The 72,089-nt window shown below is 41.3% G+C and overlaps 3 protein-coding genes and 1 long non-coding RNA gene across 16 annotated transcripts; 2 read left to right on the forward strand and 2 right to left on the reverse strand.

Annotated features, from left to right (window-relative positions):
* Positions 1–4,921: 4,921 nt before the first annotated feature.
* On the reverse strand, positions 4,922–17,429 carry LOC121569167 (transcription factor AP-2-alpha). 6 transcript variants are annotated; one of them, XM_041879857.2, is made up of 7 exons: positions 17,335–17,429; positions 12,595–13,008; positions 11,359–11,410; positions 9,822–10,047; positions 9,101–9,219; positions 7,195–7,336; positions 4,922–6,342 (listed from the first exon to the last, which is right to left on the reverse strand). In XM_041879857.2, the coding sequence occupies exons 1-7, from the start codon at positions 17,368–17,370 to the stop codon at positions 6,060–6,062; spliced, it is 1,272 nt and encodes a 423-aa protein (XP_041735791.1). In that variant the 5' UTR covers positions 17,371–17,429; the 3' UTR covers positions 4,922–6,059. The 6 variants fall into 6 exon arrangements, with proteins under 6 accessions (XP_041735791.1, XP_041735788.1, XP_041735787.1 ...); XM_041879854.2 differs by having other exon boundaries at positions 12,577–13,008; XM_041879853.2 differs by lacking the exon at positions 17,335–17,429 and adding an exon at positions 15,419–15,698 and having other exon boundaries at positions 12,577–13,008.
* Positions 17,430–21,578: 4,149 nt separating this feature from the next.
* tmem14ca (transmembrane protein 14Ca) lies at positions 21,579–23,533 on the forward strand. 2 transcript variants are annotated; one of them, XM_041881905.2, is made up of 5 exons: positions 21,579–21,681; positions 22,314–22,386; positions 22,555–22,656; positions 23,094–23,181; positions 23,299–23,533. In XM_041881905.2, exons 2-5 carry the CDS (start codon positions 22,314–22,316, stop codon positions 23,357–23,359), a joined length of 324 nt encoding a protein of 107 aa, XP_041737839.1. In that variant the 5' UTR covers positions 21,579–21,681; the 3' UTR covers positions 23,360–23,533. The 2 variants fall into 2 exon arrangements, with proteins under 2 accessions (XP_041737839.1, XP_041737838.1); XM_041881904.2 differs by having other exon boundaries at positions 21,588–21,686.
* A 626-nt stretch (positions 23,534–24,159) lies between these two features.
* LOC121569168 (serine/threonine-protein kinase MAK-like) lies at positions 24,160–36,272 on the reverse strand. Of its 7 annotated transcripts, none has more exons than XM_041879860.2 (16): positions 35,994–36,269; positions 33,794–34,129; positions 31,861–31,915; positions 31,474–31,595; positions 31,112–31,191; positions 29,885–30,017; positions 29,613–29,784; positions 29,064–29,231; positions 28,222–28,497; positions 27,853–28,064; positions 27,385–27,524; positions 27,081–27,218; positions 26,406–26,480; positions 25,778–25,897; positions 25,475–25,567; positions 24,160–24,666 (listed from the first exon to the last, which is right to left on the reverse strand). In XM_041879860.2, exons 2-16 carry the CDS (start codon positions 33,892–33,894, stop codon positions 24,506–24,508), a joined length of 2,046 nt encoding a protein of 681 aa, XP_041735794.1. In that variant the 5' UTR covers positions 33,895–34,129; positions 35,994–36,269; the 3' UTR covers positions 24,160–24,505. The 7 variants fall into 7 exon arrangements, with proteins under 7 accessions (XP_041735794.1, XP_041735793.1, XP_041735796.1 ...); XM_041879859.2 differs by lacking the exon at positions 31,112–31,191 and adding an exon at positions 30,495–30,577 and having other exon boundaries at positions 35,994–36,268; XM_041879862.2 differs by lacking the exons at positions 25,475–25,567; positions 31,112–31,191 and adding an exon at positions 30,495–30,577 and having other exon boundaries at positions 35,994–36,271.
* Positions 36,273–37,481: 1,209 nt separating this feature from the next.
* LOC121570445 lies at positions 37,482–42,847 on the forward strand. Its single transcript, XR_006001457.1, has 3 exons — positions 37,482–37,607; positions 40,135–40,207; positions 42,470–42,847. It is a non-coding gene; the product is annotated as an uncharacterized LOC121570445 (long non-coding RNA).
* The last annotated feature ends 29,242 nt before the right edge of the window (positions 42,848–72,089 follow it).

The raw sequence follows: 72,089 nt of genomic DNA on the forward strand, positions 1-72,089 counted from the left end.
CAATTCTCAATATGATCAACAAACCAGATGTAATGGTTATAAAGCATGAATAGTTATTTCGTCATTGATATACTTTCTTAGTAATGTCACTATGGTAATATTATAGTCTAAAATAAGGTTGCTTCTTAATGAAATGCGATTTTTTTTCACTCCATAAAAGATTACATCAATAGTCTATTCCTTTGATGTAGACATAGGCCTATACGTTTTTTGGTATGAAATAAAGCTAACACATGTAAACATTATTCTATTATAATTAGGTAATTTTGCCTGATATTATTATTATTATTATTATTATTATTATTATTAATAATAATATTATTACACCAATAATACCAACTTCGATCATAGGGTATAATTTTAGCAAGCAGTTTTGAGCATGAGAAAGATTTCCACTTGTTTTGGACATAGGACTTGTTACCATGGTTTAAGCCAGCGAGAACCCCAAAGCATGTTATGGGGTCAGCATCGCTTGAGGGTTTGGTTCTTTTGAAAAATATTATATCTTCAGATTGCACACTCCAAGTCTTGGTGCAACTGTTCGTTTGGGGAAAAACTGTTTCTCACTGCAAACCATTCGTAGCTTTTTCTAATGTTATGTCAATATTCGCTTATAACCCAATAGCTGATGCTCCTGAAGCCAGAACATTATGAGGCAAATTGATGGAATTTCGTGTATGTGTTATCTAATTTCATTGAGTGTGATCAAATTCAAATTTTCCATTGACCAAATAAATATACATTGTGGGCTAAGTTTCTATATTTATAATGCATAATTAAGATACAATAGATAGACCTACCACTCCCCACTTTTACCAAGTTCACTATCTAGGCGAGCTATACAAACAAGTCGTTCTACTGGTCCCCAGAAATCTGTAACGAACGTCATGTGATCGAATGACCAACATAATGACACAATAACTAAAGTGAACAGACTGCATGAGACCAATAAATAAATAAAGGGATAGATCAATTAATGAATGAATTAATAAACAAATAAATAGTATTTTTGGGGTGTTGTTTATGGAGCGTGAAGCCGTTTGGTTAAATGTTCGCATCATTTTCGAGGGCTAAGGTTTGATAAAAAAGAGACAGCCCTCAAAAGGCGGTTGATTGAAATGGCGTGTGCCGGGCTGACGGGAGCCAGCGAGGGACAAAGCCCCGCGAAGCCATGGCCACTCGAGCAATTATTCCTCCACGCTGAATTTGGATTAGTGCAATGGAAAGAAGCATATGTTTGGCCCGGGGCGACACTCCCCCCGGCTGCCTTCAGAGAATGCGGGGAGAGAGAGAGGCAGAGAGACTGAAAACTAGAATATAAACTATATAAACCGACAGGGGAAACATTAACAACATTTTTAATCCCCTCTTTTTGTATATTTGGGAGACACAAGCCCATGAAATTAGTCGACCTCTGCTTTTGACAGGTGATGGAAATGATCGGAAAACAACCTTGCAGCCCATGAATTGTGATGAGCATGAGCAGTCATCACACCACTAAACATTTTAAGATACAAAGTAAATACATGCCCGATGACACCATATAAACATGATATTATTTTAGCCTTAACAAAACGTAATCAAATATCATGAAGGCCTATTAGGCTATTAATGGTCTGAAAACAACAAGGTTAATGTTTATAAGCCAAGATAAGGCCATCTAAATGAAATATTGTCTTTTGATGTTAAATTGATGTTATCCCTGACAATTTGGTGCACATAAATGAATTGGATAATCTAATTCTGGGTGAGATTTTTTCCCTTCACATTAAAGAAGAAATCAGTAGTGGCCTGTGCACATATAGCCTATGCCTATATCTCTATATGCTTCAGATTGTGTGTGTGTGGATGTGTGTGGTCCCAAAGTTGTCACCTCAAGAATCATCAAACACCTATCATCATTTCGGAAGGAATGACCCATATTGCGTTGGAATTATCGACTTCTCAGCTTACTCGTGAGTCCTTTTGTTTATTCAAAGTCAGTTAATGTTTTCTAATCGATTACCTGATGTCTCAAGTAATCAAGAACGATTTGGTAGAGTCGTTGACCTTTCGTGGCTTTTGAGCCCCGGCTCGCACAGTGGGGTGAGGTCAGTGGAGGGGGGTCGAGACCGAAATGAGGGTTGATGTCAGACTTGACGACAATTAGCCATTTTGCGCTTCATTGCAAACTTATAGAGTCACATAATTCGATTGCACCGGTCCGCGTTTCAATTGTCATTTGAGTGAACCCTATGCATAGAACACATATGTCTCTACTTGTAGAATGTCCTGCAGTTTGCAATTCGTCATTAACAAGATATAAAGAAATTAGCAATTTGGTAAACAGATGTGTCCATGCAGGAACTAAAAGTAGTAGCCTAAAGAAAAAATTATTTAAAAAACATGGTAATTCCCCAAATAGCCTATACATCGTTTGCATGTCACAGATGGAATGTTCTACTGTATGCACGCTCGACACAACAGGTTTTCAGTCCGGAGGTCAATATTATAACGACCCATGAGGTTACTTGTGTACACAACACATGACAAAAACGTATCTAGCGTTTATGGAAACTGCATGGTTCAAAGCTATAGTTGCACTTTGACTAAATGGTGTTTTTTGAGTTAGCTAGCCTATCTGATGCAATGACATTAAATGCAATTATCATTATTTTAGGCCTGTGTTAGTCTATTTAATCATTTTTCATGTTTGTTAACCCTTGACTTTGTATTTGGGGCCACTCACATTTGAAGGGTAAATTAATTAATTAATTAATTAATTTATGTTATTTCACGCATTGACTGGTATCGAAATGGAATTGACCCAGCACTGCACATCAAACCAACGCTATATATAGCCACTAGTAACAGTCTTTAGTATATTGCCAAATCTGGCAGCTCGAAGTATTGTATTGCCATTAAAGATGTTGGATGTTGTGAGTTTGGTCTTGTCTATTTTGAAGAACAGGTCGTGGTGCAGTGAAGTCAGCTCACCAACCAATGGCTCCCAACAACATCTCAACAAAATAGTTTCCGACTATTGTCAGATAATCATGCGTGCATGCCTGTGGAGTGTAGGCTATGCGTGCCTGAGCGCATGCATCTCTGCATATTCGTGTGTATGCAATCAAGGGTATGCTGATGCATGGGAAGATCTGATATAAAAAGTAAAAAAAGGAAATTGTAGCCTAACATTTAAGAATAGGCTATTTAATAACAACTCGGGGAACAGTACACAACAGAGGCACGTATTAATTATTATAGTGGAATCAAGTGTAATTGATGTAGCTGAAACCAGGGGTTACGGATTGAATTAGCCAAATTCAGTTGGGTATTGCTGACTGGCTCTTCAAATTTCAGGCCTCTTCCTTGTTGCAAATTACTTTAGCTGTAAGGCATTATGTAAAACTAGATCTACCTGTTTAAGATCAAATTATGGCAAAATAAAAAAAATCTTATTAAAACAGTAGCCTATGTAAATTACAGGTTTGTATCAAATATATATATATATTTTTTTTCGGAACACTTTTTTTTTAATTCAGAAATTGGGGCAATGGCATTGCATGTTAATTCCTTTATAGGCCTTCACGTACTTTCGATAGCTGCCATTGTGATAGATATGTATAATGCTTTCGTTTCGCTCTCAAAAAATGTTTTCATTTACCCTGATACATTTATTAAATAACATTAGCATTAATGACACACGTGAGGGGCTTCCTAATACCAGTGAATGCTATTTAATACGATTGTTTTCCTTTAAAGTGACTATTTATGCTTTTTAATGGAAGGAGCAGCCGGGTATTCCTCTTTATGAGTGAGCTATTGTGCCTGGGGTTAGGATCCCACACACAATCTGAGATGCAGCCAACAAAAACAGCCCTGACAGACAATGGCTCGCTTCACCTGCTACAGCACTGCACCGCAATTATGCCAAGGACATGTACAGTTAGGCTTCATTCACCTTATTTGAAAACAACTGCTTCGGAATAAAACAGACTTGGGGGGGGATTTTAAAAAAGTTGCTCAGTAGGCCTAAATCTATCTCGATGTCACAACATCCCCATGCCACAACGCTCTCGACTACCAGACAGTGGAAAATAGAACAGAGCACAGACACAGGATATGCATATACACCCACCGACTCCACTCCACCATGCTTCAGTAGAGATTGATTTCGAGGTGCATGCCATCAATACACAATCAAAACTCCATTTAAATTCGCTTACGTAATGCATTGTCCCCGTGGCTTTTTGCACGCAAAACAAGGCTACAGCAGGTGTGTTAGAAGCATACATGATAATTTACATCGATATGACTACAATGAAGCCTATGGGTAGAGATGTGACCAAATATAAAGATATATCCACTTGCCAACTTATTTGTTATATCATTTAACTGAATGCAGTTGAAATAGGTTTCCCACATTTTATTCCAACTGAATGCTGTCAAACAACACCAATAATTACAGACAGGCTAGTAATAACAAATATTTGATGCATGTCTTAAAAGCTTTAACAAAAACTAAATAAAAAAACAATAGAGTGGTATGGAAAGGCAAATGTAATAACCTTCAACACAAGCCATATACATCTCACTAATTTTAAAGAATGGTTTTGCTTGAGGGCTGGCGCTTCACACACACACACTTCAAACACCAATGTATTCATTGTTTTCTGTGTCATTTGGCATGGTCAAAAGCTCGGCTCCGGTTTTGAATGATCCTGTGCTCTGAACTATGAGTTGAAAGTATAAGTTGTTTTATTATACTTGAGGGAAACAATGGGTTCAGCTGCTTATTGCAAGGAACACTCGTCAGGGGAGAGTTAAACTCAATTACTGTAACCGTGCTGAATAGAAAAAAACTGCCAAGAACGAAAATACAACCGGGCGTATCAACCACTGAATAAAAAATGAAAATATATGAATAAAAATCGACATGAAGCGTATCAAATGTTTATTTTTTTCTGGCCAACAAAGGACTATAATACATTGACAGGCATGGGAACTATTGCCAGCACAAGTCTATACAATACAGCTAAAACCGCCTCCAATTTGGACATTGGACATACAAGATATCAGGTGGTCCCAAATGTTTAGAATTTCTTCGAACATACAAAAAAAAATCAAAAGACAATATCCATTTATTGCTTTTATGGTGCTTCAAGGGAAGAACAAGTGAAACGTATTCTGATTGGCACAACACATAAAAGCTTGTATAAAAACAAGAAAGTAGAAACACAAAACAGTTCTCTTCAGGGTCTCCATTATGCTCTATTCAATTTAAAAAACTGAATGGAATAAGGATGATAGAGCTAGAGAGAAATGGAGGTTTATTTCTATTAAATTTGTTTACTTGCTTCAATGTCGCCTCAACATGCTACAAGAGGGCTGAATTGAAATATCCCAGAGAAAAAATACCCCAAACTTCTGTTTTCTAAGAACCATAAAACCACATGAAGAACTAACCGAATATTTAAACCCACTAAAACAGGAGGCACCAGATAAATAAAAAAGAAGTTTCAACAGACGCACCATATTTACAATTCCCATTAAATTACACATAAATAAATATATACATACATGAACACAGATTCCCTTATATAACCGTGAATCGTGTTGAAATTCAAAGTTCAAGTTGGTCGCTTGGAGTGAGAGTCTACAACTGAAGTCATGACATGGAACTCTGTGGATTTTTTTCAAGTTTATTATTCACAATACTGATAATAATTCATCCTCTTTTAGCTTCTTTTTGTCACATGGCTACAATCGTAAATTGAGAGATAGAAGGGTCGCTCGATTTCAGTCCGTTGCAGCTCATAAAAAGAGGGAGTACATAAAAAGTCATAATGTGGCAGAGATCTTTCCCTCTCTGGAGGTGTTCCTTTGCGCCTTTCAGCATTTTTTTTTTCTGTTTTAATTATTGTGGGGATCTTGCGCATCACTTCCCGTGAATCCAAAGTTGAATGGTAGTAAAAACAAACATGTAAAATCATCGCGAGATCAGGAAGTGGCACGTTTACTTGATCAATAGTATTTATATGTATTTATAATATTTATATTGGGCTTTCAGGTGGGAATCACTTTCTGTGCTTCTCGTCTTTGTCTCCGCCTTTAGTGCCGCTGTCTGAGTGACTGTTGTTGTTCAGGTACATTTTGTCCATGGCTTTAATCGCCTCGGTCAGATAGTTCTGGAGAGCAGTGAGGGCCGCGCACATTGCTGGGGTCCCGAATCCGTGAGAAATTAGACTGAAATGGGTCAAGCAACTCTGAATCCCTGGCTCAAGAATAGGTTGTGGTCGAGAATTCCCCAAGGGCGTACGGTCCTGGGAAAGCAGGTCTGTGAACTCTTTGCAGATTTGCCTAAAATGGGGAGACAATATAAATGTTAATTACAATCATAATGCCAGTCTGCCCCTAATATGACTTATAGGCCTATACGAGACGTGGTCAAAAATCCTATTAATTTGATATAGTTGGTGCCACAACATAATAATGTGGCCTATGGCATATTTGCTCAAAGGGACGTAAAAGTATAGTGTCATACTATGTCTAAATGTTTTAATGCAGTGGGGAAAGGTTGATGTTGGAGTAGAACCAGCTATGTGTCAATGCAATCCCAATCACAGCAAACAAAATGGTTGCATATGGATGAATCTGAGGCCTGCTCAATTGACCAATAACAGTCAACTCCATATTGGATAGGTTCATTCATATAGGCTATTCGTGCACGTGTTTTATTGCTAAAATGTTTGGCATGAATCGAATACAGAGCATGGATCTCAAATTCAGTAGGCCTAATTTTGTTGAAAGTGTCTAATTCAAGAAGTGTTTTGTTTATTTTGGCATTTTGTCGCGTGCATAACATCACGTGATGACCTGTCTGGCGCATTAGAAGGACAAATAATTTGACATTAGTCGATTAATTTGTATCCAATTATTTTCTTGTCCGTTTTAATGTCACATCCATTCAGGATGCATTTAATTAGGGGCAAAATAGACTACTACAATGTAACACAAATAACGAGTCCATAAAATAAATACTTTAGAAATGCATGTGAAAAATATAGGCCTATCAAAATGCCTACAAAAAATGATAAAAAACGATATTATAGAATTGACCACGACCATCCATTTGTGTTTGCAAACACTGTCGATGTAAACACGAGAATTATCAATGTTTTGACATATGAAATGTGATAATATAGCACTTACTTCGTTGCCAATAACATGTTTTTCCTCTGGACTTGTTCGTTTGGGTCGGAATGCTGACGGTTTGTATATTCAGCTACTGCCTTGGCTGGAAACTCAGTCTCGCATACGTAACCAAAATCTCTGGCAAGATGCACGGCTTCGCCTGAGAAGGAAAGAATGGATGGAGTGTATAATATATTGCTCTAAATTGGACATAAAATATAGACCAATTAACACTTCCACTTAACACATGATTCATCCAATGAACGTCCTCGGCCAAAGAGAAGGCCTTGACTTTGTATCAACTTCTAAATCAGTAGGCTATAGGCTAGCGCCTGTACCTTCCATCACATGATGGATTATTTTATTGTAGTATTTTTTGCTGTTGTCATTTATCAGACGCTCTTATCCAGAAAGACTTGCAGGAGACATTAGGGTTAAGTGCCTTGCATCGGCTCGGGAATTCGAACCAGCAACCTTTCGGTTACTGGCTCAACGCCCTTAACCGCTAGGCTACCTGTTATCAATAAGAGTCAGGCCCCCATTCCGTGAGAAGAGTTAAATATCAGGGAAGCAATATAAAGTGTCATAAAGAGCGTCATGCATATCACCATGTCATTGCTTAGCCATCCCTAAACATTATTGAAAGCACAGCAGATCATACAACGAAAGCAATTTTAAAAGGCTATATGCAAATCTCGCTCCTACATACTTTAGCCATGAGAATTATAGGTTCATTCCATTGAGGTCTGCCTTTTTTGTAGATTTTTTCAAGTCTTTGGTTTTAATTTCCTGAAACAGTTGGGTTTTTACTGCGGGGCTTCCTGCCATAAGCCTCAACTCCGGAAGAACGCATGCGCCAATTAGCATCAAAGCTCAAGTCCAGTAAACTCGTTTCCATAAAATGGAGCGGATCATAAACAATAACAGCACTTCAGAAAAACGCAGTGTCTCTTCACTAAATAACCGCGTGTCTTCATATCCCCCCACACCTCCCCCCTTATCGCAAAGAATCAGACATTTCTTCAACCTCATTACCATACAGCACCCAATTTCAATGAAGTACAGTGAATATTGCATTCGCTCTTCGGCTGTAATGATTAACAGGAACCAATGAACCGTCCCAGGCTTTCACCTTTAAAACCCACAGCTCACCAAATACCACCGCACTGAATAATAAGGTTCAACTTTGCAAGGAAAATTGATTTATTCAATAGCAATGGCATCTTCATAGTATACCACAATTGACAATGTATTATTTAATAGTCTCATAACATATAGATCTTCCATAGGTCACATCCACTACCATCACAGAGAAACAGAAAGAGTCCCTGCATGTGTAAATAATAGTAGTCTAATAGCAGTAGCAGTAGCTGTTGGCTAGTAGGCCTACTATTACTACTATTACTATAACTATGATTACTACTACTACTACTACTGCTACTAGCCTAATATAGGCCTTATAATAATGATAATGATAACAAGCCACTATAGGGTTAATAAATCAATCGATTCACCTCTGCCAGAGGTGAAACAGTTCCACACTCCCGCAAGACAATAAATAAGCAAATGCCCATAACCCTGCTTCAACAACGAGCCTAATTCATCTGGCACAAACTAGGCCAGCCAGGCTAACCGAACCCCACCTCACACTGTACTAGCCTATTCTAGGACCACTTTCACGAGAGGATTGCACACATGTAGGCTAAATACACAGGCCAATGTTGCGAAAAGCCTTTTAGAATTATTACCATCATCCTCTCTCTCAACACACATATATCCTTCATGCATGACTGGTTTGCAAGGCAAAGTCAGTCCAAATTACATGGATGAGCGCATATGCTGATTTCGAATGTCTCCCCTGAAACCGTTCAAAGCACCTGCTATCACGGGAACCGGAACTCAGATCATTTACAATGCAACTTACCTTCGACTAGTGACGTCAGCAGGGTAACGTTTGCGGCTTTGCGTCTACCTGCAGGTAGATTTAATCCGATTTTATCCAATTTCTCTCTGAGGGACCTTCCGCCATTCTTAGACTTGGCCCTGTGACAAGAACAGAAAAATAGGTTGTATGAATAGGCTAATTTGTAAAATGGCATGTTTTATTTTTTTCCCAACCATCATTGGACACACTATCTGATCCAAAATGGTCTGAATGAATAAGCATGTTATTAATCATATTATTGAATCAAAGAGGTAGCTATCTTGATTTTAAAAAAGAACAATGCCATAATAGCATCGTCTTCCTTCCATACACTTCTATAACACTATCGGTGTCTACAGGCCTATGTGTGTGTCAATATAGGCTATGTATTTTCAAATCACAGAAACTACTTGATTTGAGTGCAGAGTGTATACCCAAAATACTGGCTTTGTGTCTAGGTTGGAATCTATAGACTAAACACTGCAGTAGTTTACTGTTGTTGGTATAGGTCTATATATGATTTGCTTAAACTAGTCTTACAGGGTTGAGGGTAAGGCCAATAGGCCTACATTAATTTGTGGGCTACATTGCGAGTGTAAAGTTAATATGGAATTTATCAGTCTGCCTTTTGGGCTGTTTTAAATGCAGGAGGTGTCACGCTTAGTCGATTTTAATTATACCTGGGATAAAGAATGAGGAGAGACATTAAAGTCCGGCTCACCTTCTCAGCACCCCGCCCAGCAGTGACGCGTTGAGGCACTCAGGCGGCGAAAGGCGTCTCTGCACTTCCGCCACCGTGACCTTGTACTTTGATGTGGAGCTGAGCAAGGACAGGCGACCCGGAACAGAGCAGAACACCTCGTTGGGGTTTACCACACCGCCAAAAAGACCGTCCTTATTTATCGGAATGGCGGAGACGTTGTTGTTCTTGGATAAAGAAACTGGACCTAGGGAAAAAAGAGATCTTATTCAAGTTCAGTGAATCTTATTCAATGTAGACCGTTAATCATGAGATTCATATCAAACGCAGTGTGGGTGTAGAGGCCTACACACAATTAAAACAATTGGTATAGGGGATGACAGGCCAAATAATACTAATATTAACACGAATAATAAAACATTAATAATGATAATATAGGCCTATTTATTGTTTTTCTTATTTTTGTTATTAGGCCTACGCACAAAGGCCTAACCATTGCAAAATGTTTTACCATATTGTACGCCTCGTATAGGCCCAATATTTGTTTAGGGCAGGCTATCTATGCAATTTGAACTCTGAAACATCGCAGGCTTTTGCAGACGCACGCGCACACATGTTGCAATACTTAAACACACACACAGCACGCGAAGAGAAGCCTTTTTTCAAATATCCATGGTCTCCCCAAAAATACAGTCGCGCGTGTGATTTCACTTTGCATGGGTTACCGTTTTGTGTGCAGTAACCGGAGACAAAGGGACTAGCGCTTTTGGTTAGATCACTTGTGACATTAATAGCCCAGGGGAGGCTAATAGAGACGATAGGAGTTAAACGAACTCTTGAGATTACTAATATAAGAGCTAATTATCATGTTGATGCGAAAAGAGCATCTCTCAAGATTTATCCCCTGCGCATCTAATTTGAACTGACAAAAGTATCCACATGGCGAGAGGAGTAACGTTCAACCTGACCATGAAGTAGGCCTAGCACGCCCGAAATGGTCTTATAGGAGTAAACAATTGAATTCACACACAATTATGCTAGGCCCATATATGATAATGCAACACTGAACGCATTTTCCATAATCAACCGAAGCCAAACACTGATGGAATGAGACTCTATAAATGGTTTAAAGACCTTTCCTATTTTTGCAGCCTAGATTTTTTCCACCTTTGATGGAGGATCTGGTATCATCCTGATACTTAATACATAGAGCATTAACAACTGCCATTTTAGATTTGCTCCCAAATGGGCCTATATTTACGATATCTAGCGAAAAGATGCATCAACACATTAAAACCAATAGCCTGAACAGCATAGCCTATATAGGGCATATTCGCATCTGACTAGGCCTACTCTGAAATGCTGACATTGGCATTCATTGATGAAAAGGTGCATTCAGTTAGTTTGATGCACTCGAGCTCACGTAATAAAAAACACTGCGCATTAATCCACTTGGTTCAGTGCGCTGGCTACCGCACGAGCTGCGGAGCAGAGTGGTGGTGTGGTGTGATGTGCAGCTTGTGGAAACATGCATGGTATCTCGAAGGAAATTGCTTACCTTTTTTAATTACAGTCTGGTCTGGGATGTGAATTCCTTGATCCTCAACATGCTGCAACACACAGATGCAAAATACACTATTTAATATAGAATACAATGGAATTAATTTTACATGTCATGCTGTTTGCAAAAGACTGGCATGTAGCCCACAATCAAAAAATATTATGGGCCTATACCTGTTATTATTTTCAATGAGGGTGATATTGGCTATAGCTGTTAGGCAGTGCGCCTCATGCACATCAGACTTAAATAATGAAGCTCTGTCGCCCAATAATCGTGACCTCATTCCAACCGCAGCTTGGATTCTTACGAAGAACTATGAATCCAAATTGTATTCGGAATAAAGGTGTATTACACATCGTGCACGCTAATTGGGGATTAAGCATTTGTTTTAGAAAAAAACCAAAACGCGTCATTGCTATAGGCATTTACTTATTCGATTTATTCGTATTATCTGCTGAGCGATGGAAATTCATCTAAAAAAAATGGTGCTCATAGTGTGCCTGCATGTGCAAAACTCCCGAGTGGACATTTTATTATTGCTCTCAGCCTCCCGCTCATATCGGCGCTTGAGTCTTTTCAATGAGAACAATTAAATTAAAGATGAAGGGAGGATATCCAGAATCATGTCCAAAAATGACAGGGAATATTAATCAACAAGCGCGGCATACCATCCATTTTGTGAGAGGGGTTGCAGATCAAATTATAGTTCTCAGAGCTTCAGCTTTGATCTGTTTGTTTAGGGCAAGTGTTTATAACACTATGCATCTTTTCAGTGGAGGGAGGGGGTCAACAAAATAATACGGCTAATAAAGTTTCAACACAGCTCGAGAATCTAGACTGAATAATCCATGCAAATAGGCTTTTATACAATGTTTCACTCGAGAGCCGTTTGTAAAATAAAATGTATGTTGGAACATTTACATAAAAAGGCCTCTGTCAATTAAATGCAATGGTTATGGCCATAATCTTTGACCATTTCTGCATTTATAAAATTGCATGCCATGCACTGAGTCATTAAATGTAGGCCATGACATTTCATACAGAGCTGCTAATTTACTGCAGCAAACACTTAGGCTATAGAAGGCTACGTGTGTAGGCCTAATAATAATTTCAAAACAATAATAAGAAAATAATAACAACAACAATTATTATTATAATAACAACAACAACAATAATGTAATAGTAAAAATGTAATAGTAATAATAATATAATTACCAAATAATGCTGAATTACCTGAACATCTTCTAAAGAGTGAGGTATTCCATGGATTGGGATAGAATCTGAGAGTCCCGTATCGATTCCGTGGCCCGACGGCAGGAGCACTTCTCTCCGGTACTCCCTACAGAGCTGATGGGGCAAGCCGCGGTGCTGGTGCAGCAAACTGCTCTCCTGACTTTGCCTCTGGCCCGGCCAGCCAGGGTGCTGTGGCTGAGGCTGAGCGTGCAGAGAGTTGAGGGAGTAGGGGTCGTTGACGTGCGAGTATGGGTCCTGGGACTGGGGGTAGATTGGCTGGTAGGGCGGAGGAAAGTACGGTGGCTGGAAGTCGGAGTTTGGGGTATGGGAGAGTGGAGGGGCGCTATATGGAGACTGGCCCACGCCTCCCAGCTGAGGTAGCCTGGCTGTCCCATTGCTGGTATCGTGACGATCCTGCAGGAAAAAAGAATCGGAGAAATTAAACCTATACACCAACCCTCCATTTTACCCGTTTTCACAGGGGCTTTTATGGACTGTCACCTACCATAATTGCATGTCTATTCAAAGTCGTTGGTTGAAATAAAATCAACAGCAGTTCTCTGTTGAACGCAGCAATAATAGCCTAATAATAATAATACTACTACTAATAATAATAATAATAATAATAATGCTAACAATGATAACAGTGATAATTACTGTAGGCTAATAACACACCCGCCGTAGGCCTATTTGATCATTTTCGGGAGGAAAAATGAATACAGTTGAAATATTTCGATAGGCCTACTGAAATAAAATGTGAGAGCAATCTTGTATTCTTTTTATTTTTTGTATGATAGCTTAGCAAAACGATTTGATTAAAAAAGGCAATAATCGGAGTCTGAATGCTGCACGAAGTAGGTTATAACTCAGTCTTTGCCACAGAGTCCAACTTACCATCGCGGAAAAGCTGTGCACTAACATCTGCGAAGATTTTCAAGCGATTCAAAAGAGAATTTTCAGAAGAAAAACGTTGATAAAACAACGAAAATTTACGAGCAAACAAAATAATGCCAGCAACAACACTATTGAAAGATCACGGAGCCCAACGTTCAGATAAGCACCACCGAAGAACGATAATCCATCAGAATTTGGTTAAATTCCCACTGCCCTTCATTCGATTCTAAAATGCAATGTTTGGTCTTGCGGATTTATGTTTAAAGTTTCTTGTATCCCTGTTCCGTCTTCTGGCTCTATCACTGTGCTGTTCCCTCGACTGAGCTCATATTAGCAAAGAGCTGCTTCTTTCCTTGGACTCCTAATAGCAGATATTCATGACTATTAATATTACACGAATTCTTAATAAGGGAAGAATGGTCGGAAATCGAGCGTGAAGCGAGGAAGCAACTCAAGGCAGAGTCTGTACTAAATGACGTCCATTGAATGAGGAATCAGTATATCTATCTAATCAGAGATGGAGAGAGAAAGAGGGAGTGAGTGAGGAGGGGAGAGAGAGAGAGGGAGACAAAAAGAGGGACATTCTCTTGCGTCTGACGAATCAGAGAGAGGGGGGAACATTTTAAAAGGTTCGAAGGCAAGCACAAGTGAAAGAAAGACAGAATGAAGGGGGACCAGAGATAGAGGAAGAGCCATGGAAGGAAACAATGTGCACCTCTGATTCGTGTGAAAATCCAGCAAACGCTGAGGGCATCTCGGCTGGCGCATTTTTACTGTTCAGAGGGCGGTTGTCTGCTCGCCCTGTCCCTTTGTTTTTGACTTCAGATTCCGACGCCTCGCGTTCCATGGCCCTTCCCGTGTCTCTCGAATGAATTAATCCACGGTTATTCGAATTCAAACTACGTCAGCCGAGCTAACTTTCACTCGGAGCAAATTATTCCAAAATTATCATACGGATACGCACCCCGCACGCTTAACACATCCACTTCCCACTTCTAACCTATTTGCACGAGACCATTTTGACAAAACAGCGTAAGAGTAACCATTATGAAAACACTGTAGTTAACACTGATTTCGATAAAACAGAAACTGGTCTATTAGCCTACCAGTAAACTAAACTTGAATGAGAGAATCACAAATTCAAACACGGGCAGCGAAACCCAGCCCAGCGTTTCTTCCCTGCTCTTTGCATGCCTATTCTCCAGACGCGGTTAAAACACGTTCAACTGGCTGCACCACTCCTAAACAACTCCCTGATATGACTGCCAAACTTTCTATGCTATAATAACAATTACTCAGCGTGTGCAGTGCACACACACGCTAAGGGCTAGAAATGCACCGATTTATTTCATAAGAATGTAAGGGATAGGCATCACATTATTTGTATACATTTAAACACATTATTTTAAACATACTTATTTTTCTATGATACAGTCAGCAAATGCATTTTGGGTATGTCTCCCTGAGTACATGCTCTTACATTATGTGTACATTTAACATGTTTCTATGTATATTAACATGTTATGCAGTGCGTTTTGATAAATCCTATTTTATACAATTACGTTTTAAATTATATAAATATTTTATTCTCTTTTATTGCCTGTTTTTCTATGGGTTTGCCATTGATTACATTAATTTATTGATGTGAAAATGTATTATTATTATTACTATTACTTTATTTGCACTGTTAATATTGAAACAGTGTAAAATGTTTCTACACAATTAAAAATGGCATTACTCCATACTCCAACTCCATATCAAAATATCTAACATATTAAATAAACCAGTATGCATCTGTATATCCTTCAATGAATTAAATATGTTCCCAGACAACTGTCAAAACAATTAGAGATTTGGACAAAATAAAAATAAAGCAGTATACCCCATTAATGACATGAAAACAGCAATAAATCAAATATGAGCCTCTTACCTCGCAATCTTCATATTTTATATTATCAGTTAATTTCCAAAGCATTTTCATGGGTTGTGGTGGGTATTGAGAGCGCCTTTCCTTGTTTTACACAGTGAATTGTGCTCTAGCTGAAAGTATTTTAGTTGAGCTTGGCTGTCTGCGCTCGGAGATCTCCCTCTAATGGTGGAAGTAAAAGGCTCGCGCACCACTGTAATAACATTCGCATTCCCTCATTAGCATATCAACAGCCGCTTGATTCCCATCTGCCCAACACCAATGGACAACACAGGTAACACTGTAGCGAGACTTCAATTGTATTTACTTCTCCCACATTCAATGAGAATATACAGTACGATCTGAGCGTACATTTTATATGCATTCTCTATGACAAAAAGGCAACAACCCACCCTGCACCTAGGGGTGTGAACGTTCATTTGATGGCTATGATAAAACAAATAATTAGATAATACATGTTATGTATTAATTTGCTTCCTTTTTCGTGCATATTTGTTTAAGGAAATGTGGTTTCATAAAAACAACTGTTTATGTAACAGCTTCATAAAAACAAGTTCCATAATCTCACACCCTACATAGGCCTATGGTATAATCTGTCTGTGCTTAAATTTTAGAATATTTAACTTGCTCTGAAGAGCGTGCCACACGCAAATACTCTATCTCCTGTTCTCTTAATACTTTGTTGCCAACCTGATTTTCGTAAACTGTTGTTTTAGACATATTGAGAGTTGAGACCATGAAAAGCTATTCTGTCACTGTCATGCAAAAGCAGAAACACTCTAAAGTGGGTATACAGCTCCATTCACGACATATAAGAGCGCCGTTTTTGGAATGTAAATAATTAACACAACAACATAGCTTGTTTAATGTCAATGAGGTCTGAAGTATTTGGGCGGGTCAAGAACCAGGTCGCCAACTCCTAGGCGTTGGCCTCTCCTAGTTCAGATTTACATTTTTGGTGGGGTACCTTTACCACCGGTTGTTATTAATGAGAGGGCCAATGAAACTAGATCACAATAACAACTATCAGCGGGGTAAAGGTGCCTTAAAAAAATAAATCGTGGGGTGTGTGGGTCTGTATGTGTTTCTATATGCTGCTGTGTGGATTTTAGAGGTGGTGTGCTTTTGGAGAGTGAAACCAAAATGCTCAATCTCACCATGGCTTGGATTGTTTCACCGACCACAGTTTCACTGCGTTAGAAAGTTCTGTTTTAAAATCTACATTCAATTATTCTTTAAAAAACATTTACATTAGGCCAACATGCATATCCACAGTAATAGGCCTACATCGGAGAGATTTGTTTTGAATTTTTAGATGACAAGAACCACAACTTCTGGGCGAGCTATAACTTTAGTATGATATGCCATTTATCATCTCAGAGACGAATTAACATCTAAAATGATAAGTTGGAGCATGTCTGATTTGTGCTATTTTTATTGATTTTATTCACATTTCAATAAACACTAGCCTATAGCAAAACAATACGTGTTACATCCTAAAAGATGTTTACTGTTTACACATCCCATACTCTATAGGCTATTATTTGTTTCTATATAAGGAACGGTTTTCTATAGTCTTAAATTGCATGATATATAAAGTGATATAGCCTTCTATGCATCAAGTTAAACCTACTTTCCCCAAGTTATTACTAGAGCCAATGCGCTTTTGTTAATCAGGCGTAAATATGAACATTATCAACGTTTGCGAGGAAAAATAACACTGTCATAGTAAAAATAATTAAAACTATTGAATAACTTTATAATATTTAGGCTAAATATAGTGCTAGGCTACTAATTCTACAATGAAAAGTTGATGGTAATGCATTTCCCAATTGTGGCCATATATTCGACATATATTACACTCCTGTAGGCTAGTTAGTAGCCTACACGTTCTTTGTCTTGAAATAAACAGCACATACCTGCCAATCCCCCATTTTGCCCATTATTGACATCATTTTTTCTTCGCCTGGATATGGTAGATCACACGTCGTGTTATCTCAATGAGGCTTCGGGTCCATAAGCCAATTTTGCTTTTACCTGTGGTGAACGAGATCACCTCACCTGGCCATAAAAACCCTCTGGGCCACCTGGTGGCACATGCGCAATAGACCGGATGTGTAAACCTACCTGAAGTAGAGGTAATGCTCTTTTGTGAATATGCTTTTGGGGCACACTGCGTTCACTTGTAAATTAACATTTGGGAGAAAGGTGTATGGGGTGTGTGGATGAAACTTTCGCACAAAATCGCTAAAAACTTTTTTCCATGGGCTAACTGTTTTGAATACAACAATATAATTTGTATGGAGTTTTACCAATTATATATGTAAAATACAAAAGTAAATGAAACATCTATATCTTATTGAATATCAACATCATGCCAATAAGTCGGCTATATCTGTTAATTGTAAAATATTTATTCACATAAAAAATGAAACTGTCAAGATAAAATCTGAAGGTTAACTGTAACATCATTACTTATACACAATCTACCAGTATTGGGGTCATGGTTTATTTATCATCTGTTTATTTCTAATACATACTTATGAAGACGCTTCAGGCCAGAAATGAATGAGCTCAGATCTTCACCAGGCACACACAAAAACAAAGAGCAACACGTGCGCGCACCGAGGTGTTAATGGTAATGATGGTCCAAAAGGTATTTTCTTTCAAATTCTAACCGGACACATGTCGACTCTACCTATAGGGCGTTCAACAACATGGTTGTATTGCACTGTCAATTGCAGAATGGAAAGATATATCTGGCTTGAGTTATGGTATATTATTTAGTTGATATAAATATGACAAATAAACCATAACGACAATTATTCCATTTCAAATTCAACAGTGAATTATAAGCTATGTAGTCTAGATATATAGCCTATTTTAAACAACAGGCCTTTTCCGAAGAAAACACAGCTCAGTTGAAATACAGTCACACAATTTGTAATGCAAATATTGAAATATTTTAGATTACATTTTTTGTATTTGACTTGCATTTGACTGTGGTGTTATAGTCCATCATTGGCAACTGTGCGGTCTATAACCTTGTATACTTTAATATTCCCTCAATGTTTGACTTCAAAGACCATCGATTTGAGAAGAATAAAAGTGCAGGCAGGAATACAGATAAAATAGAACAATCTAAAACATATATTCAGAGCAACAAGGTGTAGCCTACTGCAATACTGTGCACAGGGAACGCTGCAAGTGTGTTAAGGAGTTTTGGACAGGATACGTTTCCATGTGAATATTCAACCTGTTTGTCTAAGGCTTGGTTTCAACCACTTCCACCACTGCCACGAGCCCCCGGCACAATTTCAGTTAAGCATCATAAAACCGTACAAGATGTTTAATAGGCAACGATACTGAAACGACTGGTTGCACCTTTTGGGCATTGATATATCTCACAGTTTAGCAAGGATAATGCGCAATACATTTTGCCAATAACATCTAAAATGTATTATTATTATTAGTAGTAGTAGTAGGAGTAGTAGGAGTAGTAGTATTTCAGATGTTTACTGAATTATTAGTCCTATGCTAAAGAAATTGTCTACTTCACAACATGACATGCCATAGAATATTACATAGGCGAGAGAAACTCATCCTCGTGTGTAATTCTTATTTTGTGCGTAATTCTTATTTATCCAAACTTTGGCGCATTACTTTATTCATTATTTAACAAGTTAGGAGTGATGAAACGCTAAGCCTTATAGCTAAGTAAAGAAAAATCAAATGGTTTGAAGCACTATAAAATCACTCCGCTGCAAGGTATTTACCATTATCCAGGAGTAAAACATCATTTACACAGGATTTGCCTATATTATATTCCTCCGCAAATCTATAGAGAGGCCTCTCACATAATGTTATGAATTATGGATTTATAGTCGTGTAGGCCTACCCTATGCGTTTCAAGTGATGAAACAATCGTTGTTTTCAAATGATGATCCCCAGAATAATAAGTTGTGGTCTGGCGCCATCAAGCACTAAGAGAAAGAAGAGCACTGCAGAAAGGCAAAAAAGCTTCACATTCAACTGTAATTGAAACCAAATGTATTGAAATGGAAATACAAGAAGAAAGTAAGCCAAAAGCCTACCAGGTCTGTGCAGTGCAGTTCGCAACATGAGTTTTCAGATCACTGCAAGGGTAATTTTGTTTTATAAAATAGTCTATATGCAAAGATTACCTTTAGGCTATATCAAGAACCTATACATAAACGTGAATTATTCGCTATAGTGGAATCGAACACATCTTCTGCTTTCAAATTAACCCTTTCGTCTCAACCTAAAATCCTTCATAATGATAGCCATCTCAGATTTGGCCCAATCTGGACACAGACGTCAACAGGCATAAATCTTAACTGATCCTCTTGCGCCATCTTGTGGCTGAAATTATACAATTTAAAGGGACTATATCCGATGCAAACTAAAACGTTTTCCACTGACATTGGCTGTGAGCCTACTACTGTAGTCGATTCACCAGGACAGTTATTACATATTTCACTTACTTAGGTACTTGATAGACCTATTCTTTTTTGGCAGTAGGCCTAGTTGGCTATAGTGCTCCATTCTGAAAATATGTCAGTCTAAAACTCCTTACAAACACTCAAATTCAACTCATATTAGGCATATCTCTGACTGAGGATATTCTTGTCTGCATTAGGCCTACATTTATGAAAAGTAGTTCATTCAGGCCTAATGTGTCACAATACATTCACTGAAAATAAGGTCCCACTATCAGTTGTTTTTCATCAATTAATGACAGTCCTTTCATTGTAGGGTTTCACAATTCATTGTAGACTTTTAACAGAGCTCATGTGACTTTTAAGTTATTGGGTGCATTCCAGCAGATCACTTTTGTCAAGTCGGTGACATGGTCCGACTACTGCATTTGGGCCCCACCCCATGGTGCAGAGAGAGAAATGTGCAGTTTTATAATACTATTCTACACATTTTGTCATAAGGCTAAGAGAAAATGTTGCCGTTTTAAAGCAAATTTCCTGCAATTCTACACTTTTTGCCATGGGGCAGATAATGTTTTTGTTGCTGTTTTAAAGTTCATCTCATGCTTTTGTTCACATTTTGCCATTAGGCTGAGAGAACATTTTGCAGTTTCAAAGCTAATTTCCTGTTATTCTACATATTTTGCCATGAGGCTGAGAGACAATTTTGCAGTTTTAAAGCAAATTTCCTGCAATTCTACTAATTTTGCTGTCATATGCTAACAGGGTGCCCTGCGTGCCACTTCGGTAATCCGGCCCTGGTCAGTCACCACCTTTCAAAGTCTGTTGCATTATGGGGATAAAAATTGTCAGATTTGCCTACTGCAAGTTTCTGCAGTTGCTCTTCAACGTTATTCTGCAGCCATTGCCTGCATTGTGGGAGGCTCTATTGTCAACAAATCATTATTTTTTCTTTATTTTTACTCACGTGAATGTGACCAAAGATGTGACTGAAACATGAACCAACTTTGCTGTGATTCATGTATACAGTGGATATATACAAATGAATGTGATGTTTGAGGCTCTCTCTCACTAATTGATTGTACAATGTGCACACATATTGTATGATTTCAGTTTGTGAGTGTATGATATGGGGGTTGGAGACATGTTTATTTCGAGCCTTGCTGTTGAAAAACCTCCCCCAACTTCACTCCTCGACATTCATCTACAATCGGTTGCTTTAGCCTTACCACTCAAACCCTCCCATTTTGAAAGGGTGTCAATCATATTTATGCCACGTTCAGATGCTAGTCGGGATTCAGAAATGTTCGACTTGCTATCTGGTTGAATGTGGCACGTGTATAACTACAACCAGTTTGCAAGTCGGAAATTTCAGCGTTTCCTAGTTCCGAATACCACGTCAACGCAGCATCATCTTTATATCTGTGCCATTATAGCGTCTGTGACAGCAGACAACAACCCATAGGAATCTTCAACCAATTGACTACTTTGACTACTTTAAAATGGCGGAAGCATGGTGGAAGCCCTCAATGGCGCTGCCCATGCCAAAGTGGCCTTTTGGCAACTAAAGGCCTCTATCATTCTCTATGGTGTCACTTTTTAAACGTTTTGGAATTTGGGTAAATGGGATACGAGTTCTAGTAGTGTTCCAGACAGCTGATGTGTCCTGGCTACCATGTTGAGAAAAACTTCACTTCCCATCAGTTCTTTGGCAACGCGTCATTGCTACGATTTACGTTGTCTGTGCACTATCATTGGTGGCTCGGTTGTCACTACGAAGCAGCGGTAAAGGACATATCGAAAGAAGTAAGGTTGTACACAAACTAGTGTTTTAGTATCCAAATATTTCCAAAGTTTGACAATGTATCTGCATATGAATTAATATCGGTAGCAAACATACATGCTAGTAGAGATTCTATTATGCGATTCGGTGTGCATATAGGCTGCTGTGGTGCACTGCTCTCGTAACATTGATGCTAGGCTATGTTGCTCTGACTTGCACTCTTGTGGGACTGGCTTAGCCTACTAGTTACCCAACCGACACACAAAATGTACAGAAGAAAGTCAAATATGTGATCTATTGAAATGGGAAACATTGTAGCAACGTTGGGACAATTAACCACGGTGTTCCCCTGAGGAATTCAGCTAAGCTAGGATAGGCTATTGTATGGAAGAACAGCTTAAATCAGATACCACTTGGCCATTTTTTTTACAACCTTCAAACTGTACGGTCATTGGTTACATGTGTTTTGCAACAATGCTCTTTTTTTTTTTTTTTACAGGTACAGCGCAGCAGAATGATCCTTTAATCTAATATGACTAACTTGCTACATTTGTATCATAGGCACGTGCCCACTGCCAATTGTTCTGCAGTGGGTGTGTGGTGAATGTCGATAGTACCGTTCTCCCTCATTACATCGTTATGTGTTCTAATCTAGATGACTGACTGGGTTGGATACGGGTATGCAGCCCTCATTGCATCCGGGGGAGCGATGGGCTATGTCAAAGCACGTAAGTTTATTATTGTGCCATCCGGTTTACTCAATTATATAGTTATATAGCCATTTACAGGTGAGTGTAATGCATTCTATCATATTTCTAGTCTTGTGCTTCCCCATACTTGATAATGAACTGGTAACCAAGTTACCACTCACCCTGTACTTCTTTTGGTGTCTCCAGGCAGTGTCCCCTCCTTGGCAGCAGGTCTTCTATTCGGGGGCCTAGCTGGGGTTGGTGCCTACCAGATATCACAAGATCCCAAAAATATTTGGGTGTCACTAGGTTGGTGAACTTAAGTGTTGGTCCTTACTGTTTTATGAATGTACTCTATCACTAAGTAGTTTCTGTCACATCTAGACTCACCAACCAATAAAGCATGCTTGCAACAGGCCTCCCATCGCCCAGACCTCTCTTGATCACCACTAACCGACTTCTAGCTACTCATGATAATTAGGTCTACAATAGACAAAAGGTGTAATGGGTCCGCACTCAAAAAGATGTTGCATAAAGCTTACTTCACTTTTCAATTTTAATTTACATTTTCACTGCATCAGGAATAGCGTACACAGAGGTGCAACATTACACCTTTTGTTTGTCTGAATTCGCGGGTTTTACGCACCAGCCAAGCTTCTGGGAGAGCATGATGGTCCCCTATTGAGTAGGTCTACAATAGGCCTAATATACTGTACTAAGAGTAATTTCCCCCCTGTATCAAACAGTCACATCAGGAGCCCTGGCAGGTGTGATGGGAAAGAGATTCTACGGCTCCAGGAAGATTATGCCTGCTGGACTGATGGCAGCAGCAAGGTAGCTGAGATGACCAACTCCTTACTTTGTTTCAGGAGTAGGTCATAGGTATGCATTCAGATGATACAGTAAATTATCTTAAGGTACTTAATGTGTTATTTTCTCTTCTTTGTCTAGTATCCTTATAGTAGGAAAGCTCGGTGTTGGAATGCTGCTGCAGAAGCCCCAGGAGTCATAGTGCATTGATATGAACACTTTCAGACACTGATGTAAAAATCACTATCCTCTCTTTATTTTCTACTGTCTTGTATTGTTCAGGTACAACCTGTCATCAGTCATATGTGGATGTTATTTTGTAAAAATTTATAATTGAACACTGATTATAATATCTTATAAAATGACAAGGACTGTTGTGCGTTTTTGTTCATATTGTTACACAGATTGTCATTACATGTTCCAAAAGTTACAAGAGATGAATGAACCGTGAAGTTGTGTAAAAGGTTTATAAAATGGCCAGTGTTTAATAGCTGCATCTTAAGTGTGGATTGTCATAATACATAATATAATAGAAGTCAATACCTCTTTAGCCACTGATACAGTAAATGGCTATTCAAGAGATTAAAATTAGTGATAAACCTTTACAATAACAGTTTTAGGAAACATTTCCTAGTAGAATTTCCTTTGAGTTGAGTAATGTAAACAAAGTTTAAAAATAGAAACAGAATAACTACATTATAAAAATCTAGAATACAAAATCCACCATTATTGGTTCTAATCTTATAAAACCGATTGTAAGAGGGATGTCATGTTTCTACATTAGACTCAATCCAGACAGCACCCAATGGCCTTCATTCAGGACATGGTTGTCTTTGAGGGATACTTTAGAGCAGCCCTATCAACCAGTCTATCAGAAATTACCATAGCTCAGTGTTTCCCAACTCCGGTCCTCGAGTACATCCAACAGTACATATTTTTGTTGTGGCCCCAGACAAGCACACCTGATTCTACTTGTCAACTAATCATCAAGCCCTTGACAAGTTGAATCAGGTATTTTTGTTCGGGGCTACAACAACAATATGTACTGTTGAGGGGACTGGAGTTGGGAAACACTGCCATAGATGGCGCCAAGTTACAGGAAACTGGCCTCCTGGCATATGTCTTGCCTTCATATATCACCCAATGATGCCAGTATAAAACCAACAACATGTATATATCTCCTTGAACATCCCAGTACATTTGTTACTTAGTTGTAATGTATTGGAGGCCTTTCAGAAGTACATGCACTGAGGGAAGTAAAGTTCAGAGCAGAGCTACAAAGGGTTTTCCTTCTCAGTGCAAAGACTGGCTAAACCTGTGAGTTGGGTTTACAGCATCTCTTGATGCACTACCGATTGCCTCCATACTTGGATGCCCAGTCTACCCTCCCATGGACTGGCTGTACAGGTGGACCTCTAGTCAGAAGGTTGCCAGAGGTTTTCCCCAGGGCAGAGTAGCCCTGGCCTTTGATTTGAGGCTTGTCCGCCCTCCTTTTCCAGCCGTCATAATCTGAAAAGAAAAAAGATCTGAGTGAGTGACACCTCCATGTGCTGAATTTACTATTCCATATTTACAGAACCCCCTCTTAACACAGACACCAAGGTCCCATCCAGAAACAACACACCCTCTACCAATTCTTTTTTTTTAACCACCCATATAGGCACTTGTGATCTGAGAGGATTGGGCAGGTGTTGGCAAGGTGGAGCAACAAATATATTTTTTATACCTGTCCAATCCTTTCAGATCTATGCAAGTGCCCTGGCATGAGGGGTTGTTTCTGGACAGGGCTATAGCGTGTCTACCTCAGCCTCAATGTAACCGTCTCCCTTGTCTACTTGAGACAGATATCCCTGGGAGACCATCCGGTCACTTTCACTGAGCCCAATAAGTGCTCATAACAATGCATCAAAATGTCTCTAGTTAATGTAATGTAGATTAATGTTAATGTTGATTAAGTGCTACAGCTCTTTAGCAATGCAGATCCCTGGTTCTTGGATGCCAGTGTGTCTTTGGGCTCCCTTTCCAACTGTGGCCTAACAAATAATCACAGGCTTCTTATCAGGTTTAAGGGCAGGCTATTGACTAACAAAGGATTGCTATAAATAAATAGACTTCAATGGCACCTACATCAGTAACTGTGTGGGTCGGTTCTAAGAGCATGGTGGTAACAACACCAAGGTAGTGGGTTCAATTCCCAGAGGGATCACATACACACATAAAATGAATGCACTCATTGTAGTGTAATTTGCTTCAGATAAAAGCATCTGCTAAGTGGCATATTTTATATTATTAGCCTGGGACTGAAACACTGCATTACCTTCAGTGTTTTCACTCATTGGCGTGCTGGAGGTGGACTTTGTCTTTGAAGGTTTTGGTTTGACATTTTTGTTATCAGGAGTAGAAAGATCAACTGAGACAGAGAGCAAGAGATGAGTTTATAGTGCAACAAATGGAAAGAAAAAAATAGTATAGAATGATGAAATGGCAGAAACAGTGAAAAAGAGAAAGGATGTAATGGTATGAATCCCTCCAAAGTGGCCTTATTTGTGTCTGCTGTGCCATCTAGTCCAAAGACCAGAGCATTTTTATGCCAATTAAAAAGGTAAATATAGGATCTTACTTGTGTGCTGGCCGGCAAGAGGAGCAAGCTGGATCCTTTGACCCACAGAGCCAACCTCTTTCTTCTGAAAGGAGGGAACATAACCTCCAGACAGATTGTACTTTGTACTGACAAAGTTTCCTGAAAGACAAAAACCAGATTGATTTAATACAGACAAACTCTATTCATAACAAATAACGCTTCACTTGTACATCTTTAGCAGCAATTCATTTGTTATTTAGCGTTCGGTCATAAAAATGACCATGGTTCCAGCAACCTTAATCTATTTAGTAATCTAGAGCGTGGTTCTCGTGTAGCAGTGTGTGTTTGGGCTCTCTCTCCTGCTGTGTCATAATTGGCGGGGCTCATGAACATGTTAACCCACACCCACAGTATTAGGAAAATGGTTGAATAAGCAGCAACACTTATTTCACTTTAGTATAGCCACCATAGAACAGATACGTAAAACATGTTACTAAATGTTTATGAAAATCGGGCAATATTGCTAATGATTATACCTAATAATAAACCACTTGAATTAATTTTACTATAGATCTTAGCTAATAGAGGTCAGCAGCAGGAGAAAGCATGAATCCATGAACATACAAAGACATGAACATTAAATTCTAAGTCTTTACAATTAAAGTACCTTTAGCTGAATCAGGTATTCTTTCTTTTAGAACAGATTTATCCGTAGATTTATCAGAAGGGTTATCAGTGTCTTCTGCTCCCACAGTTAAAGACAGGGGGGATAAGACAGTACACACATGCAAGCAGAGAGGGAAGAGAGAGTTAGAGGAAAGGAGAGAAATTGGTGAAATGAAGCAACAATATAGTAGTCGAGTCATTAGAGAAGCACAGTGAAATCTAAGTCAGAAAGGGTATGAATGTTACATAGAGAGAAAGATGAGGAACACTGCTGTAGATTTCGGCGAGAAATTGGGCCACCCAGTCCATAAACTCAAGATGGGGGGTGGGAGGGTGGGCTTGGAGACACTTGATCCTAAGTAACTGTCTTAATACTCCTCTAATCTCATGAATAAGGAAAGTGGGGGGCAGAGGGAGAGCACAGAGGCACATATTGTGTGTCTGTCTACATGACAAATGAATAATGGAGGCTCCCGTCTCCAAAGTGGCCCAGACGCTTAAGCACAGTAGCATACTCCAAACAGTTGCTTTCTTTGTGCCGAGCCTCCACTAAAAGATCAGGGCGAATCAGGAAATGAGCATTGTGGAACTAAAGCATATGGCGTTTAGGACCTTTGTGATATGGGGGCATAAGAGTAGGAGGGTACATGTGTAATATAAAGTGACAAAGGGTTACCTGCGTTGACTCTGGTGACGGACAAACCAGCTCCAATGGGACCAAGGGGTTTACTGTTGACATTGGTGGAGTTGTCCCACAGATCTCTGAGTGTCGGCCCACTGGGCTCCTTGTCTATAGAGTTCTTGCCGATCAACCCTGAAAGGAAAGAAGCGCTGGGTCTGAAAATATGGATGGCTGAAACTGACATAAGAGGAACCAGTTGATACATGAGAAAATATACCTCCCAAAAATGACTTGCTTATCTCACATGCTCCTTGTTTAAAGCAAACAAATAAATAAGCCAATTTTTAGTTGGTCTTACCAGGCAGATATCTTGATTGACTCAGGTAATGTTGTCTTGCTGAGGAGCCCGGGAGACTGGAGTCCATTTGGCCCATCTTAATATTGCTTGGTAACTTAGTAACAGTGCTGAAGGAGTATATTGGTTTTTGCTCTTTGGATCTGAAAGACAAAGGCACAAAATCAAACAGTAGGAACAACTCAGACAATTCCTCTCAGCCAATGAAATATTTCCATTAGATTGAATATGAACCTCCTACAGGTAAATCAACCTATAATAGGGTAGCTAACTGTAAAGGCCACTTTTCTTTCTCATCGTTTGCACTAATAGTAGTAGTAGAACTTTATTGTCACAGAAAGGGAATTGGTTTGTGGCATAATACATGAAATGGAAACATAACGTTACAGGTAAATCAATACCAGGAGACGTCTATGCAGGGAGGAAGAGGAGAGTGGTCCTCCACAGTAATACAATCATTGATCATCTTACTGCGGATTACTTTGGTCCTTGTGGCCCTTCTCCTCCTCTGATCCCAGGCTGGGTTTCTTGGAGTGGGACACAGAGGTCTCAGAAGGTTCTGACTCGTCCCAGCTCTCTGTGGCCTTTACCACTGTCTGGCCCCAGCGCCTCCGCCCGCTCTTCAGACCTACCGCTGCACTGTTCTCACTCCCAGTCCCGGTCCCCACCACGGCAGATGGCTTCTGCCAAACGCAATACATTTCATAGGTCATGAGTCATTCAGTTATATGTCCAAGTCCAAATAGATACACAGACGTCTCTGAGTTTGATTTCAAGGGGGGACTGTGTAATAATGTTAAAATTACTGTTTTTAACATGTTTTGCAGTTATTCCACTCACCGTGTTGGAGTTAGTGACTTGGCCATGTGAAAATGTCTGGTCAGTCTGATGGTCTGTCTGCTGGAGTGGCTGTTGGGGGGCCTGGTGGTGTCTGCTGGAGGCTTTGGGGTGGTGGCCCTGGGAAGTCCGGGCAGAGGAGTCTGCTGAAGAGGACTGCAGCTCACCTTTGGGCTCTGATGAGCCTCGGGATTGAGTCCTCACCGTGGCCTTGCGTATCTCACTCCCGGGCCGAGGCCCCAACACCTGGCCCACCTGGAAGTAAGGGTACCGCAGAGCCTAGAACACACAGAATGGGGATATGAATAGGATTAATTTGTTATCAAAATACACTGTTTCCCATCATGGAATTAACTCAATTATCTATTCAATAAGACCCACTCTAGTAGGTTGTCATTCAACAAAGTCATAACCACAGCAATATTTAGAATAACAGCAAGAAGAAAAAAAACTGGAGAATGGCCAACCTGGGGATTGAACCCCCATCGCCAGTGGGATGCTCCACCTCTAGACCTGACTCCGGCACATAAAGTAAATATGTTGACCAGCCATAAACAAGTATTGCGTAAGCAGCACATGGAAGAGCCTCATGAGGCCCTTGGGGTAATCAGACAGTCTTTGTGGGGCATGACTCACAGCACACCTAGCCAATGACTACGTAACAGGCGTTACGGTGCTGCTTAACCGTACCTCTTCCTCCCTCACCAGCTCACACAGAGACTGGAACTCAGGACCTCAGTCTCGCAATTTCAACTGAGGAGTGAGTTTTTACCATGCCCCATCAGTTACATATAGGAGCTGAAACAGATCTGGGACCAGGCTACAGCACTGTGATGCCTTTATACCTGCACGGCCGTGGGTCTCTTCTTAGGGTCCCACATGAGCAGGTCCTTCATCAGGGCGATGGCCTCTGTGCTGGCGTTGGGGATGAGGGTCTTCAGGTGGGTGGGCACACACTGAGGGAAGCGGAAGTTCATGGCCGAGGCCAGCTGGTAGCCCTCCGGCCAGTCAGACTGGTACAATAGGAGAGGAGAGGAAAGTTCATTTAGAGACATAACTACTGTATGAGGTTTCATGAACTATGTTCACTCAGTATGAGATGTCTCAATGCTTCACAATATCTGTGTATGTTGGAAGCAATACAGTATGTCAACTATTCATACCCATTAGAGCTAATTCGATAGTTTTTTATTAGAAACACATTCCATTACAAGAATTACACATGTCAATAGAAAACTGTATTATTCTAATCAGCTTAATTGAGCATGAATAGCTGGTTTACTGGATTACTTCCAACACACACACACATTTTCACCAGGACATCATTTAAACTATAACACACTAATACTGTATCTCTCTGTAGACAGAGGATTGGTTGCTCTTCTCTCGCTTACCTTCTTGACTGTGCCCAGAACCTGACAGATCTTGAAGATCTCGTCCACCTCGCTGTTCCCGGGGAACAGAGGCCTAAGGGCGTAGAGCTCAGCCATGATGCAGCCCACTGCCCACATGTCTATGGGAGAGCTGTAGATGGACGACCTGAGCAGCACCTCTGGGGCGCGATACCTAGACACAACAACAGCACAGTGATTTTTCAACTTCATTATGCATTGTTTAAAATAAGAGGGGACCAAATGTTCCCACTGAACTATGGAGGGTACCTCACCATCTTGTGGACACATAGTCCGTGTATGGGGGGCGGGAGCGGATCTCTCTGGCCAATCCAAAGTCTGCTATCTTGACCAGCTCTGGGCCCATGCAGAGCAGGTTTTCAGGTTTCATATCCCGGTGGAAGAATCCTACGCAAGAGGTCATGGAGAACACTCAGCTCAACCTCTTCACAAGTCATCCAGAAGGATGTTTTAAATATTTATTTTGATCATGGTGTGTCTAGGTGAAGACCACATTTCATACTTGATTGCTGTTATGGATTTTAGTTTTACATGAATAATTCAGTCAAAATATATTCTAATGGCTTTAAATTGATAGTTCAGTACATTAATTTGGGATTGAGATCTATAGATGGATTCTAATGTACTGGGATCTACACACAACAAGCATACAATAAGGACTTTGCTTGACTTTAGACCACTTTTGAGGAAGATATCGGACTAACTTTGAACCAACCATCCCTTTAATCCCAAGACAATGGAGTGAACCATCCCTTTAATATGCATCATATGCGGTTTTGCGACATGGAGTAGTATGCTAATTCACAAAAAGCCATGTCACGCAAACAGTAGACAAAAGAGCAGCAGGAGGATGAAGCATCTCACCATGCTTGTGCACAAACGCCATCCCAGACAGCACTTGGAACATGATGTTCCTAATTTCATTCTCAGTGAACATCTTATTTTCCCTGGCGGCGTAAAGGAAAGGCACACAAGAGGAGAAGAGAAAGGAGGGAGAAGAAAAGACACAAAATAGGAAAAGAGAGAGAGATGAGATAAGGAGACAGCCCCCAGGATGCATGCAGCCCATAGGACTAGTGGAAACCGTGGTCGTGTTGGACAAGCACAGACTGAGTTAGCGTGGTGTGTGAGAAAAGAACAACTCTTGCCAAGTCACTCACGCTATAACAGGCCAGATGGACTAGAAACCTGTTTACCTCAAGAGTTTAAAGTGCTTTTTAACACTGGGTTGCACAAGTGAGGTATCCACATGTCCGTTCACCGAAACAACAAGACAAGACAACGGAGGTCTAACCAAGGGTGACAGCCAGCCAGGTGCTAGCTAGCTAGCGTGTGAAAGGCTAAATATTTGTCAGTGTTTACAGACAATAGCCAACTCTATGAATGATGGGAGCGCCAATGACAGCTGAGACCACTGTAGCCCCAGTTGTCCTTGGTGTGTCAGAGGACAGAGTCAAGTGGTTCTTATGCGGGAGACCTACCATGTTTATGGATAAATGATAGGCCTTGTAATATCTGAAAGCTTATGTTTCTGATCGCTGATTCAGGGAACAACTTATTTCTGCAAATGAAGAATTGATAGAATTGTCAATTGATAAGACTCTATATAAAACTTCAAATTAATTCTGGGTTGTATTCATAAGGGCACGGAACGGAAAACATCTTTTAACGTTTCGTAACGGAAAACGAAAATACGGCTTTTTCCATTTTCTTCTGTTTGGTGCCAAATGAACACAACCCTGTTGTTTCCCACTCTTAAATAAATGACTTGCCCAACAAGCATTATCTATTAAACCATTTTCATGGTTTCAGGGTTTTGTAGTTTGAAATTAAACGCCCTTACCTGTCCTTCATGAGCTGATAGAGATTCTCTTTCATGTATTCAAAGACAAAGTACAGGTGGTCGTTTTCTCTGATGACTTCCTTTAACTTCACCACGTTGGCATGATTCAGCTTCTTCAGTGACTGTGGAAATACATCATGGGATGGACCAAGATGATGAAATATGATGATGTCTTTAAATTAAATATAGTGACAAACATTCTTTAGAATATAATCATCATAAAATAGCAACTGAAATGTAATAATTGAATTCCATAAGCAAGACACGATTGTCATTGTTGTTAGTGATAATTGTAAGCACTTCCAGTTGGTGCTGATACCATCCCTTACGAAACATGAAATGTACCTAAAACATTCTGTTAATCATGTGTTGTGTACCAATCTTCACCTTCACTTCTCTCAGATTCATGCACTCTTCCCACGAATAAAACTTCCTCTTCATTCTGTAAACGAGACAAATGGCATGATGTTTACAGTTTCAATGCCATTTTTTCACCCTACAGGAACATCCGTTATGCTTTACTAATCTAATGTTTTACTCTGCAGCCCACTAATTACATAGAAATCCCACACTAATATATAACATAAGAATAGGCTAATAGTTCCATTTCAGTTTCTTTGTAATCTATAAAAGCACCACTACTAAGTTTGTGATGCTAAGATATTAATTATTATTAGGCCTAAATCTTTCAAAAAAGTGCCCCAAATGTATCTATCTATATAGTGACCACATCTTTTCAATAAATGCTAGGTAAACACTAACTGAAACAGGACTGTAAAACAAGGCGTTAATGCATCATCAAGGCGTCATTTACAGATGTACTGTACATGAAATGAAACCTTATTCCCAATTAACATTGGAGGTGTTCATTACATGTCAGCTAATACATGTTGCTATGTTTAGTAGATAGTAGGTCCACCACCTGGTATAACTGGCACTTTAGTACAACCTGATCCGTCCAGAGACTTTATTCTGACACTCCCGTCTGATATTATGTAACGGGGACATGCCGATATCACACTCCTCCACCTCCTCCAGGGCATCCGCCAATGCCTCTCTCTGCCGCAACACAACACTGCGGACTACTTTCACTCCTTTCACCGTCACCATGGCTATCACTTTGCATGGTAACGAAGCGTTCACCCCCCCCGCATCCATTATTCAACCTACCCTCCATGATGAAAGGCAGACTTGTAAGCTGGCTTGCCTTAGTCATGGGGAAACCTAAAGTGAGACTTCAGCCGGATTTGATTGTAGCTATGTAGTATACAGCCAGAGAATTGTGTATGGTTCCTGGTTACCCTAAATCTAACCTTAAGCCTAACATTAATCCTGAACTTAACCAATATTGATCCCTATATTTAACCCTCCCCTTTCTGTCGGCTGAATATACACTTCCTTGATGCTACGTTGTGCCAGGCATGAAGGTGTTTCAATCATCATGACTCATGAAGGTGTATTTTAGGATGGTAGTGCAGTTATGTGCTTCAAAATGGCCGCTTGTGAGTACACTTAAGGCGTCCGCATGCTTCCCTCCGAAACAGTTCGGAAGAGTTTGTGCATATATTATGATTAAATTTTTTGCCGTTTTGGACTTCGGTAAGTTTTTTTTTTTCGGCTGTTCGGGCACACCGAAGTTGGTAGCCAAAGTCTATGCCCCTTCTTTGGTGATAGGTCAACAGTAGGGATTCTTCAATAAAGTCTTTGTTGTCATTCAACAAGAGACAACTCGTTTTCATGCACATTTTTTCATTGAGAAATACTGCACCAAACATCTTAGTTAATGTAAAATTATGCGGCTAAGATTTCTTGAGTTATATTAGATTAATTCTGACTATTTTGAGGAAGTGTATACTGGCCATGGCATCTCAAAATGGACAAACAGTACTATTGCCGCTTTTTTCTTGTTTTTCAAGCGAAGGTCTTTTATGGGAGTATGCGAGCACACTCGTTCGGTTTCGCCTAGCCTAGGCGCCAGCCGAACTGAAGCATGCTGATGCCTTTAGCCTCTCAGAACAAAACCATGTGAGTAAACAAACCACCCAGACCCTCGACTAGTGTATTAGTACTATACATATGTACCTCTTGATAGGCATCAGTGTAGGACTATACGTACCTCTTGATAGGCATCAGTGTAGGACTATACGTACCTCTTGATAGGCATCAGTGTAGGACTATACGTACCTCTTAATAGCCACCAGTGTAGGACTATACGTACCTCTTGATGGCCACCAGTGTAGGACTATATGTACCTCTTGATGGCCACCAGTGTAGGACTATACGTACCTCTTAATAGCCACCAGTGTAGGACTATACATACCTCTTGATGGCCACCAGTTCTCCCGACTCGTTGCTTTTCCCCATGAGCACGCTGCCATAAGTGCCATCTCCCAACTGCTTCAGTTGCGTGTAGCGATTCATTGTCTCAGAATCATCAGCTTGAGCGAGTTTCAGGGTGCTTCTCTCTCCTAAATGATAGTTCTACCAGTCCTCTCTTTCTCACACTCTCTGTCTCGCTCACTATATCAATATATGATGTTCTTCATTGGTGGGATTCACAGAAGGTCACACAGGAATGGTGCCATTGCTCTCTCCTGATGGGATCGCCACACTGGAGGTCAGCCAAATGTTACACTCCTTCCTGATCCTGGCATATCTTCAACAACACAGAAAAAATACAATACTGTCAACTTTAAGGTAACCAGTCGCCTACAGGAAATCATAAACAACAACAAAACAGGACTGTCAGTAGTGGAAGCTCCCAAAGTATATTCCTAACTATCTCAATGAAAGGGCTGTTGAATGAAAGTAAAGAAGTAGAGAACGTCCTCTCTTCCTCCTCGTTGAGAAAGAGGTGAGGAGGAGGATTAAGTGTGTGACAGCAGGGCCTGAGGCTGAGCTGACGCCGTCGTCACACTACCCAGGGACATGACACATTAGTGGCCAGGCGTGGCCTGCCGGTGATTAACCCCACTGGGATATAAATAGGACATTACATCACCATCATGCTCACTTACCAGTACTAACTCTGTCCCAAGCTCCCGACTCCCAACCCTGCATGACTGGCAATTGGATTTCAAGGGACACAGCAACAGTAGTCTGAGTGTTGGCTACTACAGTACAGAGGTTTGTTTGAGGTAAACATGTCATGTCATGCTTACGACAGGGACACAGCATTGCCCATATAGGCTATGACCCCAGTTGCTTTGTGTTGTATTCTGATACAATATAGTCTAAATATATCAAACAGTTATCAAACCACTAAAATGACAGAGGCTATACTATAGCTATACTATGTTCAATAAAGGAGACTAAAACTGACATTTCAAAGCAGGTTGCTTATCTGGATTAGACAATGCAGAATTGACTAGGCCATTTGGTCCCTTAGGCTAATTCTGACTTTTTAATTTGTTTGTTGTTCAGAGTGATTTCAGATGCAGTTATAGGTGATCATTGTTGAATGGAAGTTTGAATATTCATATCACCAACAGCTTTCTAAAAAGCCATACTTGCACAATAAAATAACATCTAGGGTTAATAATCATACCACATGTGTATACTATCTGTATTTAGGCTAGTCGATTCAAGGCCGCTGAATTAGATTATTCTCTAGGATTAAATAAGACTGGTCCATTCAATTGAATTTCAAGACACATGCAAGAGACTGCGCTCCATCAAATATGAAAATAATGTTTTGAAAATACTTTGCACTGCAATGTCTGCCCTAAATCACTTAATAAATTGAACTGAAAACAGAGAAAACTGCATAAAAGTATGATGTTCTATCTTCTCTATAATTTCATTGCTTGCTCCAGTCAAGTCTATAACAAAACTCCCTTTCTTAAGACCATATGCCTCAGTCTAAAACAGGCAGGGAATGGTGAGCAAGGAAGGGCCTCTGTAACAGATTGCTGGAGTCCACTAAGCTTTCACAGCAGTGTAATCTGTTAGAGAGGGGTTTAGGAGGAATTACAAAGATGTATTGAGGGCACATTACATTAAGAAGCTCCTGAAGGTCGATGATAAAGCTGAAACACGCACACGTTTTATGATACCAAAAGTGATAGGATAACTTAACAACCACAAAGGAATTAGAGTTTTGAATTAGGAGACTGTCTTTTCTGGCACTGATAGGTCTATGGGTAAAAAACTACTGTCACTGACACATGATCAAATTGGACACAGGCCCAATATGCCAGGATGCCTTGCATTTCAAATGAATAAACTCAATTTATATTATAACCTAACTTTAAATTGAAAGCTATGCTGATATCAAGTGTTTCACATTTCTATGATTAAATAATATTTAGGCCTAGAATAATATTAGATTTTACAAACTTCTGTCTCTTAATTATTATAGCCTATTTGTGACTTAGAATTAACCTACACAACAGTATATGTTCTATCATGTGTGGACATATGTCCATAATAATAGTCCTCTCAACTGTCCCTCTTTCTTGGCCAAAACGTTTCTTATTGCCTGTCGTTCTCTTTTTTTTTTATATTTTCTCGGAACTCACCATTTGAGGGTGTTGTTCCTCCAACTGTTTTCTGAGCTTGTAGATAGCGCTGAAGTTTCTTGAGATAAAACGCAAGTAGCGTCCTTAGTGTTTCGATAAGGTGTGTGGCTCTTCTCCTTGGTAACGTAAACAGACCAACGACGTCAGGTGGAAACGCAATGTTTTGTGGGACTTGGTTCGCGTGCCTGAGTGTGTCTTCAGATCCGAGCCCTACCACCAAGACTAACCAGGGGCCGACGAAACCATAGGCTTCTAAAAAGCTGAAAGGCTATATTTGCGTTAGCTTTTTGTTACCTCTTTTTTGTCAAGTATGGCACACAGTACAAAAGTAGTCAACCAAATACCAGTAAAATAGCCCTAACCTTAGCCCTGCTGCCACCAGATGGCGCTATTATTCTTTACGTATTTTGTCACCAGCAGAGCAGCATAACAAGGCAACCTTGAAGGCCTACCGTGTATTGCCAGACATTGCGCACAAAAGTGTAGTTCGTTCCCAACGTTTGAATTAACTTTAATAATGCCAAAATTCTGAAAGAATATAGAAGACCGTATTATTTTCTGTAGATTTAATCATGCACGGTGTTTTACAATTACAGGTATAGATGCTGTTTAATTTCTATTGCGCTTTCAAGACAACTGGGAACTCTGGAGAGAAAAAAACGACGTAAAATCATGACGTCTGTTATCTTCAGGTCAGAGCTCTAGAAAGATGCCCGAATTTCAGACTTGGAATTCCGAGTTGGATGACCGCTCAAAACAATTTTTCCCATTCGGAGATCGTTTTTACCCCGAATTCCCAGTGGGTCAATTGGTGCTTTCAAGACAACTGGGAACTCGGTAAAAAACGAGGTCAAATCATGACGTCAGTGATCTTCAGGTCAGAAAGTCGGAGCTTTAGAAAGATGCTACTGCATTCATAGAGGCTAACTGCTTTAGCGCCTATTGATGAAATTATCCTCTGAACTGGGGAGTTTTGTTAAGAGCCCTGAGGCTTGCTCTAAACATTAACAGGCATCACTTTCTGTAAGTTTTTGGAAACATAAGGAACATATATTTCAAATCAGCAATAAATAATTTTCAAAAACAAAAGGTTAAATTACTACACCTTTATAAGGTTAGGGATAGTCTTCCCACAGGGCCATATCTCCATGTTACATGGCTTGTTTACTGAAGACAGATTGAAGACAGAGTGCGGTTACATGCACACAATAATGCGATTGTGGATTGTCAGATTAATATAATAGTTCCATTTAAAATGTTTACATGCTTTGCAAGAAGAACAATTTCCCATTAAGGTGTTTACTTTCCTAATAATTCTAATGATTGCTCAGAAAACCAGGTGTTTTAATCGGCGTATGCTTACTTCGATTTTGACCCTACACCGATTAAGATAAGCAGAGTAAGGCGTTTACATGACTATTGCATAATCTGCCTACTGCATAGTCAGTTTAATATCGAATTATTAGTGGGCATGTAAACCTACTCAGTGGCGGCCACCTGTGCTAATTAGCGATCTAACGTTCTCCGAACACCTGTGTATGTGTAACTGGGGAGGAAGTGTTTTTCATCAACTAGAGGCACACACAGCTTCTGGATCTGTGTAAAACTGCTACAGTAAGTGTATCTTTTTTATTTGAAAGATTATTTATCGCTGATATGAAAAATAAGGGGCATGTCAGCATATGTTTTTCGAAAACCGTTTTGAAAGCAATGATTATTTACTTATCTAAACTTTAAAACACAGCTTTCTAATTGTTGTTCATTCGATGAATGTAAACGATGAAAACTATTTTTCCCAGTTGGTGCTCGTTTTTTTCAGTGTTCCATGCGTCTTGAACACACTGAAGTCGGAAGTCCGAGATTTCCGAGTTCCCAGCTGTTTTGGTGCGGTTGGTGCGGTACCTACCACGCCCTAACAGCGTGAAGCGAACCCATGCACCTGCGCAGATACTGTGTGAAAGCGAGGTATTGCATATCGCTTATCTGCGGTGGTGCTCGTGGCAACGTCATTTCGCTGAGTCCTTAGAATCCTTAGTTGCTACATTTTTTTTGACTTACCCATTGATTCTTGAAGAATATAACTTATAAATGCCTCATGAGCTTAGTTCAACTGTCGTACCCCATCAGAACTCAACATAGAGCTTAAGCTCGTTTTTAAACAATGTAAATGTAAACAAACACTTTATAGCCTCAACATGGTTAAAACTATAATTTTGATATCATAGATGGTCAGTCCTTGCATCCATAGTTTTGTCTATGAATTTGAAAGTGGTTAAATTTCTCTAGGCCCGTCCTCAGCTTTTACCGAAACAGAGCTTTAAACAACTCACTATTTTGTCAAAATCACATCATTAGTCATTTTGCTTGGACCCAAATAATTATACAGTCGTTGGCATGGAGTATACCTGTACTGAGATAATGTATACCGGTGTGTGATACACAAAGTGAAATTCACGGTAACGTTTTCCAATACAGGGAATGCAGGAGCCAGTTTCCTGACCCAATATAAATCATTTAAAATGTGTAATCCAACAAATAAAATATTGACCCTCCTATAATACTTTTCAAAAATTACCTCTAGAAAAGCATTCAACATTGTGTGTACTTTTTCAGTCACATTATATTGATACATTTGTCCACTATTCCATTGTTTCTTTCACCTATCATAGCAAAACAGAGTAACAAGGCTCTGACAGTGGTAGCAAGGGACCCAATTTTCTCAGGCTGAGGCACTCAGTGTCCAAAGTAACACTTCAGACAGACCAGTCAAAAGGGACAAGGAGGAAAGGCACAGGGTCATGGATTTTGTAACATCCCCATCCTCTAAGTGATTTTAGCATGGACTGAGCTCTCTAAGAAGCACCAGCTGACTACCAGCAGCACTCTACTGATTGAAGTTTCATCCTTTATTTGACTAGTGGTTGGAGATGGAGTATCTGCCTTTTTAATATAAGACTCAGGTGCAGTGGACATACACTGAGTGTACGACACATGAGGAACACCTGCTCTTTCCATGACGTAGACTGACCAGGTGAATCCAGGTGAAAGCTATGATCCCTTATTGATGTCACTTGTTAAATTCACTTCAGTCAGTGTAGATGAAGGGGAGAAGACAGGTTAAAGAAGGACTTTTAAGCCTTGACACAATTGATACATGGATTGTGTATGTGTGCCATTCAGAGGGTGAATGGGCAAGACAAAATATTTACTGTTAGTGCCTTTGAACGGGGTATGGTAGTAGGCGCACCGGTTTGAGTGTGTCAAGAACTGCAACGCTGCTGGGTTTTTCACGCGCAACAGTTTCTCATGTGTATCAAGAAGGGTCCACCACCCAATGGACATCCAGCCCAACTTGACACAACTGTGGGAAGCATTGGAGTCAACATGGGTCAGCATCCTTGTGAAACACTTTTGACAACTTGTAGTCCATGCCCCAACGAATTGAGGCTGTTCTGAGGGCAAAAGGGGGTGCAACTCAATATTAGGAAGGTGTTCCTAATGTTTTGTACCCTCAGTGTATAGTCCCCCTCTATATTGGCCCTCCGGTCAAGGCGACATTGGGAGAATTGGCGTAACTCCCCATTGGAAACACATCAGTGGCTCTGTGTTTGTAATAAGTGTCACATACTAACACTAAATGATGCATGGTGTTCATACTGTTGATTGAATGAGGTTGTTGTAATAATTGTGAATTGTATGACACTTGTTGGGAGAGATGGTCATGGGTCATCCTCACCTAAAAATATTTTTGGCTACTGTTGATAATCTATTCCTATTGGCACAATATACCTGTGCAGAGCTATTATTGAGCATTATGATACCTGTTGTTACACTTATTAGCAGCTATTATTGAGTATTATGATACCTGTCGTTACACTTATTAGCAGCTATTATTGAGTATTATGATACCTGTCGTTACACTTATTAGCAGCTATTATTGAGTATTATGATACCTGTCGTTACACTTATTATCAGCTATTATTGAGTATTATGATACCTGTCGTTACACTTATTATCAGCTATTATTGAGTATTATGATACCTGACGTTACACTTATTAGCAGCTATTATTGAGTATTATGATACCTGTCGTTACACTTATTAGCAGTCTATAACTCCCCTGATATTCTTTTTTTCCCTAGGAGAAGTCTTCCCCTAGGAGAACTCCCTCCCGATCCACCCCCATGAAACATCACTTCTGATAAGGGCATCTATGTAAGCATGTGTTGTTAGCTTTTCTATTCACTTGTATATTTTTAACATTTTTACATTTTTTTTGTCATTTAGCAGACGCTCTTATCCAGAGCGACTTACAGTTAGTGAGTGCATACATTTTCATACTGGCCCCCTGTGGGAAACGAACCCACAACCCTGGCGTTGCAAGCGCCGTGCTCTACCAACTGAGCTACAGGATTTTTCTATCCTGAATGCTTGAAACAAAGTGAAAAATGTAATCGAATTTAAACATCTATAATAACAAGATATATCCTGGATTTCAAGAAAAGTTTAAATACAATTTGGGTCGTTGTAAGCTTTCAAATAATATAAAACTCAACAGTTCTTTTTTTCCAGTGATGAAGACATGGATGTCTCATGGTATGGTGGGGTATGCAAAATGGGTTACATTTGAGCACCTTTATCTACTACACTACCAGTCAAAAGTTTTAGAACACCTACTCATTCATGGGTTTTTTATTTTTACTACTTTCTACATTGGAGAATAACAGTGAAGACATCAAAACTATGAAGTAACACATATGGAATCATGTAGTAAACAGAAAAGTGTTAAACAAATCAAAATGTATTTTATTATTTGAGATTCTTCAAATAGCCACCCTTTGCCTTGATGACAGCTTTGCACACTCTTGGCATTCTCTCAACCAGCTTCACCTGGAATGATTTTCCAACAGTCTTGAAGGAGTTCCCACATATGCTGAGCACTTGTTGGCTGCTTTTCCTTCACTCCGCCGTCCGACTCATCCCAAACCATCTCAATTTGGTTGAGGTTGGGGGATTGTGGAGGCCAGGTCATCTGATGCAGCACTCCATCACTCTCCTTCTTGGTAAAATAGCCCTTACACAGCCTGGAGGTGTGTTGGGTCATTGTCCTGTTGAAAAACAAATGATAGTCCCACTATGCCCAAACCAGATGGGATGGCGTATCGCTGCAGAATGCTGTGGTAGCCATGCTGGGTGAGTGTGCCTTGAATTCTAAATAAATCACAGACAGCGTTTAACAAATTTTTGGTTACTACATGATTCCATATGTGTTATTTCATAGTTTTGATGTCTTCACTATTATTCTACAATGTAGAAAATTGTAAAAAAAATAAATAAGAAAAACCCTTGAATGAGTAGGTGTTCTAAAACTTTTGACCGGTAATGTATGTTTGGGCATTCAGGTCCAAAAAGTCACTTTCTGACCACTTCTACCATGGGCAAATATGTTTAGAAAGTTTTGTTCAATCTAAAGGGGTGCAGTCAAAAGATATCTCTCAAAGATATTGTTATTACCTTGGTTTTTAAATTACAACTTGGCAAGTTTACACCTGTGAATTCTACTTAGTGCTACAGCTGTAAGATCTTAATTTGATCACCCTGTTGCAGGATAACTTTACTGCAACGTGTAGTGTATTTGAGGTCTAAAAAGGCTCAGAAGTTTGTAATTGACACTTTTAAATTTCAGACTTGATTTTCCCTTAAGAAAAATGTAGCAACCACTATACAAATTTCCATTAATTATAATCCACGTAATAATTCACATTTCCTGTTGCTGCAGGATTATTTTCCTGCTGTAACAAACTGGCTCAAATTAAGATCCTACATATGTACTTAACCAATAACATATATTAGATTACTTAAACAGTTGATTAACCTGTCTTCAGATAAGCCTGGTGCCTCTATAACACTCTATTAACCAGCATGCAATTTGGCAAACACCGGAGCTGCATGGGGTGAATAAAAGGATGAGCACGTTTCCATCTGCTTTGTCTCTATGCAGGAGTAATCCATCAATCGAGGAAATGTTCAACATGATTTGGTTTTGCATTGGTATTCATTAACCATTACAGTCAAGGGGGGGAATATCCTGCAGATGTGAGGATTGGGTTTCATAGGGGCATACTTTTCCTGGGCACCTCCATGAGACACTGGGGTTTTAAGGGCCACACACACAACGTAACCTTAGCATGACTTGTATGGAACCTACACTTCCCTTTTTGTTCCCATGCTCAAAGAATCAGAGGAACTCACATGTAAGTTCACTGTAGCTTATAAAAACCTGGATTGGACGACAAATAGGGAAAGGGATAGTCTGTGAAAATAGTTTTTGGTAGTGTTTGTATTCTAATGGTGAATAACACTTAATTACACCAAATTACCATAAATAATTAGACTAGAGGAAATCTGGTAGAGGATTTATTTACTGTCACAGTAAAAGTAATGATGTGTTGACAGAGGTGATTTTTGCACTTGCAGGGGAGAGGAGACGGAGTGGCAAGGAGGTGGTCACTGACCTGGATGACTTTCAAGCCAAGGTACATCACCTTAAGCAAAGCAAACAGTGTTTGGTGTTTGGTTCATAATAAGTCAACATCTTCAAGCATGGAATGGACCACGTTTGTTTCCCCAACAAAAGCCATGCAGTGAGAAGGTGTCTGCATTTTACGGCCTATAGGCCCATAACATCTTCCACAAGAAGTGTTTGACTTGCAGTACCCCAGAAACAGGTTATTCACTGAGATGGTGGATAGATAACCAGCAAAGGATCATAATAAAAATGAACAATTGTTCCCAAACAACGACTTTCCCAAGGTTAATCTTGAAATGTGCACATTGCCATTGAAAACCAGCCTTTCAAATGTAATGGTCTGAGGGACATAAAGTCAAAGACAATTGACGAATACATAAACAATGAGATTGTTTGGAATAGGTAGACATTTCTCCCACGTTAATCTCCATATGTGACAAGAACTTAAGTGTAGATTTACCACATTTTCACCCGCTGAAGAAAATTAAAATATATTAAAGAAAGTAACGTTTTTAACTTGGGAGGGAGATTGGGGGGCTGTTTTTTGGGGTAAAGGGGTAAAGATCACCCCCACAGAGGGTAACACCTGAGATATGTGTTATTACCCACAAGGGAAGCCCTCTCAGGGCTCAGTGACAAGCACTTCACACTCTACAGCGCTCAAAGGCTTCTGCTTGCAGTTGACAGCACACACCAGTGGTGAAGAATAGCCCCCGACCGATGCTTATCTATCCACCCAGTTCCTCCACCCGCCTGTAGTAGTGGGCCTTCTACAGCTGCGTGGGGCTTTTTGTGTGAGTGTGTGTGTTTGTGAGTGCGTGTCAGACTGGATCCAAAAGCGCTGATCCTAGTGGGTTTTCAAAACACACCCGTGGGAATAGAGCTCTCAAGGTCTGTATCCCGAGGCGTTGTTCATTTGACCTCTAAACCCCCATATTTAACATGGCTGTGACTGCAGTAGCTCTGTGTCACTGGTTCACACAGTCATTGTTTATCAAACATTGGATTTACTATACCTCTCGCCTCAATTTTAGATATATTTTGTGAGAACAAACTGAGAATGCTATTGTGTGCATAAAAAAGTGATGTTTTGGTATTGATTTTAATTTCTGCTTTCTGACCTCGGAAAAATGTATTCCTGAATATCTGTATGAGATACTTCAATGGTGTCTCCTAGTTCAGCTCTGAATCTGTAAATTACCCCTAAACTAAATGTAATCGTTTTCAATTAAAATTGTCAAAAATAAGCAAAAATAGCTTCTTAGCAAAGAACAAGTTCTCAAGCAAGAATTTAGCTAGGACTCTCTGGGAGTGGTCTGAGTGGGGAGAGGGAAACTGAGAACTAGCTGTTATTGTCAGAGAGGTTTGGAACTCTTTCTTATTGGTCTATTAACTAATTTACCACCTGGTGATGTAACCAGGCAGGCCAAAACTCCATCCCATCAAAACAGGCAGAAATTTCAGGCGGTCTTTTCAAACAGCTCAAACACTAAAAGGGCATAATCATAATTTACTCAATTTCACAGTATTATTCCAACTTCATAGTGTGGAAATATAAAACACATGAAAATAAAAAATGTTGACTGCACTGGGCCTTTAAACAAAACAATAACTGAAATCTAAGGTCTGGATGAAACGTAATCACAATGAATCACATTGCCCAGAGTTCATTGACATTTAGCTTTAGTAGTGTGTCAGCCAGGCAGGTACTAAGTGACAGGCTGAGGTAAATATCAGTAGCCAGGTGTGCATGATCCTGCTGAGTTTGGCAGTGTTTATGATGCGTCTCACATTACAAAGGGTAGAATTAGGGTCCGTTGGTCGAGCTCAGCACTAATCAGCACATAGTTTGCACTGAATACTTTCCCCTCCTGTGTTTGTATGGGTATCTCTGCTTGTTTTGTTTCTTTCTCCCTCATTACACCCGTGCTCTAAACACTTGCTGGAGGACCTAGGAGTGGTCACAGACTCTTAAAAGGCACCTTTGCTTGTTTACGTGCAAAACAGAGGATCCACTGGGCACAGACGTCAGTTCAACGTCTACTTTTGATTTACATTTGGTTGAGTTGTCAATGAACTCACCAAAAAATGTCAACATGTCATTGGATTTAGGTAAAAAAAAATAGGAAATTCCCTTTAGTTGATGGCTTTTTTCAAATCCAAACAGTTTTTCACGTTGATTCAACATCATCACATTCTTTTTGTTGAAATGACGTGGAAACAACGTTAATTCAACCAGTTTTTGCCCAGTGGGGACCGGCTTGTCTATCAGAGTATTGGCCGCACACTGTTTGAATGTTAAACGCGCTGACCTTTTGTGGACTAAAATTGGTCTCTTTACAGATGCATGTTTGTATTACTTGTTCTCAGGGGTAAAAGTAGATTTAATTTCTTCCCGGTACAGGACCATGGGAGCAGGAGCATGTGCTTGAATCTTTTTTAAAAGCCTATTAGAATTACATATAGAAAACCTATCAATTTAATAGGATCTCTGTGGGCCTAGTAGTAAAGATTTTATATTTAACTTACTGTAACTAAAATTTATTACCTTTTAATGTGACAAACTCAACCAGTCATGATGTTTCCATCGGATTGTCAAACAATCAAAGGCTCATCCACATTGGGCAGAAACTGGTTGAATCAATGTTGTTTCCATGTCATTTAAACCCCCCAAATCTATGTGATCATGTTGAATTAACGTGGAAAATTGATTGGATTTGCAAACAGTCGTCAACATAAAGGCATTTCATACCCCCCCCCAACCTAAATCCAATGACATGGTGAAATGTTTAGTTTATTTCACTTTTAATTCACGTTAGTTGACAACTCAACCAAATGTAAATCAAAACTAGACATTGAACTGACGTCTGTGCCCAGTGAGATGTAGGCTACCCGCGCACGTTTGTCCACTCACAAATTAATTCCAGCAGACAAAAAGTGTTCTGTGCACCTGCCATTTGATGAATGGAAAGAAGATTGTCATTATGCCTATACTTGTAGCCTGAATTGATTCTTCTACTGCTGTCCTTTCATTTGCATTTGTATTTATTATGGATCCCTTCCTGGGGTCCAGCAAAATTAAAGCAGTTATACATTTTAAAAACATTACAATGCATTCATAACAGATTTCACAACATATTAAGTGTGTGCCCTCAGGCCTCTACTCTACTACCACATATCTATAACACAAAATCCATGTGTACGTGTGTAGTGCGTATGTTATCGTGTGTTTCTATGCATGTGTCTACAGTGGGGGAAAAAAGTATTTAGTCAGCCACCAATTGTGGAAGTTCTCCCACTTAAAAAGATGAGAGAGGCCTGTAATTTTCATCATAGGTACACGTCAACTATGACAGACAAATTGAGATTTTTTTTCTCCAGAAAATCACATTGTAGGATTTTTAATGAATTTATTTGCAAATTATGGTGGAAAATAAGTATTTGGTCACCTACAAACAAGCAAGATTTCTGGCTCTCACAGACCTGTAACTTCTTCTTTAAGAGGCTCCTCTGTCCTCCACTCGTTACCTGTATTAATGGCACCTGTTTGAACTTGTTATCAGTATAAAAGACACCTGTCCACAACCTCAAACAGTCACACTCCAAACTCCACTATGGCCAAGACCAAAGAGCTGTCAAAGGACACCAGAAACAAAATTGTAGACCTGCACCAGGCTGGGAAGACTGAATCTGCAATAGGTAAGCAGCTTGGTTTGAAGAAATCAACTGTGGGAGCAATTATTAGGAAATGGAAGACATACAAGACCACTGATAATCTCCCTCGATCTGGGGCTCCACGCAAGATCTCACCCCATGGGGTCAAAATTATCACAAGAACGGTTAGCAAAAATCCCAGAACCACACGGGTGGACCTAGTGAATGACCTGCAGAGAGCTGGGACCAAAGTAACAAAGCCTACCATCAGTAACACACTACGCCGCCAGGGACTCAAATCCTGCAGTGCCAGACGTGTCCCCCTGCTTAAGCCAGTACATGTCCAGGCCCGTCTGAAGTTTGCTAGAGTGCATTTGGATGATCCAGAAGAGGATTGGGAGAATGTCATATGGTCAGATGAAACCAAAATATAACTTTTTGGTAAAAACTCAACTCGTCGTGTTTGGAGGACAAAGAATGCTGAGTTGCATCCAAAGAACACCATACCTACTGTGAAGCATGGGGGTGAAAACATCATGCTTTGGGGCTGTTTTTCTGCAAAGGGACCAGGACGACTGATCCGTGTAAAGGAAAGAATGAATGGGGCCATGTATCGTGAGATTTTGAGTGAAAACCTCCTTCCATCAGCAAGGGCATTGAAGATGAAACGTGGCTGGGTCTTTCAGCATGACAATGATCCCAAACACACCGCCCGGGCAACGAAGGAGTGGCTTCGTAAGAAACATTTCAAGGTCCTGGAGTGGCCTAGCCAGTCTCCAGATCTCAACCCCATAGAACATTTTTGGAGGGAGTTGAAAGTCCGTGTTGCCCAGCGACAGCCCCAAAACATCACTGCTCTAGAGGAGATCTGCATGGAGGAATGGGCCAAAATACCAGCAACAGTGTGTGAAAACCTTGTGAAGACTTACAGAAAACGTTTGACCTGTGTCATTGCCAACAAAGGGTATATAACAAAGTATTGAGAAACTTTTGTTATTGACCAAATACTTATTTTCCACCATAATTTGCAAATAAATTCATTAAAAATCCTACAATGTGATTTTCTGGATTTTTTTTCTCATTTTGTCTGTCATAGTTGACGTGTACCTATGATGAAAATTACAGGCCTCTCTCATCTTTTTAAGTGGGAGAACTTGCACAATTGGTGGCTGACTAAATACTTTTTTTCCCACTGTATATTTGTGTTGCTTCACAGTCCCTGCTGTTCCATAAGGTGTATTTTAATCTGTTTTTTAAATCTAATTTTACTGCTGGCATGAGTTACTTGATGTGGAATAGAGTTCCATGTAGTCATGGCTCTATGTAGTACTGTGCGCCTCCCATAGTCTGTTCTTGACTTGGGGACTGTGAAGAGACCTCTGGTGGCATGTCTTGTGGGGTATGCATGGGTGTCCGAGCTGTGTGCCAGTAGTTCAAACAGACAGCTCGGTGCATTCAACATGTCAATACCTCTCACAAATACAAGTAGTGATGAAGTCAATCTCTCCTCCACTTTGAGCCAGGAGAGATTGACATGCATATTATTAATGTTAGCTCTCTGTGTACATCCAAGGGCCAGCCGTGCTGCCCTGTTCTGAGCCAATTGCAATTTTCTTAAGTCCCTCTTTGTGGCACCTGACCACATGACTGAACAGTAGTCCAGGTGTGACAAAACTAGGGCCTGTAGGACCCGCCTTATTGATAGTGCTGTTAAGAATGCAGAGCAGTGCTTTATTATAGACAGACTTCTCCCCATCCAATATGTTTTGACCATGACAGTTTACAATCCAGGGTTACTCCAAACAATTTAGTCTCCTCAACTTGCTCAATTTCCACATTATTCATAACAATATTTAGTTGAGGTTTAGGGTTTAGTAAATCGTTTGTCCCAAATACATTTTGAAATATTTAGGACTAACTTATTCCTTGTCACCCATTCTGAAACTAACTGCAGCTCTTTGTTAAGTGTTGCTGTCATTTCAGTCACTGTGGTAGCTGACATGAATAGTGTTGAGTCATCCGCATACATAGACACACTGGCATGTCGTTAGTAAAGATTGAAAAAAGTAAGGGGCCTAGGCAGCTGCCCTGGGGAATTCCTGATTCTACCTGGATTTTGTTGGAGAGGCTTCCATTAAAAAACACCCTCTGTGTTCTGTTAGACATGTAACTCTTTATCCACAATATAGCAGGGGGTGTAAAGCCATAACACATACGTTCTTCCAGCAAAAGACTATGATCGATAATGTCAAAAGCTGCACTGAAGTCTAACAAAACAGCCCCCACCATATTTTTATCATCAATTTATCTCAGCCAATCATCAGTCATTTGTGTAAGTGCTGTGCTTGTTGAATGTCCTTCCCTATAAGCGTGCTGAAAGTCTGTTGTCAATTTGTTTACTGTAAAATAGCATTTTATCTGGTCAAACACCATTTTATCCAAAAGTTTCCTACGGGTTGGTAACAGGCTGATTGGTCAGCTATTTGAGCCAGTTAAGGCGGCTTTACTATTCTTAGGTAGGGGAATAACTTTTGCTTCCCTCCAGGCCTGAGGGCACACACTTTCTAGTAGGCTTAAATTGAATTGAAGATATGGCAAATAGGAGTGGCAATATTGTCCGCTGTTATCCTCAGTAATTTTCCATCCAAGTTGTCAGACCACGGTGGCTTGTCATTGTTGATCGACAATAATACTTTTTTCACCTCTTCCACACTTACTTTACGGAATTCAAAATTACAATGCTTGTCTTTCATCATTTGGTCAGATATACTTGGATGTGTAGTGTCAGCGTTTGTTGCTGGCATGTCATGCCTAAGTTTGCTAATCCTGCCAATTAAAAAATTATTAAATTAGTTGGCAATATCAGTGGGTTTTGTGATGAAGGATCCATCTGATTCAATGAATGATGGAGCGGAGTTTGCCTTTTTGCCCAACATTTTATTTAAGGTGCTCCAAAGCTTTTTACTATCATTCTTTATGGCATTTATCTTTGTTTCATAGTGTGCATCAGTCTCTGACAGTCATCTCCCAGCTAGCACATAATGTTCTGAGAACCATATGTTTCTTAGAGCTTGGTGAGAGCGTGGTGTCCTATGGTTATTTTGCATACAACCTTCCCACAACTTTCGTGGAATGGTGCAGGATAGTTGCTTGGCTTTGGAACATTCTCAGCACATTTAAGGAACTTTTTTTTCTTGGTATTTAATTACTTTAACAGAACATGTCATACAAGTTCAAACACGGTTACATTTAATTTCAATTTTCGTAATGTTCTAGGAACCTTCTCCGACTGGTTTGACATTGGGAATGTTCCCCAAATAGTTCAGAGAACGTTAAGAAACAACATTCTTCTGTGGGAATTTCAATACTTCAGCATAACGTTTCCTACAGGTTTCCTCATGGTTTTATTTAAAGTCATGTTCTCAAATTGTTCCGAGAACATTAAGAAAACTATCCATGAAAACCCAACATTAGTAACGTACGTTCTAAGAATGTTGTTTAAAAACATATACATTCTGTTCTCAGCATCAACTCTCTCTATCCTCTGTCTTGTTAAGTGTGTTGGCCACACCTGATCTTAATTAATGCTTATTTCCTTTGAAATAGATCTGTATGAATAGACTAAAATGAACAGCTTTGTATGAGTTAAAAAACATGGCATGCTAGCGCCATCCTGGTGGCGCAGTGGACTAATTCCATGGATAGAGAACAGAAGATCATAGTTTTCAATTTCACTGACGCAGTGCCATAATAAAGAAATGTGTTTGCATGATTAATGCCTAAGCAAATGAATGTGTCCTATCTGTGCTTGGAGTTCAAAACAGTTAAACTAAGCTAGCAATTATTAAAAGTCTTATTGAAATATGTTCTCAGAATGTTATTTAATTACCTTAAAATAACCTATAATTTCTGTTCTCAGAATGTTAATAAAACTTTCAGGGAACCATAGTAAAACAATCTCAGAACCTCCCTGCAACCTAAACATTTACATTACCAGAACAGGTGAAATGTTCACTTCCGTTCTCAGAACATTTAAAAAACGTTCAGTTTTACCGGTCAGGAAACGTATGGCTTCGTTCGCAGAACCAATGGGAAACCAAAAACATACGTTCCCACAACTTCCAAAGAACCAAATGTGCTAGCTGGGCTCTGCCTTGGAACATTTTCAGTGTTCTCATCTAACCACACTGCATTTTGGAGCGTATAGGCTACCACCAAGTCCATTCGAAAATGTTTCATGCGATAATGATAAATAACGTTGTAAAATCCTACAGTTTTCTTTTGCTTTAATTATTGTTATAGGCTCATGTTTTACCGGTACGGCGTAGGCTACCCCCACTATTTATTTTGCCGGGATGCTGTACCGGACCGTACAGGTTTACTTTCACCCCTGCTTTTTCTAGTCTTTTGCAAGACGTTTCTCTCAAAGACCATTGTATGTTTGAGTTGGGATAGTGTATTGTGGCATATGAAGGGCATCATTTACGGTAATGTGTTAGCGGGATACAAACTAATAAATAAAAATATTGGGAGAAAGGCAAAAAGTCGGTCGTCATGCTACTTTTATGAAAAACCTTGAGCTATGCTTACATTTTTTCTATGGAAAACATTGTGGGAGTCAACAGTACCATTCTTACTAGAAGTTTGGATATATAGCATATTAAAGGGTAAAGACTGTTAAAGAGGACCCCCAACTTACTTAGAATCTGAGTGGGTCTTTCTCAGAAAGGTTCAAGATTGAGAACCTTTATGTTATGCGACAATGTCCCCATTCTGAACTGTAACCATCATGAAATTCACTGGAACCATCACCAGCTTCACCTTGTCCCCCTGTCTTTCCTACTACCGTCGATATACAACTTCCCCTGTCCACCCTACTACCGTCGATATACAACTTCCCCTGTCCACCCTACTACCGTCGATATACAACTTCCCCTGTCCACCCTACTACCGTCGATATACAACTTCCCCTGTCCACCCTACTACCGTCGATATACAACTTCCCCTGTCCACCCTACTACCGTCGATATACAACTTTCCCTGTCCACCCTACTACCGTCGATATACAACTTCCCCTGTCCACCCTACTACCGTTGTAATACAACTTCCCCTGTCCACCCTACTACCGTCGATATACAACTTCCCCTGTCCACCCTACTACCGTCGATATACAACTTCCCCTGTCCACCCTACTACCGTCGATATACAACTTCCCCTGTCCACCCTACTACCGTCGGAGTACAACTTCCCCTGTCCACCCTACTACCGTCGATATACAACTTCCCCTGTCCACCCTACTACCGTCGATATACAACTTCCCCTGTCCACCCTACTACCGTCGATATACAACTTCCCCTGTCCACCCTACTACCGTCGATATACAACTTCCCCTGTCCACCCTACTACCGTCGATATACAACTTCCCCTGTCCACCCTACTACCGTCGATATACAACTTCCCCTGTCCACCCTACTACCGTCGATATACAACTTCCCCTGTCCACCCTACTACCGTCGGAGTACAACTTCCCCTGTCCACCCTACTACCGTGATGTACAACTTCCCCTGTCCACCCTACTACCGTCGATATACAACTTCCCCTGTCCACCCTACTACCGTCGATATACAACTTCCCCTGTCCACCCTACTACCGTCGAAATACAACTTCCCCTGTCCACCCTACTACCGTTGTAATACAACTTCCCCTGTCCACCCTACTACCGTTGTAATACAACTTCCCCTGTCCACCCTACTACCGTTGTAATACAACTTCCCCTGTCCACCCTACTACCGTTGTAATACAACTTCCCCTGTCCACCCTACTACCGTCGATATACAACTTCCCCTGTCCACCCTACTACCGTCGATATACAACTTCCCCTGTCCACCCTACTACCGTCGATATACAACTTCCCTGTCCACCCTACTACCGGTCGAAATACAACTTCCCCTGTCCACCCTACTACCGTCGAAATACAACTTCCCCTATCCACCCTACTACCGTCGGAGTACAACTTCCCCTGTCCACCCTACTACCATTGTAATACAACTTCCCCTGTCCACCCTACTACCGTTGTAATACAACTTCCCCTGTCCACCCTACTACCGTCGATATACAACTTCCCCTGTCCACCCTACTACCGTCGAAATACAACTTCCCCTGTCCACCCTACTACCGTCGATATACAACTTCCCCTGTCCACCCTACTACCGTCGAAATACAACTTCCCCTGTCCACCCTACTACCATTGTAATACAACTTCCCCTGTCCACCCTACTACCATTGTAATACAACTTCCCCTGTCCACCCTACTACCGTCGGAGTACAACTTCCCCTGTCCACCCTACTACCGTCGATATACAACTTCCCCTGTCCACCCTACTACCGTCGATATACAACTTCCCCTATCCACCCTACTACCGTCGATATACAACTTCCCCTGTCCACCCTACTACCGTCGAAATACAACTTCCCCTGTCCACCCTACTACCGTCGGAGTACAACTTCCCCTGTCCACCCTACTACCATTGTAATACAACTTCCCCTGTCCACCCTACTACCGTCGATATACAACTTCCCCTGTCCACCCTACTACCGTCGGAGTACAACTTCCCCTGTCCACCCTACTACCGTCGATATACAACTTCCCATGTCCACCCTACTACCATTGTAATACAACTTCCCCTGTCCACCCTACTACCGTCGATATACAACTTCCCCTGTCCACCCTACTACCGTCGGAGTACAACTTCCCCTGTCCACCCTACTACCGTCGATATACAACTTCCCCTGTCCACCCTACTACCGTTGTAATACAACTTCCCCTGTCCACCCTACTACCATTGTAATACAACTTCCCCTGTCCACCCTACTACCGTTGTAATACAACTTCCCCTGTCCACCCTACTACCGTTGTAATACAACTTCCCCTGTCCACCCTACTACCGTCGTAATACAACTTCCCCTGTCCACCCTACTACCGTCGATATACAACTTCCCCTGTCCACCCTACTACCGTTGTAATACAACTTCCCCTGTCCACCCTACTACCGTTGTAATACAACTTCCCCTGTCCACCCTACTACCGTCGATATACAACTTCCCCTGTCCACCCTACTACCGTTGTAATACAACTTCCCCTGTCCACCCTACTACCGTCGATATACAACTTCCCCTGTCCACCCTACTACCGTTGTAATACAACTTCCCCTGTCCACCCTACTACCGTTGTAATACAACTTCCCCTGTCCACCCTACTACCGTCGATATACAACTTCCCTGTCCACCCTACTACCGTCGAAATACAACTTCCCCTGTCCACCCTACTACCGTCGATATACAACTTCCCCTGTCCACCCTACTACCGTCGATATACAACTTCCCCTGTCCACCCTACTACCGTCGGAGTACAACTTCCCCTGTCCACCCTACTACCGTCGATATACAACTTCCCCTGTCCACCCTACTACCGTCGATATACAACTTCCCCTGTCCACCCTACTACCGTCGATATACAACTTCCCCTGTCCACCCTACTACCGTCGATATACAACTTCCCCTGTCCACCCTACTACCGTCGATATACAACTTCCCCTGTCCACCCTACTACCGTCGATATACAACTTCCCCTGTCCACCCTACTACCGTCGATATACAACTTCCCCTGTCCACCCTACCATCACACTACCGTCCTCATAGACAGCTTTCATCCTTCTGACTGTGCATTAGGTATCGACGTCGACTTTCATCAGAATGAACAACAACAAGAAGATCACGGCAGACGCTTATCACAATAGGGGAGAAACCATCACAACGGGTCCATCAAAGGCCTTCTAGCTGAAATCAGCCCAGGTATCTCTGGCAATCAGCTATCTGTGGGTCGGCAGGGATAACGTGGAGACTGACGTGTGCAAGGGGCCACGCAGGAAAACATCATCTAAGCAACTGTGCAAATCAACAAAACATATCAAAGCCCAGGTCCATAGAAGAAGCTCTTATTGTGGGATCAATTGTATGGTTGATTGTGCATGGGAAAAATAACATTATTCTTTTACACCTTGTAGGGTAGTTATAAGCCCCTGTTTATTTAGAAAATCTACCACAGTATTAACATATTCATTGATTTTACAATTTACATGGAGTTACAGTATGGACATATGCTATCAGGTTTATTGCCTGCATCTGATTGTCCATTGTTTTTTGTCTTTTAGTTGGATTCCCCCTGCACAGCTGGTATCTGTGCTCTCCCTTCATCTTGAAGTTCTTAATGGCCCCTATGGCTGGAGAACTTAACCAGACAAATCACACAGTCCTCATCCATACACCCAGTACAGCCTTTTGTGTCCTAAATCTAAGAGCAGTCTAAAACAGCCCAACCTAGTAAGAGGGTATCAATTACAAAACAAGGGAATTGTTTTGCAGTTGTGTTTTTTTACCTTCTCGCTTGTAATGTTGATGAAACGTGGCAAGGTTTAATCAGTAAATCTCTAGTTTCTTTTTTTACATGCAAATTATTTTCTGTCCTTACATATAAATAAATCACCATATCGGGCTGAAATGCATCCTCCCCCTTGCTTGTGTCTCAGATGTGGCTATGCACTAATGGCTGTTTTCCTTTGTGGGCCACTTGGTGATGATCAAAAACAGAAGGAGGTCTGAGAGGGATGGTGCAAGACGGGGAGAAATCAAATGAGCCTAGTGGAATCCATGGTGCATGGCAGCTGGCAGATTGCTTATCGGGAACGATGCACAATATCCTGACTATAAGATGTCTATCTGGGAGGCGGTGGCTTAAACCAGCAGCTTCATGGCTCTTAAAGAAGACAGTACATTTTTGGCTTTCGCTTCCTTCTCAGATAAGGATTCTCACGGAAAGGTGTCCTCTTCGGCCTTATCACCCCACTGCATCGGGCCGTCTTAGAATTAGTTGCCTGAGCTGAGCTATCCTGAGGGGAGGGGTTTGTGGTTGGGGCGAGCTGGTGTCCTCTCAGGCAGCTAGCTACAGCAGAAAAATCCTTACAGGACGCAGCCGTATGAGACACAGGGTGTACAGTATATCAATAGTCTAAAGTAGTCCCCTCTCCTCGTCTTCTATCCCTCATCAGCACTGATCTAAAAGCAGGGTATGTGAGAGCAATGTGTTGGATGGATAGGCTATCTATTGATTACTGGGGAGTTGCTTTCACTTTTCAATTTTTTTCATATCAGTGTAAATGGAAAGGATATAAGGAAAGGAAGCCATTTTAGACTATTGAGATGCACCCCTGGAGAGTGCCAAACCAAAACATTACCCAATAGTTCCAGGAGCACATGGGTATTTCCTGTGTGTCAGGTTTTCGGTGGAAACAAGTGGCTGTCATGCTATCATTCAAAATAGTTCCCTGTAAGTGTTTTCTTTGCCTTTTGTAAATAGCATAATCATTGTTTGAATCATACATCTCTGGGAAAACACAAGCTTCCGTGTCAATCAAACTATTCAGAGGCAGTAATGCATTTATCTGCTGACTATCAACAGACTACAAAAATTATATGTTTAGTTTTATGAATTCATGTTAACTACTGTATATCTTGTTCAGACTTTTTGGAAGTATACACCCAGCTAGCACATAATGTTCTGAGAACCATATGTTTCTTAGAGCTTGATGAGAGCATGATCGTCATGTGATTATTTTGCATACAACCTTCCCACAACGTTCTGGGAATGGTGCAGGATAGTTGCTTGGCTTTGGATCATTCTCAGCACATTTTAAAGAACTTAACAAAATAACGTAATGTTTTTGGTATTTCATAACTTTAACAGAATGTTTCCAAATAGTCCAAACATGGTTACATAAAAAAGGTAAAGTTCTAGGAACGTTCTCCAACTGGTTTGACATTGGGAATGTTCTCAAATAGTTCAGAGAACATTAACAAACAACGTTCTTCTGTGGGAATTTCAGTACTTCAGCATAACGTTTTCTGCAGGTTTCCTCGTGGTTCTATTTTAAGTCATGTTCTCAGAACATTAAGAAAACTTTCCATAAAAAACAAGAAAACAGTAATGTTCTAAGAATGTTATTTAAAAACATATGCATTCCATTCTCAGCATCAACAAAACTCTATCTTCTATCTTGTTATGTGTGTTGGCTGCACCCACTAATTGACCACACCTGATCTTAATGAGTGCTTGTTTCATTTGAAATGGGGTCTGTTAAAAAAAAAAAAGACTAAATCGAACAGCTTTGTGTGAGTAAAAAAACAAACATGTCCTGCTAGCTCCATCCTGGTGGCACAGTGGACTAATTCCATGGATAGAGAACATAAAATCATAGGTTAGAATCATACTGACGCCGTGCCACAATACAAATGCCTAATGCCTAAGCAAATGAATTTCCGTGTGTCATATCTGTGCTTGGAGTTTAAAACAATTAACCCAAATTAAGCTAGCAGTGTTATTAAAAGTCATATTGAAACATTCAGTGAAAGTTTTAAGGAAGTTTTTCAAAACTCTCTAAATAACCTATAGTTTTCGTTCTTAAAACCTCCCAGGAAAACTTTCGGGACCATAGTAAAACGTTCTCAGAACCTCCCTGCAACCTACAAATGTACGTTCCCAGAACAGGCGAATTGTTCACTTCCGTTCTCATTTTACCGGTCAGGAAACTTATGGCATTGTTGCCAGAACCAATGGGAAAGCAGAAACATACGTTCCCAGAACTTCCAAGGAACCAAATATGCTAGCTGGGCAGTATCTGAGTTCACATTAAAGTGATACACCAAAATTGTTGTATAATTTCAGCCAGTAGTTGTTTTGAAAGTAGTCCCCAAAAATGTTGCACAATTGTGTACTACGTCATCTATTTCATATGATTATTATATTTTTTTTTTTTGGGGGGGGGGGATTTGTACAATATGTTATGAATTTGTAAGTGCATAAGATCCCGGACAGCATCTTTAACTACTGTGTATCTTGTTGGTACATTTGGTACAGTTTCCAGGGACCAGCAATGTTCAGAGTGGATAGCACTTTCCCAATGTTCCCCAAGTTTGGCGCCAACCTCTATCAACCTGGAAGCGCTTCACCGGGGCATGAACCGGGTTGTCACAACACCTCATCTGCATTTGTCTGTGGCCTGCTAGCAGGGTCGTTACTCACACCTCGCAGAATGTGCATATAAGCGATATGGTCGGCAAAAGTTTATTTTGAACGCAGAAGCTACTGATGCCGAACTGTACAGGTTAGACCTGTTGAAAGTCTTATCTCCTGGTCAGCCTGATAATGACTGCCAGCTCACACTACTACTGCAGAAGAAGAACTGCACGTAGGCATCTCTCACACTGGTGGGACCAGAGCCAAAATGGAGGGAGGAAAAAACTCATGCTGGTAGCTTTGATAAAGTATCAGTTTCTCTACATCATCTAAACAAACGTGTGTGCCGAATGCATCAGCAACGTCTGGAGATAGTAAAGAATGCAACTGTATACAAACTTTCCAAGACCTAAACTAGCGAAGGTTCCAAATAACAGTCATTTTGGATCTTCTTTGAAGAGCGGTTTCTTAATTTGCCATTGTGCTCCTGTGTGGACTTGCGGGCATTATATCCATCAGGTTTATCAGAGTTTTGGATTTCAAAAGGATCGGAGGGACTGTTTTGACACTATTTTCAGGTTGGCTTGGCGTGCCTCTGGAACGAAGCCAGTCTCTGCTGTAGTGTCCAAGTTCGACCATCTCAGATACAAGACAGTGGTGCTAATGAATCTACTGCTACCAGAGCATGTCAGAATTTGCATTGTGCAATCGCAGGGGAGGCACTCGTTTTCACTGGGCAGCAGAGCGCTTCTTCAGTTTACATATTTGGGAGAATTGTCCTCCATGTCACGTCTGTCGAATGCCAAGACTGGATTTTATCCCGACTTTAGATCTCGGAAGCTATCCTCCGATCTGAAAAACAGACATTTTATACTTCTCCAGCGCACAGACAGAGATTCCATCTGATTCAGAACGCTTTTTAAAAAGCAGCCACAAACAGAAGAGTAACTTACAAAAGGCATTCAGTGGTAGCAAGGAAAGTACACTTTATTTGTTTTGCTTTAGGGGAACATTTGTTTCTATGGGCAGTGGTGTTAAGTACTTAAGTAAAACTAATTTAAAGTACTACTTAAGTAGCTTTTTTGGGGTATCTGTACTATTTATATTTTTGACTACTTCACTAAATTCCTAAAGAAAATAATGTACTTTTTACTCCATACATTTTCCCTGACACCCAAAAGTACTTTTGAATTCTTAGCAGGACAGGAAAATGTTCCAATTCACACACTTATTAAGAAAACATCCATGGTCATCCCTACTGCCTCTGATCTGGCGGACTCACTAAACACAAATGCTTTGTTTGTAAATGATGTACACGTGTTGGAGTGCGCCCCTGGCTATCTGTAAAAAATTAAAATGTACCTTCATATAAGGAATTTGAAATGATTTTTACTTTTGATACTTAAGTATATTTTAGCAATTACATTTACTTTTGATACTTAAGTATATTTAAAACCAAATACTTTTAGACTTTTACTCAAGTAGTATTTTACTGGGTGACTTTCACTTTTACTTGAGTGATTTTCTATTAAGGTATCTTTACTTTTACTCAAGTATGACAACTGAGTACTTTTTTCACCGCTGTCTATGTGTCAAATCTGTGTCAATCTAGAAATTCTATGAATAGGCTTGGGGTGAATGTAATCTGTTTTAACATGGGTAGCCTGTTATGCAGTCATGTCACTTCATATATTCACAGGAAATATATTCCATTGGTGATTGCCTTAAACATTGATTTATTCAATTATATTCTCACTTTGTCTCCCATAAACCCTCTCATAAATCTTTCGTACAGGTTAGAGAACATATAAATACTAGTCATATCAAAACCAATGACCCTGTAAGATTTCAAAGGTAGTGGAGCTAAAATTCTCACTCATAATTCGGAATAAGGTTACTCTTACCACACTATCTCGTTATTTCATAAGTGTTGATCAACTTTATTTTATTAGCATATGAAGACCTTTTTGAGACTTCAGCCCGTACTGTCTAAACTAAAGTAGCGGGTGAAGAACATACTTGTTTGTTTCAGATCTAAAGATGAATAGAAAGAAGAAAATACAGTATGTGTGAAGTTGAGTATATGGTTCAATAGAGTACCACAGTATGATTCATAATACCCATAAAACCTAGCGGTCAAACAGGGAAATGGTTCCAATCGTTTTTACACCATTCATTTGTCCCATAGGGTATTTTAGAAACACTTAAAATAAGGGCTGGGTTTCATGTAGGCTTACCCTGGTGTGACGTTTTGATAACCATGTAAATCGCTCTAGGACAAGGTGACTTTTATCAATTGTGATGTCACGAGAGGCTGTGTCCTGGAGGGACGTTACATCCCCCTGAGGTGGCTGCAAACCCAGACAGCTATGGCTCCATCTGCTGGTATGGTCGGGAACTCCAACCCTCTATGGCCAATCTTCCCACGCAGCTGAAACCAATCAGGAGCGGATGAGCTGAAGGTTTGTTGAAGGGAAGAGACACGGTCTCCAACCTGGGCTCTCTGGAGGACAAGAGTGCTGCACGTCCACTTCCATGAGGAATATAAGGATTTGGAGATACTTACCTTTGGGAAAGACTCACCTTTGGATATATGCACCTGTGGAAATACGTGTGGGACATTTGGAAGGACGTTTTGCTGGGTTGGCCACTAGCTGCAACGTGGAATACAGTAAGACTGGGGAAAAGTTATTTGAGCGAGGGAGAGTTATGATTTTGGATGTGGAAGAGACATCCCTGAACTGTTAACCCTTAAAGAGCCACCAGAGAACAGTATTGTGTTATACTTTCGTTAGTTTCCCAAGACCTTTAATAAAATCCTTGTTTTGGTTGAACCTGGTCTCCTTGCACTACTTGAGCAATCCCGCTGAAAGCTGTGTAGCCTCTCGTGACATCACAGATGGTGGAGAATACGGGCACGCTCAAGCGTTAATAGTGCATGTCAGAGGAGGATACCGAAGGTTTGATCACCCAGTTTTCCAAGTTGGCCGTAGGCTCCCCGCCCGACTGAAATGGAGGACATATTGAAAGCCCTTGTTGCTGGCCAGCACGCCCAGATGCAAGCAAACGTGGCTCTCTTGGAGGAGCAAAAGAAAGCCAACCTTCTGAAGGCAGAGGAATTGCAGTTGCAGAGACAGAGGGTTGTCCAAAATACCCGCCCAATAAAGGCAAGTGACTTTATATCTAAGATGGGAGCTACCGATGACATTGAGGCATACCTGCATGCATTTGAGGCCACGGCCACTAGGGAAGCCTGGCCCAAGCAACAGTGGGTTGGTCTGTTAGCCCCCTTTCTAACCGGGGAATCGCTGAATGCTGTCCGGGACCTGGGCCCTGACCAGGTTACTGACTATGATGCCCTGAAGTCTGAGATCCTCAGCAGATATGGACTCACAAAGTTTGGTATGGCCCAGCGCTTTCACAGCTGGACCTTCCAACCAGACCAACCTCCTCGGGCGCAGATGCATGAACTTGTCCGAATCGCAAGGAAATGGCTGGATCCGCAGAGGAATACAGCAGCGGCGGTGGTGGAGGCCGTTGTGGTGGATCGTTACCTACGCGCCCTGCCTTATGAGGCAAAACGGTTCATCAGTCAACAGGCCTTGACCACGGCTGATCTGACCGTGGAAGCTGTGGAAAAGTACCAGGCCACAGCGGAGATGCTGAATGCTTCCCGAAAAGACCCCAGGAGTGCGGCCCCACCACAAATGGGAAGAACCCGTCCAAAGGACCCCAAGGTCTCGAACCCAGCCACGTCAGGACTTATCCCGGCTCCAGGGGGAGCCAGAAACCAGGCGGGTCCAAGAAGAGTACACCAGGAGGGGGGAAACTCGACAGTGTTACCGGTGTGGGGAGATGGGACATATCTCCTGGCAGTGTGGGAAACCAGCCGATGAACCTATGCCCACTGCGGAGTCCTCCAGCTCAGCACCCACACACCGTGTTGCCTCGCTCTTGGGAGTCGTAGATGGCGGCCCAGATCGACCCCCCACCTGCCCGGTAACTGTGAATCACCATGAGGTGGAGGCCTTACTGGATTCTGGTAGCCGGGCCACCCTGGTGCGTAAGGATTTGGTGGGCCCAACGTGTCTGACCCCCGGGGAAAGTCCTCCCAGTTTCCTGTGTCCATGGGGACACCAGAGAATACCCCATTACTGAACTTACAATGACCAGCACACGGGGAACCATACACACGACGGCGGGGGTGGTTGATTCCCTCCCCGTCCCTGTCCTAATTGGACGAGACTGCCCAGCCTTTTACCCACTCTGGAGAGAGTCTCAGGAGAGGATAACCCGAGTACCTCGGAAACGGAGAGGCAAGACTCATCCTGGGAAGGCTCCGGTGCAATCCTCCGAGTTACTCACTCCCGCCCGGGCTCTGATAGGGATGGCAGGTGCCCAGACCGACACAGAGACGGAGCTACAGAATCTGGACAAAGAACTGTCTGGTCTGAAGGGGTCCGCTGAGAGGTATCGTTTGTTAAAGCAACAGTTAGACATGAAGACAGAAGAGTTAGATATCCTCCAGGCTAAACTCCAACAGAGCTCCTTCCCTAAGCAACAGGAGGAGCTGGAGAGGCTGCGCAGGACCATCGAGGAGTGTGAGGAGACCCTGCGCAGGAGTAAGGAGGTCCAGAAGAAGGCAGAGGAGAAGTACAAGGTGTTGGAGAACAAGATGAAGAATGCGGAGGCAGAGAGAGAGAAGGAACTGAAAGCTGCTCAACAGAAGCTAAACTCTGCTAAAACCAAGGCTGATGCGTTCAGTAAGAAACTCAAGGAGAGACAACAGGAGGCTGAGTCCCTGGTCCTAGAGTTGGAGGAGTTGAAGAGAGAGCAGTCTGGCAAGCACCACGGCAATGCGGACGCCCTCTCCCGGCGTGATGCCTTCTTCGCTGCCTTTACCCGACGAGGACGTCGGTCCCGAGGAGGGGGATGTGTGATGTCACGAGAGGCTGTGTCCTGGAGGGACGTTACATCCCCCCTGAGGTGGCTGCAAACCCAGACAGCTATGGCTCCATCTGCTGGTATGGTCGGGAACTCCAACCCTCTATGGCCAATCTTCCCACGCAGCTGAAACCAATCAGGAGCGGATGAGCTGAAGGTTTGTTGAAGGGAAGAGACACGGTCTCCAACCTGGGCTCTCTGGAGGACAAGAGTGCTGCACGTCCACTTCCATGAGGAATATAAGGATTTGGAGATACTTACCTTTGGGAAAGACTCACCTTTGGATATATGCACCTGTGGAAATACGTGTGGGACATTTGGAAGGACGTTTTGCTGGGTTGGCCACTAGCTGCAACGTGGAATACAGTAAGACTGGGGAAAAGTTATTTGAGCGAGGGAGAGTTATGATTTTGGATGTGGAAGAGACATCCCTGAACTGTTAACCCTTAAAGAGCCACCAGAGAACAGTATTGTGTTATACTTTCGTTAGTTTCCCAAGACCTTTAATAAAATCCTTGTTTTGGTTGAACCTGGTCTCCTTGCACTACTTGAGCAATCCCGCTGAAAGCTGTGTAGCCTCTCGTGACATCACACAATGTATTGGCCTGTACTTACCCCCCCCCAAAATGAAATGCTAATTAGCTGCTAATGTGGATATTATAAAGAACTAGAAATGCCATGATGATCTGGACGAGACTGCCGAATCGAGGCAAAAGTTAATCCAGAGATTACCATCTAATGTTGGCTAAATGTAGCAATGAATAAATTGGCTAAATTTATTTAAATGGACAATTCTGTGAACTGTCTTTTGCAAGTTTTCGAATCTGAGAGAAAATAGAGCCAAATATATTGATAAAAGTCAGCTTGTCCAAGAGAGATTTACATGGTTATCAAAACTTCATGCCAGGGTAAGCCTACACGAAATACAGCCCTTATTTAGGTGTTTCTAAAATCCCTATGGGAAAAATGAATGATGGAAAAACTATTGGAACCATTCCCTGTTTGACCGCTAGGTTTTATGGGTATTATGACACCTCCACTGTGGGGCTCTATGGGGATGTCACACAGTTTTTCACAGGCACCGTCAGGTTGGATGCTAGAGGATTTCACAGTGGTTGGTTTTCAACTATTGGCTCCCCCTTTGCTTATGCGTTCCTGACATCCGTTCCCTGGCTCTTGCGTTTGTTTAGAGTTGTGTCACTCACAATGCAGCGGCAACAATCACCTGACCCTACTACACTCAAATCACATGGTTTTCTCTGAATCGCATGATTCAACGACGCCAACGGCTGATGTCACTACCTATGATGTTTAGATGCTGAAGATCTCGGAGATATGGTAGTGCTATGATACCTGTGGAGGGCACTGATGTTGTGATAAAATGTCTGTAAACTATTTTTATATGTGCGTCATTGAGAACTTGGAGACCATTATCAGTGACATGATTAATGATGAGGATGATCTTGTTATTCGCTAATTATCTGTTGAGGGATTAGCACATTCTAGTGTTCAAACGACAGAATACATTTCCAATAAAATTATTTTGCAAATAAATATTCCCTTCTCTTATGCACCAAACTTTCCATTGCAAGCCTCGAGGCAAATGTCTAAGGGTCCTCCCTTGACCAATGGCAGTTTTAGCTGAGTGGCTGTCTATAAGGACCTCTCTCTCACAGCAGCATCCTTTACATTCCTCCTCATCACTTCTCCTTTAGCCTTGACAGGTCATTGAGGACAGTGGAGACCACTGCCTCTGTATGTATCATTGTTAATGCCATTTTCGCTGTCCATTTATTAGATTGAAAGTGTGAATGAATTTAGGCAGGTGTATTATTAGTATTGTGCTGATTTTGTGAGATTGGTCTCCTTCATCCAACTAGCTCCAATATGTTCATGACTCGTACCGTATGACTCCTTTTTTTGTTGTAAAATAGTACCATTCATTCATACCTATCAATACACACTGAGGCAGGTCTCTAAGGTAAATGACTGACACATAGAAGCTACACCACCCTACCACCCACATGTGAGTTAGCATACAGACTCATCCCTGTTAGTGTTGGGTGTCAGCCATAAGGGGGTTGAAGGGTGATGAGAGGGGCGTCGCGGCGCTTGCTCATGAGCTCATGAGGTGCCGCTGATATGGGGATTACCCCATGGCGTTGATCCATCCCTTCCAGCTCTCTCTCTCTCTCTCTCTCTCTCTGTCTCTCTCTCTGTGTTCTCTGGTGGTGCATCATCATCATCGTCTTCGCTCGTGGTGCCCTTCTGCCCCGCCAAGCTACACAGACACCCTTTCACCACCTTCATCGGGATTAAATTAGAGATCAACTAGATGCATTTGCAAATTGTTCTCTGTGCCTGCACTCTTGTGTGTACATGCCCTGGGGGCCAAACGGCGCTCACTGTTAAGAGGCAGACTTTTGCTATTACAACTTTTATAGGATTTGTTTTCCTTTTCTTGTAATGTGTGTTTTGCTCTCGATATGTTGACTTTAGGCTCATGCTTTAAAGCTAGACAATTTTAAATAAAAGATTTCTTACATTGAATCAGAAAGACGGGAACATTTTTAAGTACTAACTACACAATGCACAGTGGCGACCCAATGAATAAATTGGGCGATATGACAACAAACCGTACGCAAACCACGAAGCAAACCGCTTTCATTGCCGAACATAGGCAATTGTATTGTGCCTGGACGGTTACCTAATCCTTGACGTGAGGCTGTTGCGTTGTGTTCCAGTTTGTTTCTTTAAACACACGACTCATTTCCCCCAGCTATTGTGGCCTACACACAGATGTTCCCAGTGTTGCGTGTCTGCGGATGACACTGACGAGTTGTGATGTTTTTATCTTCAACAAAGACGAACGAAATGCCTCGTACAAAAGGCAGCCGAGAGGGCAAACCAACTGGTCTCTCTCTCTCTCTCTCTCTCTCTCTCTCTCTCTCTCTCTCTCTCTCTCTCTCTCTCTCTCTCTCTCTCTCTCTCTCTCTCTCTCTCTCTCTCTCTCATTCCTCACCTGAGTGTTTAAAATAAAAAAAATGGAAAAGCTTCTCACATCAAAAGTCCTCAAGACATGGTAGTCGCTCAGAGCTTACAGAACTTGGTCCCCGTCAAATCCATTAGCACTTCATTTTAGCACACAGACATAACACGGGTAATGTGCTCTGCTGCTCTCTACCTGAACCAGGAAACAACGATTACCATGGCTGAATGGGGGTGTGGAGAGGGGGGGGGGTGGGGGGTACAAGAGCAGGTTAACCTGAAAACAAGAAGGGTGTCCAAGCACAAGCATGACACACACACACACACACTCATATTTAAGTGTGACACACATACGTACACACACCTGCTCGTCTTCTTGTTTTACACCAGGTATGTCCCATACCTGCTGACTTGGCTGGGGTTCATCTCCTTTGGAGGGTCAGGCAGGAATCAACACCCCCCACCCAGCAACAGGAAGACCAGTGGGGGGAACCCTTGCCCAACCAGCCAGCCTAATCCAGTTACAGTGATTTAGCGTTCACAAGGAGCTTATAGGCTGCTGTGAGGAAAGTGGTCCGGTAGTAACATGTCACTGTTTGGTTTGAGGATCTGGAGGGGTTCACAAGGTACAAGACGATGACATCTGTGGATAACCTGGTCCCTGGTCGCTGGTCCCAGCTCTGTTTGTGCTGTTTAGACAACTTCTATGGTTGTTGTTATGCCAAACTGGACCAGGCTAACTTGTGGAGGCTCAGACAACCTACTAATCTATATACAGTGGGGGGAAAAAGTATTTAGTCAGCCACCAATTGTGCAAGTTCTCCCACTTAAAAAGATGAGAGAGGCCTGTAATTTTCATCATAGGTACACGTCAACTATGACAGACAAACTGAAAAAAAAAATCCAGAAAATCACATTGTAGGATTTTTAATGAATTTATTTGCAAATTATGGTGGAAAATAAGTATTTGGTCACCTACAAACAAGCAAGATTTCTGGCTCTCACAGACCTGTAACTTCTTCTTTAAGAGGCTCCTCTGTCCTCCACTCGTTACCTGTATTAATGGCACCTGTTTGAACTTGTTATCAGTATAAAAGACACCTGTCCACAACCTCAAACAGTCACATTCCAAACTCCACTATGGCCAAGACCAAAGAGCTGTCAAAGGACACCAGAAACAGAATTGTAGACCTGCACCAGGCTGGGAAGACTGAATCTGCAATAGGTAAGCAGCTTGGTTTGAAGAAATCAACTGTGGGAGCAATTATTAGGAAATGGAAGACATACAAGACCACTGATAATCTCCCTCGATCTGGGGCTCCACGCAAGATCTCACCCCGTGGGGTCAAAATGATCACAAGAACGGTGAGAAAAAATCCCAGGCCACACAGGGGGACCTAGTGAATGACCTGCAGAGAGCTGGGACCAAAGTAACAAAGCCTACCATCAGTAACACACTACGCCGCCAGGGACTCAAATCCTGCAGTGCCAGACGTGTCCCCCTGCTTAAGCCAGTACATGTCCAGGCCCGTCTGAAGTTTGCTAGAGTGCATTTGGATGATCCAGAAGAGGATTGGGAGAATGTCATATGGTCAGATGAAACCAAAATAGAACTTTTAGGTAAAAACTCAACTTGTCGTGTTTGGAGGACAAAGAATGCTGAGTTGCATCCAAAGAACACCATACCTACTGTGAAGCATGGGGGTGGAAACATCATGCTTTGGGGCTGTTTTTCTGCAAAGGGACCAGGACGACTGATCCGTGTAAAGGAAAGAATGAATGGGGCCATGTATCGTGAGATTTTGAATGAAAACCTCCTTCCATCAGCAAGGGCATTGAAGATGAAACGTGGCTGGGTCTTTCAGCATGACAATGATCCCAAACACACCGCCCGGGCAACGAAGGAGTGGCTTCGTAAGAAGCATTTCAAGGTCCTGGAGTGGCCTAGCCAGTCTCCAGATCTCAACCCCATAGAAAATCTTTGGAGGGAGTTGAAAGTCCGTGTTGCCCAGCGACAGCCCCAAAACATCACTGCTCTAGAGGAGATCTGCATGGAGGAATGGGCCAAAATACCAGCAACAGTGTGTGAAAACCTTGTGAAGACTTACAGAAAACGTTTGACCTGTGTCATTGCCAACAAAGGGTATATAACAAAGTATTGAGAAACTTTTGTTATTGACCAAATACTTATGTTCCACCATAATTTGCAAATAAATTCATTAAAAATCCTACAATGTGATTTTCTGGATTTTTTTCTCTCATTTTGTCTGTCATAGTTGACGTGTACCTATGATGAAAATTACAGGCCTCTCTCATCTTTTTAAGTGGGAGAACTTGCACAATTGGTGGCTGACTAAATATTTTTTTTCCCCACTGTAAGAGGAGTTGGCATTTTTCACGTTTGAGAAATGTGTTCTGTTTTCCACCACTTTTGGCAGTCGCGAGTTGTATCCTTGATCTGTGTCCTTGCAGCCACTTTTAATTTTGTTTCGTTGTGATAACATGACATGCATAATAACACTGATGGCCAACGCTCAGTTTCCCAACCTTCGTGATGATGACTCTGATGCATGTAGACACAGTAAATAGCATGGCTGTTGGCAGGGAGCACAGAGGCAGACACACACACACACAAAGGTCAATGTGATGAAATAGTAACAAGCTGTTCAGATCACACCGATAGAGAGGAAAAATGTGTCAGGACCTGAAAGAGAAATGACAGTGTTTCTGCTCTCCGGTGCCTTTGTGAGGCTAGGCACTGTGGGAGTTTCTCCATTTGTGAGACATCCTGTCCGTGTCCTCAGCGTCTGCACCTGTCCTGTCTGTCCCCAGACAGTACTGTAGTCATCAGTCTCTGTCAACCTCGATAATAATATTTAATATAACATGTTACATTGGTATATAGGGGTTTAGGCCTGGGTTGCGTTCACTTTGTACTTTCACAAATGTATTTGTAATAAATACAACAATTTGATGAACTTTGATTTAGAAGGAATCATAAAGAGTATGCACCCCAAACATTTTTTCAGAAAGTAGCTTTTCAAAACAGTGTTCAGTGCTTGACTTGGGCAGGAGCTCACCGGAGCTGAGTACCGGCACCTCACATTTTCTACTGCTTGACCTCCTGTTCCTCTTATAGAATATTAGCTCAAAAGTATTGTGGAGATCCTGCCCCTAAATATAAACAGTACCGGCACCTATTTCAGTCCAAGTCAAGCACTGGTCTAGGCCATAGAGGACATACTATTAACAGTGGAGGTCACTTTGTGGTTTGACCTTATACCTGTAGTCTAATTGTTAATAGAGTAGAAGGGTTATTTTCGTTATTCAGATATTATCCCTCAAGTTATGCTGTTTAAATATACCATAAAACTTTGTATGAATATGGTTGTCACATTAGTATGAAAATAATTTCCATGTTGTAATATAGGTTGCGAGACAGGGTGACATTCAGTGCTACATTTTTAGAAACGGCACAAAAGGTCAAGAGCAGTTTCTTAGTCTGTATTTTTTTCACCTTCCATTCACAGCAGAGGAAGTCTTTCTGGTTCAGTTGAGAAGAATGAAGTTGGCTTACGCAAAGTTTATCTTGACGTAAGACAAGTGTGGGGTTGTTTTCTGTCATAACTTGTCTGTAGTTCGCCGTGGTTGAAGTGATTGAGTGCTTAAATATGTGAAGAGTTTATTTCCAAAACCCTATATTCACCAATTTTTCACATTTGTGTTATTTCATCAGAAATTATTGCTAATGGGTACCTTTATGTGTGTGTAAAATATTATTGTTCTCAGATGTTTTATTCATCGATTTTATAAATGTGTTTTTTTGCAAAATGCTATATATCCATTGTTTATTTTTATTTAACCTTTATTTAACTAGGCAAGTCAGTTAAGAACAAATTCTTATTTACAATGACGGCCTACCAAAAGGCGGGGACGGGGGCTGGGATAAAAAAAATATATATATATATATATATAAATATAGGACCAAACACACATCACAACAAGAGAGACAACACAACACTACATAAAGAGAGACCTAAGACAACAACATAGCATGGCATCAACACACGTCAACACAGCAAGGTAGCAACACAACATGGTAGCAACACAACATGGCAGCAGCACAACATGGTAGCAGCACAAGACATGGTACAAACATTATTGGGCACAGACAACAGCACAAAGGGCAAGAAGGTAGAGACAACAATATATCACGCGAAGCAGCCACAACTGTCAGTAAGAGTGTCCACGATTGAGTCTTTGGATGAAGAGATGGATATAAAACTGTCCAGTTTGAGTGTTTTTTGCAGCTCGTTCCAGTCGCTAGCTACTTGTATGAGGTGACTACCTCAAGCTCTAATCCCTCAGAGGTAGTAATCACACCGGTGGGGAGAGGGGCATTCTTCTTACCAAACCACATGACCTTTGTTTTGGAGGTGTTCAGAACAAGGTTAAGGGCAGAGAAAGCTTGTTGGACACTAAGAAAGCTTTGTTGTAGAGCGTTTAACACAAAGTCCAGGGAGGGGCCAGCTGAGTTTAAGACTGTATCATATGCATATAAATGCAAGAGAGAGCTTCCTACTGCCTGAGCTATGTTGTTGATGTAAAGTGAGAAGAGCGTGGGGCCTAGGATCAAGCCTTGGGGTACTCCCTTGGTGACAGGCAGTGGCTGAGATAGCAGATGTTCTGACTTTATACACTGCACTCTTTGAGAGAGGGAGTTAGCAAACCAGGCCAAAGACCCCTCAGAGACCCCAATACTCCTTAGCCGGCCGACAAGGATGGAATGGTCTACCGTATCAAAAGCTTTGGCCAAGTCAATAAAAATAGCAGCACAACATTGCTTAGAATCAAGGGCAATGGTGACATTATTTAGGACCTTTAAGGTTGCAGTGATACATCCATAACCTGAGCGGAAACCAGATTGCATACCAGAGAGAATACTATAGACATCAAGAAAGCAGGGCAAAATAGAAATTGGCCTATAACAGTTAGGATCAGCTTGATCTCCCCCTTTAAATGAAGGACGCACCGTGGCTGCCTTCCAAGCACTGGGAACCTCCCCCGAGAGGAGAGACAGGTTAAAAAGTTCAGAGATAGGCTTAGCGAGGATAGAGGCTGCAACCTTAAAGAAGAAAGGATCTAAACCATCTGACCCAGATGTTTTTTTGGTGTCAAGTTTAAGGAGCTCCTTTAGCACCTCAGACTCCGTGACCGCCTGCAGGGAGAAACTTTGTAGCAGGGCAGGGGAAAAAGAGGGAGGAGCATCGGGGCTGGTCGCATTAGAAGGACTGGGAGATGAGGAAATGTTGGATGGGCAAGGAGGCATGGCTGAGTCAGTCCTGACTTAATGAAGATGTGATTAAAGAGCTCAGCCATGTGCTCTTTGTCAGTAACAACTACATCATCAACATCGATGTGCCCTTAAGCAAGGCACTTAACCCTAATTGCTCCTGTAAGTCGCTCTGGATAAGAGCGTCTGCTAAATGACTAAAATGTAAATGTAAAAATTAAGGGACATGGGCATCTGTGAGGAGGAGGGTTTATTCTCCAGGTCTTTAACCATTTTCCAGAACTTCTTGGGGTTAGACCCACAGAGAGAGAACTGCTCCTTAAAGTAACTAGCTTTAGCCTTCCGGATAGCCTGAGTGCACTTATTTCTCATTTGCCTGAACGAGAGCCAGTCAGCCTGAGTAAGCGTGTGCCGAGCCTTTCGCCAAATGGAATTCTTGAGGTGGAGTAACTCTGCCAGATCACGGTCGAACCAGGGGCTGAACCTGTTTTTAATTATCATTTTCTTTATGGGGGCGTGTTTGTTAACAATACCACTGAAAATATCAAAAAAGAAGGTCCAAGTGTCTTCGACAGAGGGGATCAAGCTGATTCTATACCAATTTACAGAGGCCAGGAAGGCTTGCTCATGAAGGAAGGCTTGCTCATTAAAGTTTTTTAGCAAGCGTCTATGACAAATCAGGACAGGTCGTTTCACTGAGTAGCCATTACGAACACAGGCTGTAAAACAGTGATCACTAAGGTAATTACAGAAAACACCAGACTACCTACAGTATCAGGATTATTTGTGAGGATAACATCAAGGAGAGTAGCCTTTTTTGGGGGTTTGGAGTCATACCTTGTGGGATTGGTAATAATCTGAGAAAGATTTAGGGAGTCCCATTGCTTTAGGATTTGGTCAGGTGGTTTAAGCATGTCCCAACTTAGGTCACGTAGCAGGAAAAATTCAGACTTAGTGTAAGGGGCCAGGAGAGAGCTTAGGGCAGGTAGGGTACAGGCCGGTGCTGATGTTGGACGATAACACCCAGCAACAGTCAACAAAGAGCTATTTGAAAGTGTATTACTTAAAACCAGCAAATCAAATTGTTTGCGGACAAACTTGGTGGAGACAAGTAAAAATTGCTACTCCACCACCTTTGGAAGATCTGTCTTGCCGAAAAAGGTTACAACCAGAAAGGTTAACATCAGTGTTCAAAACACTCTTTCTTAACCACGTCTCAGTATTGACCAACACATCTGGATTGGAGCTGTGAACCCACACCTTCAATTGATCCATTTTAGGTAATGAGCTTCTTGTGTTAACGTGCAGAAAGCCCATGCTTTTACGAAAGCAGAAATCAGTGAAGCAGATATCAGAGCACAACTCAGAATTGGGGCTAGCAACAGTAGATGGTCCAGGGTATACATGCACATGTCCAGATATCATCAGCAGTAATATGGCCGAGGACAGAGAGAGCTCTGCAGTGTTGATTTCTTATAACATTTGAATGTGCATCAGATGGCAACAAGATCATATTGTACAGCAATTTCATCAGGTAACATGAATACAAAGCCGGCGAGAGGTGGTTAGAATAGGATGGGAGTCCAAGAGACCGTGTAATAGAGAATCAGAGTCCCGAGTG

Source organism: Coregonus clupeaformis, chromosome 7, assembly GCF_020615455.1.
Source record: "Coregonus clupeaformis isolate EN_2021a chromosome 7, ASM2061545v1, whole genome shotgun sequence".
In the NCBI taxonomy this organism is placed as follows: domain Eukaryota; kingdom Metazoa; phylum Chordata; class Actinopteri; order Salmoniformes; family Salmonidae; genus Coregonus; species Coregonus clupeaformis.

Excerpts from the sequence above, each read along its gene's own strand:
- LOC121569168 (XM_041879859.2), bottom strand. The coding sequence starts at position 33,894 with ATGAATCGCTACACGCAACTGAAGCAGTTGGGAGATGGCACTTATGGC. Across the intron at positions 30,018-30,494 it reads GGCGTTTGTGCACAAGCATG|GATTCTTCCACCGGGATATG; the intron begins GTGAGATGCTTC and ends CCTCTTGCGTAG. Across the intron at positions 26,481-27,080 it reads CGTCACCAGAGTCAACGCAG|AAGACACTGATAACCCTTCT; the intron begins GTAACCCTTTGT and ends CTGTGGGAGCAG.
- tmem14ca (XM_041881905.2), top strand. The coding sequence starts at position 22,314 with ATGACTGACTGGGTTGGATACGGGTATGCAGCCCTCATTGCATCCGGG. Across the intron at positions 22,657-23,093 it reads AAATATTTGGGTGTCACTAG|TCACATCAGGAGCCCTGGCA; the intron begins GTTGGTGAACTT and ends TGTATCAAACAG. Across the intron at positions 23,182-23,298 it reads GGACTGATGGCAGCAGCAAG|TATCCTTATAGTAGGAAAGC; the intron begins GTAGCTGAGATG and ends TTCTTTGTCTAG.
- LOC121569167 (XM_041879853.2), bottom strand. The coding sequence starts at position 15,469 with ATGAAAATGCTTTGGAAATTAACTGATAATATAAAATATGAAGATTGC. Across the intron at positions 13,009-15,418 it reads TAAAATATGAAGATTGCGAG|GATCGTCACGATACCAGCAA; the intron begins GTAAGAGGCTCA and ends TTTTTCCTGCAG. Across the intron at positions 6,343-7,194 it reads AACATGTTATTGGCAACGAA|GCAAATCTGCAAAGAGTTCA; the intron begins GTAAGTGCTATA and ends TCCCCATTTTAG.